Here is a 72089-nt window from a genome sequence, read left to right as displayed (position 1 = left end):
TTGATTTAATTTCTCTATATCAAAACTCCAAAGAAATTAGGGTAAATTAGGAGCATAAGGTGGTACGTGTAACATCCTAAAAATTTTAAGACTCAAATTTATTTAAAAAAATAAATAAAAATAAAATAAAATATCTATAATTAAATTAAAATTTAGAATAATTTAATAGAGGTTCAGAGTTTGAATTTTTCTAAGCAAAAGTTTAGTTTTATTTGATTTTTAACTATGGGAAAAATTACCAAAGTTGACCCGGGCTTTTATGCAATAATAAAAAAAATATTGGGCCATTTCTTGTAATTTTCCCCAAAATTTTTGACCAGCATTTTAAAGAGCAAACAGATGCAGAAAACTCAGAAAATGAACAAGGGAAGGAAACGCACAAACGGGAGAGTGAGAGAGAGAGAGAGGAAGAAGAAAGGAGAAAGAGAGGGAGTTAGGCTTGGATCTAGGAGTCTTTACGACCGTTGCGAGCTCGGCTACACAATAGGTAAACTCCCTACTTCAATCCTCTTCTCTTTCTCTTGATTTTCTTCAATTTTTAGAAGAGGAGATTTTTGAATTTTGATCCCAAAGGCTTTATTCTTGTAAGCTTTTGTTTCTTTGGATCCTAGGGAGCATGTTTTGAGTTTCTATATGGTGATCTAATGTTTTGAGTGAATAATTGGATGAAAAGAGGTGTTTTGGGCACAAAATAAACCTTGAGAAATTGGGTTTTTGCTCCTCAATGGTTTAAGCCTATTGATTTAGTTATAATTTTGCTATTTGAGCCCAATAAGATTTAAATTAAGGTTTGGTTTTCATTATAAGGGCTAATGGTGAAAGTTGGTGGCACTAAGTAAAGGTTTTTAATTGATTAAAAAATTATATAAATTGAAAATTTGCCTAGTGATAGCTAATAAATGGTTTTGGTGGTTAACTGATACTATGTGAATGGTTGGTTTAATATATAGACCATTAGGGTGGATTATGACTCATTGACCTAAGTTGTGTGGTATGAGTTATAGTCTTCATTAATGCTATTTGTCATGATAAGTGATATGGATCACTTATATGTTGTAGAAAATTGTTGGTGGAACTTATTGAGAAGTAAGGAACAAGCCGAGCCCTATTTTGTACAAGGGGAACCCTTTTGGTACCAAAGGGTTGAGGTAACAGGGGAATTTATATTTCTTATTACTTTGTTTTAGCTATTTTTGAATAAATATTACTAGTTATCATGCATTACATGTTTTAAAAGATTAAATGTGCTTTATAAGGGGTTATGGGGTACTACTTTGATTATAGTGCAAATATGTTTTCTAATTGTTTAATAACAATGTTTTTATGGAAATGAGATTTATAAATATTATACTACTTTAGAGTGTTGAATGGTCAATACTCAGGAAAGGTAGACAAGAGTAAAAGGCATGATCTCGGTGGGAGTTCACCAATGAGAAGATGTGGATTTTTGATATTCTATGGCACACTGTCAGTACTCAGTGTTGTCTTACGTATTGTGGGCTCAGTGCACTAAAGTGGTTAGTGTATTGAGTGTTCGACACCTCTCAGTGGGGGAGGGAATCCAACATATGAAGTGTGAGGTTGAGTGCCTAGGCCAAGGTAGCCCTCACATGGAAAGTAAGTTGGGTTGACTCTGGGAGGGAGTTAGCTTCAACTGCTTAGGATTCACGTCGAAGGGGCATAGGAGGTTCAGTGGATTAGATCATGCCTTAGATTATGTTTTGTGCCTGTGGAGGTACAAGTAGGTATAAGGTTTACCTGCGAGTTAAAGAGTACCAGGGGGCATTCTGTTGGTCATGAAAGGCCATACCAGCCTAAGTCATGCATTCATGCATTTTAAATGGCTAAATTATATACTATGTTGAATTTATTATTCGTTTATTTAATTATGGCTTACTTTGTAATAATCAATGTAGATTTCATTGTTACTGAGACTGTGGTTGTCTCACCCCTTTCTTTTCAATATTTTAGGTCCAGGCGAAGGATCCAATGGTGGATGGGGAAAGGAGCAAAGCTAGGGGTTTACTTGTGATTTGTAAAGAACTGCAACCCCTTTCTTTTGAGCAAATATATTGTAATGTATTTAAGATTAGGGTGCCAGTAGGATATGATTGTGTGTGTGTGTGTGAATATGTGTGGATTGTGTGCTTGTGTATGAATTTTTGTCTGTTTGCAGACTTGTGGCTAGAAAACTTGGTTATGGTGTGTGGTTTTGATGGATTTACTTAGTAGACCAAGTTTCTATTACAAGCAGATCTTTATTTTGATATATATGTGATTTTATAAGCAAATGCAAAGTGGTTGCATTGCAAATGGTGTGCTATGGGCAAACATACAGCTTGGATAGAGAGAGTGGGTGCGTGGGCCCCACAAGGAGCTCTGAGCCAAGTGAAAATGTTTAGCATATGTATTTATATAAATACATGGTATTTGGATTGATTTGTGACCACTCTTGTATGATTTGTGCATTTTGGGGGTTTAGGGTCCAATTTGGGAAATGGCACCCGGGTGGTCAAATTTTGATGTATGGGGGTTTTCCATCATTTGAATGTTCTATCAGGTGTTTTTAATCTTATTTGACGTGTCCAAAGTGTTTCCACAGGTTTGTGACCATTAGGATGGGATTTGGACAATTTTGAAAATGGATTTTTACCAAAAAGTTGCACTTTTGCATCCGGGTGTCCAAATCTTAATCCGACCGTTGGATTTCTCTAAAATTTGGGTCACAAGTAAAACCTTTTATAAGCTTCGTGTGGGCTTTGGAATCACGTCGATCGGATATCAGACGGAGAAACGACGCACTTCGGAATTTGGTCTGGAGGTGCTGTCATGACAGCATTAAATTGCTGTCATGACAGCTACAGTATTAATTTTATAACCTGCACAAACCTTTTATAACCTTTTATATGTTGGATTCCCTCCCCCACTGAGAGGTGTCGAACACTCAATACACTAACCACTTTAGTGCACTGAGCCCACAATACGTAAGACAACACTGAGTACTGACAGTGTGCCATAGAATATCAAAAATCCACATCTTCTCATTGGTGAACTCCCACCGAGATCATGCCTTTTACTCTTGTCTACCTTTCCTGAGTATTGACCATTCAACACTCTAAAGTAGTATAATATTTATAAATCTCATTTTCATAAAAACATTGTTATTAAACAATTAGAAAACATATTTGCACTATAATCAAAGTAGTACCCCATAACCCCTTATAAAGCACATTTAATCTTTTAAAACATGTAATGCATGATAACTAGTAATATTTATTCAAAAATAACTAAAACAAAGTAATAAGAAATATAAATTCCCCTGTTACCTCAACCCTTTGGTACCAAAAGGGTTCCCCTTGTACAAAATAGGGCTCGGCTTGTTCCTTACTTCTCAATAAGTTCCACCAACAATTTTCTACAACATATAAGTGATCCATATCACTTATCATGACAAATAGCATTAATGAAGACTATAACTCATACCACACAACTTAGGTCAATGAGTCATAATCCACCCTAATGGTCTATATATTAAACCAACCATTCACATAGTATCAGTTAACCACCAAAACCATTTATTAGCTATCACTAGGCAAATTTTCAATTTATATAATTTTTTAATCAATTAAAAACCTTTACTTAGTGCCACCAACTTTCACCATTAGCCCTTATAATGAAAACCAAACCTTAATTTAAATCTTATTGGGCTCAAATAGCAAAATTATAACTAAATCAATAGGCTTAAACCATTGAGGAGCAAAAACCCAATTTCTCAAGGTTTATTTTGTGCCCAAAACACCTCTTTTCATCCAATTATTCACTCAAAACATTAGATCACCATATAGAAACTCAAAACATGCTCCCTAGGATCCAAAGAAACAAAAGCTTACAAGAATAAAGCCTTTGGGATCAAAATCCAAAAATCTCCTCTTCCAAAAATTGAAGAAAATCAAGAGAAAGAGAAGAGGATTGAAGTAGGGAGTTTACCTATTGTGTAGCCGAGCTCGCAACGGTCGTAAAGACTCCTAGATCCAAACCTAACTCCCTCTCTTTCTCCTTTCTTCTTCCTCTCTCTCTCTCTCTCACTCTCCCGTTTGTGCGTTTCCTTCCCTTGTTCATTTTCTGAGTTTTCTGCATCTGTTTGCTCTTTAAAATACTGGTCAAAAATTTTGGAGAAAATTACAAGAAATGGCCCAATATTTTTTTTATTATTGCATAAAAGCCCGGGTCAACTTTGGTAATTTTTTCCATAGTTAAAAATCAAATAAAACTAAACTTTTGCTTAGAAAAATTCAAACTCTGGACCTCTATTAAATTATTCTAAATTTTAATTTAATTATAGATATTTTATTTTATTTTTATTTATTTTTTTAAATAAATTTGAGTCTTAAAATTTTTAGGATGTTACAGTACGAAACTTACCTGATAATCGACAAGTCAAAAATATCTCCCATTACCCAGAAATAGCATGCCCTAGCAGAGACACCCTTCCTTCTCTTCTTTCACACGTTTTCTTCTCTCTCTCTTTCTCTTTCTTTCTTCGATTTAATGAGTTCGTCCACACATCACTTATCTAATTTTCTGCCATGCACCATGACGCATGCAACACATGTTGCGATATGTGACATAGTGAGTAGAATCTCACTGCTACCTGCATGATTTACTCAAGACCATTGTTCACCACATGGTCCTAATCATTCGGTAATCCAACCAGTCAAAATACTAGTTCGCCATCCAAAATCACCATTAATCCACTAATTACTAATTTCTTCTTAATTAACAATTAGTTTTTTGGATTAAAAGTTTAGGATATTACAGCAACGCAACATACATTTTCTTAACATATTAATATTCATATCTTGTAACATCATGATCAATATCAAATATTAACATTATTAATGTTTAAAACTATTTTCGTAAATATATATATATATACCTTTTCAAATTATTTCTACTTTACATAAGTTTTCTAAAACCATAAATATGTCTTTATATGTGTAACATCCACCTTGACATTACCAAAATTCACCACACAATCACAACAAACAATTATAATTAGGAGCAAGGATTTGCTCCTAATCACACGTTATCCATATAAGGGTTTAAATTAATAATCTTTTAAAAATAATTGTGGAATAATTGGGATCCCATGAAAACCCTTTAAATTGATAGTTTGAGCTCAAACTTAATGAGTTATATAGGCATTGGAAGCATGAAAAAGTTTTGGGAAGCAAACCACTTCAAAACAGGGCCAAAAATGTCATTTTTGAGTGTTTTGGTCCGTGTGCCACGGCTCGTGGTCCGTGCGCCGTGGCTTGTGGCACAGAATGTCAAGTTTCCTCACTGTACCGTGCGCCGCGGCGCACCTGTCCATGATAGCAATGCTGTCATGACAACTTTTCTGGACAAACTTCGAACGCGCGCCATTTTCACATCCGATGTCCGATTGGAGTGATTCAAGCGCCCACGCGAAAGCTTGTTCAATAAGCTAACTAATGGTACAAGTTTTGTTACGATCTAACATGATATGAGAATTTTAGACACTCAGATGTAAACGTCAGTTTTTCAAAAATTTTCAACCATCTAAGTATCCAAAACTCATAACTTATACCATTAACCCATTGTAAGGCTTGAACCAAGTCCAATGGACCAAAATACACTTGAGTGACCAATCAAATAGACAAAAACATACCAAACACAAAATTTGGCTACTAAATGACCATTTTGCCCAATATGGCCAAAATGCACAATTAACACTACAAGCACTATTTGGCCTCTATTGCCACATAATACACTACAATTACATTGTCACCACATAGATAAAACATGCCTTTCACTTGTATTAGCATTTTAGCCCATCACCACAAAAATTACCACATATTCACCTCAAATACAATATTGGGCTAAAATACATAACAATATAGTATGAAACAAGTGCAACCAATCAAAATAATATGTATTCTTAGTTGGCAACATATAATATCATATAACAAATTTATGTACACCACTCAAACCAAAATCGAGCTTTACAAAGAGTGTAGCAGATATGCTAGCCCCTGCCTGATTCTCTCCCTGGCTCAGTCTCACTGGTAGCACCTGTAAAATGATAATCCACGGGGTGAGATAAAAATCTCAGTAACTAAGATAATCTACATTATTGATTAACAAGCCAAGTTATAAACAAGTATTAAAATGAGTAACTTAATCACATCATACAATATCACCACAAATTTGCATGCATAATCCCTAACCATCCGGTCCTCCAATACTCCCGACCAAACCAGTAGGCTATTTCACAGAACCAAACCGCATGTATGGTCCCTAAGCTCACCATCCATGGTAGGACTACCTGGCCAAGGTGTCCTAAACCACTTCTAGACTACTGTTTCCCCCTATTACAAGTAATTGGGGTGTCGTTACTCCAACACCACATCCTACGAATGCTAAAGAGCATAGTCTCCAACTCCGTACCCTTTTGGGTAGTAAAGAGAGTAAGTCTCCAACACCGCACCCATTTTCGGGCACTAAGGAGAGTAAATGCTACACCTGGCGTCCCGAGGTGCTAGCAATGTCATATAGAGTTAAATCTTCACTATCTCCACTAGGGTGACCTCCCACCCTCTAATATGCCACATTTCACTACATATCTCCACTTGACCATGAATAATCAACTTTCCAAGCAAGTATAACAAAATCTTTCCATTAATTTCAAAAATATAGAATTTTACAAAACCAATACTCCACTTTTTCTGAAATAGATAACCTTTAAAGAATTTATGCATATATACTCAACAAATCATAGAAAAGCACTTGAGAATAACTTATACAAGGTAATAAACAATACAAATTATCTAGTTACCTCAACTTTTTTGTTACTAAAAGGGTTACCTGTGGTACTAAATTTCTTCTTGTGTCAAGGTAAGTCTTTCCACACCACAATCTACAACAACAAGTACTATATGTTAATTTTCAATTAACACAAGCACTATTAACTACCAATAACCTCCCAATTTTCCACTTCACTCAAATTCTCAACAAATAGACTTGTCAAGATTAGAATTTATTCACTTCATCCCTTTAAGTCTCTTTCTAACTCTATCACCACATAAAACTCAATATCTCAACTTATTACACTTCAAAACCCCATGATCAAGATAAAGCTTGATCCAACTTCTACCAAACAACAAAGTAGCTTCATATTACCACATATCCAAGATCAATAAACCTAAATTAAACCTTTAGAGTCAATAGATACCTTCAAAACATTAAATCATAGCTTAATCCAATTAGACCAAATTCTCACTCTTCCAAATCCCATGGAAAATGAGATAAAAAGGTAGAGGAGAAGGGTAGGAAACTTACCCAAGAGTTTGGAGACTCAAATGATCTTCAAAATCCTTTCAAATTGATGCCCTAGCAGTGCCCAAAGCCGCCCCCTTCATGCTCTAGGTTTCCCAACATAAAATTTGATTTTTTCTACTGATTCCCGAAAATTTAAGTTGCCTGCTGTGCCGTGAGCCGTAGCGCACGCCACGCAAGCCGCAGCTCACGGTTGATAGGAAATTAGTCGCTTATCCTCAAAATTACACTAAAGCTAACCCTAATGCAATATAGGGCCGACCCTAGCTCATCTCCCAAGGAATGGTTTTAAGTTTAATTGAAAGTTATCTAGTGAAATAAATCAACCAAAGTTTGTAGGAATTTAGTTACCTAGCTAATTATCTAAACTAATTACCTAATGTGCAAGTAATTAAAATGCTAGTGAAAGTGAGTGAAATGAACTTCCCTTTTTACAATAATGAAACCCTTGAGATTAGTTGATTTTGGACTCATTATCTTCTCATGATTAGGCTAAGTTTAGCTTCCCTTTCCTCTTGACTAAAGCTGTCATGACTTAAGAAAATTATCCTAAGCCAATTAACCTAATTAGCTAACCTCCCTAGGTCTTAGATTAAAGTCCCTAGTTCAATTAACTAATTGGTGAAGACATTAGCCAAGTGATTCACTCAAAATCCTCTCTCAACAGCCATGGTCAAACACATAAATTGAGCAACCACAAGATTATGTCAAGCTACTCAACAACACAAGCATTAACACCACAAGATTATGTCAAGCTACTCAACAACACAAGCATTAACACCATAAGATTATGCAATATTAACACAAGAAATTCACTAATTGAAAAACACAAGATTATGTGCCAAACAAAGAGTGGCAAAATTCAGTCATGGCTGTCCAAGGAAGAAATTAAATGAAACAATCCTCTCTCTTTACATCAACATCAAATTCAAATTAGAATTTATAAGCTAAGATGATTAAACCCTAGATTAAGGAATCTAACCATCTAGTAAAAAGAGAAGAGGATAGGAAACAAAAGAACTTAGCCAATTTGAAGCTCAAGACTCATCCTCTATCTTCATCTCTCTAGGATTCCACAAAGAAACTTAGCCAATCTTCATCTTCAAGAACCCTAGTGATTGCTTGTGAAGGCCAAACTCCATAGCTCTTGAATGATGGAAATGAGCTTCAATCTTTGTGAAAATGGAAGGGATGGAACGAAAATGAAGAGAGGAGAAGAATGGTATGAGTTTTGTGGAGGTTTGGTGGCTGAAAATGGAGGTTAGGGTGCTGGAAAATGAAGAACAAAAGAGAGAAAATGAAGAACACTATGAACAAGAGAGAGAGAATGTGGAAGATGAATGAGATATGTGTTAGATCCCATTTGGGACTTAAAATGGCGTGCTCCTTGGTGTCTCCCATCAGCTAAAGCTTAATTAAAATAAGGAAAAAGAAATTAAAATGTAAATGGGAGCCTTGTCACACTTGCAAGGTGGCAACTTCCTATTGGTTTGTAGATGATTCCAATGTGTGCCTAATTTCCCATGTGTCATCCATATCATTTTAGCTGATCTAATCCCTCAAAATAATCATAATTCACGTGCAAACCATCAGCCATTGACCTCAAGGAGTGTTGACCTCAATTGCCCAATTGATGCACAAGTCACATGCCACCTATGCCACATAAATCACATAATTCAATTAAATAGCATATGATATAATAAAATATAATTCATGTCCAGAATTAAATTCATAATTAGAAGGGAGAATTTATTAAATTAACCAAGTTTCAGGCTGCACAAAATTATATAAAAATTTCCACACAAAGGCAAACCAAAAACTAGGACAAACTAAGACACTTAAGAAAGTGTTGACTTTTTTATTTAATTACTCCCAAACTAAAATGAATTTTAAAAATATAATTTCACCATTCATCAACTGGACATAAAATGCATTTTTTCAATTTTTCTTGTACATTTTCTCAAAAGTTCATTTTTTGGACCAAAATGCCCCTAGTGCACTGAACTTAGAAACTTAGGCAAAGTTCCAAATCTAATGCAATGTGTGCACTTGAAGGTGATAAATCATTAATAAAATGGTCCTAATTGACAAATAAAAGTGGGTAACAAATGTGTTCTATCAACGGTACAGCAAACAATAACTTGATTTTGCTCCCCCCGATGTCTCCTGACTTGATCCGACTTTCATCCTATCTCAATTTAGAGCCAAATATGACCCAAAAATCTAATTAGCCACCCAAAAACATAAATAAATTAATCATATTTTTAACTAATTTATCCCTTAATTAATTCATTTTTTCCAGATTTGAAGTTTTAGGATGTTACAGTTCTCCCCTCCTTTAAAGGAATTTTGCCCCCAAAATTCAAGAACAAATACAATACATACCTAGGGAAATAGATAAGGATATTGCTACTTCATTTTATCCTCTGTCTCCTAGGTAGCATCACCAAGAGCCATTCCTTTCCACACCACCTTAACCAGTCGAATAGTCTTGTTCCATAATTGCTTATCTTTAACATCCACTATTCGTTCTGGCTCTGCTCGCTATGTCATATTCTCTTGCAGCTCTACCTCTTCGAGTTCAATCACATGAGATGGATCATGTTGATATTTCTTCAGTTGAAAAACATGAAAAACATCATGAATCCCAGATAATTGTGGTGCCAAGGTGATTTGGTAGGTAACCGGCCCAACTTTTTTGAGAATCTTAAATAGACTCATGAATTGAGAAGATAATTTTTTTGCTCTGATTGACCTCCCAATTCCCGTTACAGGTGAAACTTTTAGAAAAACATGGTCACCAACTATAAACTCCAACAGCCTTCGCCATTTATCCGCATAACTCTTTTGCCTACTCTGAGCCATTAGAAGTTTCTACCTTATCATTTGAATCTTTTGCATCATTTGATCCACAATATCAAGACCCATAATGCTTTTCTTACTCAATTCAACCCAACAGAGAGGAGATTGACATTTTCTTCCATATAATGCCTCATAAGGAGCCATCCCTATACTGGAGTGAAAACTATTATTGTAGGCAAACTCAGCCAAAGAAAGATGGCTATCCCAGTTACCTCTTAGTTCTAAGGCACAAGCTCTCAACATGTCTTCTAGAGTCTGTATAGTCCTTTCTGTCTGTCTATCAATCTGTGGATGATACGCTGTGCTGAATCTTAATTCAGTACCCATTGTTCTTTGCAACACTTTCCAAAAGTTTGAGGTGAACCTCGAGTCACGATCAGAGACAATGTCCTTTTGTTTCAGTTCTTTGAGGGGAAGACAAGACAGGAAGGAGAATAGAATCAGAGAAAGAAGAGTTACGATTCCTTTATTTCACTATTTCTGTAAGAAGATAAAGAATAGTGTTGGAAGCTAGGGAAGAAAGATTTCATTCCCCCTACAGTAACTAGCAAGAATCCGCAAACCAAATCATACACATTCAAACCTGAGAAAGAGAAAGAAGGCAGCCTGGCTAGGAAGCAACTCACTTCACTCTCTTCCCGGTAAATAAAGAAGAAGGAAGATTGACCACCGTCGATTCTTAGATGCTTTTAATACTGAGGTCGAGGTTGTTGGCCCCCCTGTGTGTAAACTTCTGCCACATGGGGAAGGAAAGGAGCCCTTTTACTTTTAGGGACATGTAAGACAGCCTAGCAGATCCTTTTGAATATCCATCAAAGGTGATTTGGGAAGGCTGATGTGTATCAAACTCTCAAACTGCGAATCCACTTCCTAAGCACGAGGCTACCATCAACTACCTTGAGGATGATGATGAGATGGACTATACCTACCTAATCAATCCTGAAGAAAAGGAAGCTGAAAGGGTAAAGGATCTACTAGGACAGCCCTCGGGCAAATTTAACTATAAGGTGTTCTACACTGCACCACCTCATGCGAGCATACCATTAGAATCCATCATTCTAATGGGATGGGGTCCAGATTTTAAAGAATAAGACCATCAGAAGGAAGATATGGACATAGACATGGACTGGGATGAGTTTACTAATGCCATGACCATAGACTGGGATTTCTTCATAGACAAAATGGACTTAGATGACTTACCAGCACCTAGTGACAATGATTGTATGGTGCTTGACCTCAACGACTTTCTTGAGGAATACTGCATCAATGCCATCACTAGGAGTGGAAGGCAGTACCAAGGACCTATCCCTGACAGTCCTCTTCCTCCACCAATTGAGAAAATAAAGCTTGATCCAACGCCAGAAGAGGATCTTATCCTCAAACAACTAAAAAAGACTTTGCTAATATCTCGATCTAGAGTCTTATACAGTCCTCATACCACCATTGCCATCATCCTTGTTGCATGCAGCTAGCCCCTTTGTTTAATGAGAAGCATACCTTAGCGGGTTCTGGATCGGTGGCTCAGACAAGGATCTCATTCACTTCTTCTCCACAGCAATCTTCCACCCCTTCATCGTTGACTTCATCTGCTCTTCTGTCTTTGCTAAGCCAGTGTTACCACCACTGCTGCCGACACCTGCATCTAACCACAGCAGCCAATTAAGAAACTCACAGCCGCTAAGATGTAATTGAGACGTGAGAAGGGTCTTTGTTTTCCTTACGATGAAAAATTCACATGGAATGACAAGTGCCCCAACCGTCAACTCATGATCCTTCAAGTTAACGACGACGACATGTTGCCTGATTCTTCTCTAATCGATAATAATCTCTCGGACCCCACCTCAGCCGTCGATGATTCACCCACCTTCTATCGTATCTGATTTTGATCATTCTTAACCTCACACCTCCTCAAGGATAGACTTATTTCCCTCAGAAATGATAGATGGCAGAGGATAGGAAAAACGGATAACAGCTTTTATTTGGTGTGCTTTCTTCCCTTGGTTTTGCCATTTGCCTGTCTAATTGACATGGGCGATTGATTGTCTTTATGGATAATGCCTAAGCAAAGCAGTCTATCAGAGCTATCAGCTGAAGGGAACTAGTCCCTGACAATAGGCTACTACTTCCTTTAGTGCTTGATCGGTTGTTGAAGACAGATAAGACAATCCAAACTTGGGACAATCTCACAACTTCCTGAATGTAGATCTCTGCCAACTTCTCTAATGAATCATTTATTTGTACTGCCAAGAAATAGGCTGACTTTATCAACCTATCTACAATCACCTAGATAGAATCATGACTGGATTGAGTTCTTGGTAATCCCAAAGTGACATCCATAGATATATTATCCCACTTCCACTTCGGTATCTCTAGTGGTTGTAAAGTTCCTGCTAGTCTCTGATGCTCAATTTTAACCTTTTAACAAATTAAACACTGAGACACAAAATCTATGACATCTCTTTTCATTCCAGGCCACCACCAATACCGCTTTATATCCTGATACATCCTAGTTGCTCCAGGGTGAATTGTATATCTACTCTTATGTGCCTCATTCAAAATTTTCTTTCTCAAATCACCCTCATTTGGTACACAAACCCGATCTTGATATACAACATATCCATCATCATTGAACCTAAAGTCTCTAGTTTGCCTTTCCTCCACATCTTCGTGAATTTTTAATAGATACTCATCCTCAAGCTATGCTGTCCTTAACTCTCTCCAAAACTCATTGGTAATCTCTGTGGAATATAGGCTACACAAAGTAAATTTCGGTGAGTCATGCTAAATATCCAAGTAGGTTTCTAGCAATTTGTGCTCTTGGACCATTAAATAAGCGACATGCAATGACTTTTGACTTAAGGCATCTGCAACCACATTTGCTTTCCCCGAATGGTATTTAATTTCGAAGCTATAGTCCTTTAAGAACTCCATCCACCTTTTCTGCCTCATATTAAGTTCCTTCTGATCCACTAAATATTTCAGACTCTTATAGTCACTAAAAATACTGAACACTGTGCCATACAAATAATGCCGCTAAATCTTTAGTGCAAACACAACTGCAGCAAGCTCCAAGTCATGGGTTGGGTAATTTTCTTCATGTGGCCTGAGCTGTCTAGAGACATAAGCCACTACCCGCTCATCTTGCATCAACACACATCCCAAACCCTTTAAAGATGCATCTGTATACACTTCATATGGCAATCATGGATTAGGAATAATCAATACCGGTGCCGTAGTCAGTTTCTCCTTCAACTTTTGAAATGCAATCTCGCACTTGTCATCCCAAATGAATGGCTAATCTTTTCGAGTCAACCTAGTCAATGATAAAGCTATCTGAGAGAAACGTAAATAAATCTACGATAATATCCAGCCAATCCTAAAAAACTCTGTATTTCAGTCACAGAACTAGGTCTTTCCTATTTCAACACCGCATCCACTTTATGTGGATCCACCGCAATCCCTTCCGCCGACACAACATGTCCTAGAAATCGGACCTCTCGTAGCCAGAACTCACACTTGCTAAGCTTAGCATAGAGCTTGTTGTCCTTTAAAATTTGTAGCACAATCCTCAAATGCTTCGCATGCTGCTCCTTGTTTTCAGAATATATCAGAATATTATCAATAAATACCACTACAAACTAATCCAGGTAAGGCCTAAATATGCGGTTCATGTAGTCCATGAAAAACGCAGGCGCATTTGTTAACCCAAATGGCATGACTAGGAACTCATAATGCCCATATCTAGTACAAAAAGCTGTCTTGGGCACATCCTCCAAGCGCACTCTCAATTGATGGTATCCTGACCTCTGTCAATTTTTGAGAACACCGAAGCTCACACCAATTGATCTAACAAATCATCAATCCTTAGTAAAGGATATTTGTACTTTACCGTCACCTTATTCAACTGTCTATAATCAATACAGAGCCGTAAGCTACTATCCTTCTTCTTAACAAATAGCACAGGTGATCCCCAAGGTAACACACTGGGTCTAATAAATTCTTTTTCAAGTAGCTCCTCTATCTGCTTCTTCAACTCAGCTAACTCCATTGGTGACATCCGATATGGTGCCTTTGAGATTGGTTCAGCTCCTGGTACTAAGTCTATGGTGAATTCTACTTCCCTTTCTGGAGGCAAACCGGACATATCATCCGTAAATACCTCAGGGAATTCATTCACTACCCCAATCTTATTAATACTTCCATCGTAGACCCCATGCACTGAAAAGAAAACCATATAAGCCATACACCCTTGTTGCATCAATCTCTCTGCTTGTACCACTGATAAAAGCTTAGACTCACTAGAAATATTAGCCAGTATAGCATGTACCGGTAACAAAACTATCTTCCTAGCACAGTCCAAGGTGGCATTATTTGCCATCAACCAATCCATACTGATAATCATGTCCAAACCCTTCATAGGAATCTGGATCAAATCTAGAGTGGTCGAATGATTTTCAAACTTTACTTCTACATTCAAACATGCTTTACTGGTCATATCAGTTGACCCAGACGGCATAGACACTTTAATCACATAAGGCAATTCATGCAAAGGAAGTCCTAACCTCTCTACACATTCATATGAAATAAATGAATGTATAGCACTGGAATCAAACAATGCTTCAATTTTCTGCTCGCAAATAGAAATAATACCTTTTATCAAATTCGGTGACGCTCTTGCCTCCTCCTGAGATAGTGTGTAGACTCATCCTGGAATGGTAGATCTCTGCTCTGCCATGTCCACTCTTCCCTCAGAGCATTGTCTTGCTAAGTGGCCAGGTTTCCCACATTTAAAACATGCCCAATACCTCCCAGGATGTGACCGCCCACACTTAGCACATAGTGGTGGTCGAGCTGTACTCAAGGTCGATGCAGGCATATTAGAAGCTTGTTGGGATGGTTGTGGAACACCAGAACTCCTAAATCCACCCCTCTGAAATGTTCCCTGAGTCTGTGATCCTCTAACAAAGCTCTTCTTGCCTGATGCTGTAAAACTACTCCAGCCATATACTGTCTTCTTAGAGACTCCACCCGAAGGGCCTAGGGAGGACGAGAACCTCCCATGACTATCTTGTCTCTTTTCTACTTCTACTTCCCGACCCCTTCTGGTTGCAATTTGGAGTCAATTACACATGTCAGCGTATGTGGTTACTCCTAATAGAGCAATCTGCTGTCTATATTCAGGCCTCATCTTTTCCAAAAGTCTCTTAGCCTTCCACTCGCTATCATTTGTCTCATTCAGATAAGTAGAAAACTTTGCCAGCTGATTAAACTTCTGAATGAATGCCTCCTCATCAAGGTCTCCCTGCCGAAATGCATGAAACTCGGCCTCCTTCTCATCTCTAAATGCTAGAGGAAAATGATGATCAAAGAACATTTCCTTGAATTGTTCCTATGTAAGCTGGCGTCCATCTACTGGTCTTATGGAATTCTACCAGTGTTTAGCATCTTCAACTAGATACACTGCAGCTATAGTTACCTTCTGTTCCGTAGAGCACGTTACCACCTCAAAGATGATTTCAACTCTCTCTATCCATTTCTCTGCCTCTCCTTCTTTCATAGTTCCATTGAAGGTTGGAGGGTTAAATCAAAAAAAAGTCCTCCATGCTCGATCAATAGCCATCCCTTGAACATCTCCATCTGCTCTTGTCCTAGACGATCCAAGTTTACTACCAGAACCATGAGATAGTTCCAATCTGCTCTCATGAGCTTCCTCTTGCCTCCTTTGTTCCTCCTCATGACCTCTATTCCGGAGCAAAACATCGTGGTCTTGCACAGTTCTCTGGATATTCCTCATCATATCCCCCAATTCTTCAAGAATTGCATCATTACCCTGGGGCCTTTGTTGTTGTTCTATTTGTATCTCTAGTTGTAACTCCGATATAGGCTCATCATTCTCCGATAAATTACTGGCATTTCAAATACTTCTCCTAACTATTTTCTCCCCTCCTAAGGAAGAAACCAACTAGAAAAGGGAAATTAGTGGGAAATAAAGGAAATGAGACAAAGGGAAAGAGTTGTGTACATAAAGTTGCCAACTAATGAGAATGAATGTAATAGACACATCACCACAACCAAATCTCATAACCTGAGAAACTGATACCAAAATGTAACGTCCACCTTGACATTACCAAAATTCACCACACAATCACAACAAACAATCATAATTAGGAGCAAGGATTTGCTCCTAATCACACGTTATCCATATAAAGGTTTAAATTAAAAATATTTTAAAAATAACTGTGGAATAATTGGGATCCCATGAAAACCCTTTAAATTGATAATTTTAGCTCAAACTTAATGATTTATATAGGCATTGAAAGTATGGAAAAGTTTTGGGAAGCAAACCACTTCAAACAGGGCTAAAAATGTCATTTTTAAGTGTTTTGGTTCGTGCGCCGTGGCTCGTGGTCTGTGCACCGTGGCTTGTGGCACAGAATGCCAAGTTTCCTCACTGTACTATGAGCCACGGCTTGCGCAAAATGCACTGCGGCACACTTGTCCATGACAGCAATGCTGTCATGACAGCTTTTCTGAATGAACTTCGAACGCGCGCCATTTTCACATTCGATGTTCGATTGGAGTGATTCAAGTGCCCGCGCGAAGCTTATTCAATAAGCTAACTAATGGTACAAGTTTTGTTACGATCCAACATCATATGAGAATTTTAGACACTCAGATGTAAAAGTTAGTTTTTCAAAAATTTTCAACCATCCAAGTATCGAAAACTCATAACTTATACCATTAACCCATTGTAAGGCTTGAACCAAGTCCAATGGACCAAAATATACTTGAGTGACCAATCAAACAGATAAAAACATACCAAACACAAAATTTGGCTACTAAATGGCCATTTTGCCCAATATGGCCAAAATGCACAATTAACACTACAAGCATTATTTGGCCTCTATTGCCACATAATACACTACAATTACATTGTCACCACATAGATAAAACATGCCTTCCCTTTGTATTATCATTTTAGCTCATCACCATAAAAATTACCACATATTCACCTCAAATACAATATTGGGCTAAAATACACAACAATATAGTATGAAATACAACCAATCAAAATGATATGCATTCCTAGTTGGCAACATATAATATCATATAATAAATTTATGTACACCACTCAAACTAAAATTAGGCTTTACAAAGAGTGTAGCAGATATGCTAGCCCCTGCCTGATTCTTTCCCTAGCTCAGTCTCACTGGTAGCACCTGTAAAATGATAATCCACGAGGTGAGATAAAAATTTCAGTAACTAAGATAATCTACATTATTGATTAACAAGCCAAGTTATAAACAAGTATTAAAATGAGTAACTTAATCACATCATACAATATCACCACAAATTTGCATGCATAATCTCTAACCATCTAGTCCTTCAATACTCCTGACCAAACCAGTAGGCTATTTTACAGAACCAAACCACATGTGTGGTCCCTAAGCTCACCATCCATGGTAGGACTACCCAGCCAAGGTGTCCTAAACTACTTCTGGACTACTGTTTCCCCCTATTACAAGTAATTGGGGTGTCATTACTCCAACACCACATCCTACGGATGCTAAAGAGCATAGTCTCCAACTCCGCACCCTTTTGGGTACTAAGGAGAGTAAGTCTCCAACACCGCACCCATTTTCGGGCATTAAGGAGAGTAAATGCTACACCTGACGTCCCGAGGTGCTAGCAATATCATATGGAGTTAAATCTTCACTATCTCCACTAAGGTGACCTCCCACCCTCTAATATGCCACATTTCACTACATATCTCCACTTGACCATGAATAATCAACTTTCCAAGCAAGTATAACAAAATATTTCCATTAATTTCAAAAATATAGAATTTTACAAAACCAATACTCCACTTTTTCTAAAATAGATAACCTTTAAAGAATTTATGCATATATACTCAACAAATCATAGAAAAGCACTTGAGAATAATTTATATAAGGTAATAAACAATGCAAATTATCTAGTTACCTCAACCCTTTTGTTACTAAAAGGGTTACCTGTGGTACTAATTCTCTTCTTGTGTCGAGGTAAGTCTTCCCACACCACAATCTACAACATCAAGTACTATATGTTAATTTTCAATTAACCAAGCACCATTAGCTAATAATAACCTCCCAATTCTCCCACTTCTCGCTCAAATTCTGAACAAATAGACTTGTCAAGATTAGAATTTATTCACTTCATCCCTTTAAGTCTCCTTCTAACTCTATCACAATATGAAACTCAATATCTCAACTTATCACACTTCAACACCCTATGATCAAGATAAAGCTTGATCCAACTTCCACTAAACAACAAAGTAGCTTCATATTACTACATATCTAAGATAAATAAACCTAAATTAAACCTTTAGAGTCAATAGAAACCTTCAAAACATTGACCCATGGCTTAATCCCATTAGACCAAAATCTCACTCTTTCAAATCCCATGAAAAATGAGATGAAAAGGTAGAGGAGAAGGGTAGGAAACTTACCCAAGAGTTTGGAGACTCAAATAATCTTCAAAATCCTTTCAAATTGATGCCCTAGCAGTGCCCAAAGCCGCCCCCTTCATGCTCTAGGTTTCTCAACACAAAATCTGATTTTTTATGCTGATTCTCGAAAATTTAAGTTGCCTACTGTGCCGTGCACCGCAGCACACGCTACGCAAGCCGCTGCTCACGATACAGCGAGCAACAACTTAATTTTACTCCCCCTGATGCCTCCCGACTTGATCCGACTTTCATCCTATCTCAATTTAGAGCCAAATATGACTCAAAAATCCAATTAGCCACCCAAAAAACATACTTAAATAAATTAATCATATTTTTAACTAATTTATCCCTTAATTAATCCATTTTTTCCAGATTTGAAGTTTTAGGATGTTACAATATGCATCATTACCTACTAAAATAGCATATCAATATTTCACAAAACTCACAACAATCCAAACAAGCAAGTAAAAAGATGAGATGATTTAGTTACCTCAATACTTTTGTAAAAAAAAAAGGGTTACTTGTGGAAATTACACACTCCACTAGCCTCCAATTGCTCAAAAGGTATTCAAGGAACAATAATCTATGTGATTAAACACTACTAATTAATTTTCGACTCTAATGTACATACTTTTAAGCTAATATTAGCTGTCCACACTCTCCAACTTCAATCATTAACTTAACCAAAGCTCTAACAACCCTCTATTAAATCCATTTATCTTCCATAAACTTAAATAACACTAAATTGTGGTTCACATTCTCCCAAAATGCCACTTTGAGCCTAGGGTTTGTCCAAACTCTAGAGCCCAAATCCAAAATATCACAAAAACACTAAACCTAGGTATAAAACCCTTAGATAACACCCAATAATCCCATTTACATAAGTTGATTTGAACAAAACCCAAGGAAAGATGAAATCATCATCCTTCAACACCCAACTCAACAAAAAATTCTCATAGAGAGGAGGGGGAATGATTAGGAAGCTTACCTAAGTATTAATCTAGCCCAAAATGCCCTCTAAAGTGACCAAAGATTGAAGCCATAGCAAACCCAAGCTCTCTTGCCATTTCCTCTCTCGTTTTCTCTCTTCCTTTTCTCTATTTTTCAAATGTTGCCCGCTATAGATTTAACAAAAATTTCCTTTGTCCACCATGGTGCAAGGTGCATCCACAACGGAAGATGGCTTAGTAATCCTAATCTAAGAATTAGGCCCTAATCTTAAGCTCGGTTATCTAATACCCCTCCTAACCCAAAACAAAGACTGCCCAATGTTCCAACAAGTATATTAGTATTCTAAAAGCGTGATTAACTCATTTAATACTCTCATTGACTAATTTTTCCTCTCTTACCACATGAGTTCCAAAAGTTAAAATTTGAGATGTTACATATTGTAAGCACTCATCTTATTTACTCATTATTATTTTAATTTTTTAATTATCACAAAATATGATAGGTATTATGATGGGTGTTCAGAACACCCTTCATAATTCATATAATTTTTATTTTTTATAGTTTTCAAAAAAATGATTGAAAAATATGACTGGTACACTGTTTAAACACTCATCATATATATTAAAATTAAGTATGACTTTGGTGTTGTCATTCTGTACCTCTCCTTTATATTCCGGATTTTCTTAAAACCATGATATTGTGGAGTATATATCTAATATGCAGAATCATGTAGTCGTGCATAAGCCATAGATTATAAACCAAATGTAATTCAAAATGTGTAATAGATTATAAACCAATCATTTCATATAAGTTGTAATATTCTCCTTCTTATCTTTTTATAAGACATTTTTAAACAGCTTATTAGAACTAAGAAAATGTGGTTAAACTATTAATTTTGTCTAAAAAAATTAATGAATTTTTAATTTTATCCATGTTTAAGCCACACGTTATACAAATATTGAAAATTATTACATTCTCTCACATTTTTCAATACACTTTTGGTGGAGATAACATTAGAAAGATATAATAAATATTTAATCAAATCACTTATGAAAAAGAACAATATAATCATCTCTCCTAGATTTAATATGTGTCTTATAATAAGAATTAGATATACTCCTTTAGTCTAATTTATAGGACAAAGAGAGAAAAAAAAGTTTAGTTCTATTTACAGGGTAATTGTCAATTTTAATTTTTCTCTCTATATTTTTGCCCTTATTAGATATTTTAAACAAAAATATTAGTAATGATATTTAAGAATATTTATTAGGGTTAAAGGTGAAAACTTATTAAATTTTAAGACAAAATTAATGAGATTTAAGTTTTTTTTAATTTTAATAAAATATATTAAAAGTAATTTATAAATAAGATTAGAGAGAGTAAGACACTTTGAGAGACACCCTCAGATCATTTGTTCCATTTGTGCAAACAAGATTTACATCACCGTTTACCAAAACAGCCAATAGTTCATGAGGGCCGGGCGCCTTCAAAATTGTGCTTCTTATCCACTCAAAGTTACCCAAACCAGAGCATGACTCTATGCGAAAAGTCTGGTCAATCCATCTATTCTCACTCATCTAATTTAATTTTGCTTGCCAATTTCAACTTGCATCACCCCTATTTCACATCATTTTAATATATTATACTCGCCATTATATAAATCCCTCCATTTTCCACAGTTGCACTATTAAATTCGTGTTTAGATTTAGTAGTCATCCAATGAAAATGACTATTCTATTTATTATTTTTCTTCATATAATTAAACTTGAAAAGCCCTTTCCATTTTTGCAAGCAAATCAAAATTACTTCCTCCATCCCTATATAAAGAATGTTTTATAAAAGTTTGTTTTGTCCTTACATATAAAGGATGTCATCATGTTTTTGAGTAACTAGACAATTTTATCATTGTCTTAGAAAAAAAAAAGTATTAGTTGTGTGTTTTACTCAAAACCATCATGATATTAATTGACATTATTAAGGGCAAAATTAAAAAATTATTGTGATTTAATAGGGTTTCAACTAAATAACACATTTTTATTAATATGCATGATTCAGTTAAAAACACCTTATATATAGGAATGAAGGAAATGTATACTCTTTCTAAACTTATTTATAAGGTAGAGAGAAAATTTTTTTATCCTAATTATAAAGCAGGTCATTTACTTTTTTCTTCTAATCCCATATTAAATTTTGTATATGTTATTAAAGTATGCATATTTAATAAGGGTAAATTTAAAAATTTATTAAATTATTAAATAGAATTAATGAGTTTTAAAGTTTTTTTTTAATTTTAGTAAACTATGACACATAGTGACTTAAAATAATACCACAATAACAATCTATTTTGCTTCACTATAATATATTACTTTTTTTATTTTACCCCTAAAAATAATATATTAATATTTTATTTTATTTTTATTCTTTTTTAAATAAAAATATATTAAACTTTCAAAATAAGAAAATGTTAAGAGATTCAATCTTAACAAGTTCGGTTTGAAGGTAAGAGTAACTTAAATATATACACGAGGAAATTAAGTATTTTTTATATAAAAATGATACTCATAATTTATTTACTTTTTAAAAAAGTTACGTATAACTCCGTTGAGTTTCGATGAATATGCAAATGTCTTGTATTTTTAAAATGCTCTCAATTTTTATGTGACAGAGTTATTGTAATTTATCTTTTTTTAAAGAATTTCATGAAGGATATTAAGATCAATAAATATTTAAATAATTTAAGAAAATAAAACTAAAGAATGTTTGTGTCATTGATGAAACGGCCATTCAGAGATAGGATTTAGGCTCAGATTCAAATTCAAAATTAAATTTACCTTAATTATTGATTTAATTTTGAAATTTAATCATTTATCAATCAAGTATCTAAAATTTCATAGTTAACCATATTCAATTAGTCATCATGAATGTTATTTCTCTCTCAAATCGCAATGACTAATTGTATGATTATAAAATTGTAAATAATTATTGATAAAAATTAAAGGTGAAAAATCACGTCAATAATTAAAGCCAACTGATCAATTCAAAAATTTCATTATCCCACCTTTTTATTATTCAAAAAGTTTATACAAGTTCCGAAAACATATGAATAATTAATTATAACAATAAAATAATAGTAAAATTGAATGAATTCAGTTTGATTGAAATCTAACGTATGATTACTTTACTCTGTAATTAGTACTCCTCTAATACTCCCTCCACCCAAATTATAAGTTAATTTTGGAGAAATTTTCCTATTTCAAAATATAAAATAATTTAAAAAAATAATATTTTGCTAATGATATCTTTTCATTATTACTTTTTAAGTTGATAGAAAATTGAAATAATATCATAACATAATGATTAAGTTTGCAGAGACATTTTTAAAAATTTATAATTTTATTTTTTAAGAAAGTAAATGTCTAAAGTGTCATTGTTATATGTTATTAATATGTATAATCTTGTTTTAAGTTATCTTATAATTTAGGATAGAAAAAATACTATTTATAAAGCGCAAAGATAATACTTATTTTGATCATATTTATAAATATTTTAATAATTATTTTATCCACCTCTATCCTTTTGTCTTTATTAAATATTAATAAAATTATTAAATATTAAAATATTTTATTTTTATAAGGTACGTGTATTTAATAGAAATAAAATTTAAAACCCATTAAAATTTTTAAATAAAATTTTAAGTTTTCTTTTAACTTTGGTCAAAATATTAAAAGTGACATAAATGGGAACGGAGCCAGTTAATGACTAATAAACAGCAATAACAACTAAAATAATACTAATTTCCATGAATAATCTACATTGGACCGGCTCTTGTACCTAAAAATAAAAAAGATTTGACCCTGCCACCCAAGGCTGAATCGTCTCACATATCGACAAAAAATGAGCATCCCCGCGCTGCCTGGGTCACACTGACACACCCACTTATTTCCCGAATTTGTTTTTTCTTTTTTAATTATTTTTCTATTTTCTATTATCAGTTTATCACATGAACTTTTCTATCCTCTTTTAAAATTTTGACCTGTCAACAGTCACATTTTAAAATTTCTTCCTTTTATTAAATCATGTACTCCTATATTAAACTGGTATGCCTGCGTGGCCAATCATATTGTCAACGAACTGTTGGACGCGGTGAAACATTCAACTTGACAACTTCGATGGGAAGAGAGAGGGAAGCAACCACGTGCCTGATGTGGAATCATGACCGAACCGGGTTAACCATTTGATTTTATCGTTAAACCGATATTTTAACACATTTAATAAAATGACCAATCATTATCTTAATTGGTTTCATGATATTTTGGTTTTCAAGATCTTCGATTTGAAAGAGACAAAACAAAAATCAATAGGCTACATTGGACCAAAAAAACCCTTAGACAAGGATCCGAATCATCTGCAAAACTCGACAAGGCTCTCGTTAATGAGCGGTAAAAATAAAACAGAATCTCTTGTAAGAATCTTTTCCTTTACCAATATAAAACTAATTTTTTATATTTTTATTATCAGCTTTTTATTAATGCTATAGTAAGTTTTTTTTTTAAAAAAAAGATCTGATAATAAAAATATAAAAAAGAAAATAAAAACTGTGTATGTCAGTTGAATCTAACCTAACAAATTAAAAAAAGACAGAAAACTGAAACGATTGAGAGGAGCAGAGTTGTGAGAGCGAACACTGAACCGGGTTGGCTCAACCAGGACTAGACCGGCTGAGGGGGGAGAAGTGCTTTTGCAGATTAGGAGTCAAACCGGGTTCAGGATTCGGATATGACCCATCCGCCAGATTGCCACTTGTGCTATTTTCCCCTCCGCCACCAATTCCGATTCCTCCGTGGAGGTCGCCAGCACCTAGCAAGAACTTATCCATCATGGCCGCCATGTTTGGTATCAAAATTTCATCATGAGAGTCCAAGGGTAACTCATCTTCAGGAAAGGGGCTAGTGGCTTCATTGTTGCTTAACATGGGTTCGTCAGCGCACTCGTCGTTAGCCGCCACCGCCGTCAAAGGCGTTGTCGGAGAAAGCTGTGAAGATGACAATGCCCGGTTTGCTGTATTATTGCCAGGCGAAACAGATTCATCAAGAGAGTCGGGTTGACGCATCGTCGTCGTCGTCGATGGTTTGTTCCTGGTACTACCGGCGAGTGAGTTCCGGTGGGTGGGTAAGGGATGCGTGTGTTCTCCGGTGTAGGTGACGATGAACATATCTGGTTCAGTATTGCTCCGTTCTACTTGCTTCCGTGCCCCACAACCTTTTGAACTGCTGCATCTGTAATAGTTCCTGCGACATACATCGTCAGAGTTATTACAGGCGAAACCCAGAAAAATTCAGTTTTCCCGAGGAAACGACAGAAAGTGTGAGAAAAACTGAGAAATTAGAGATGTTCAGCTCAGTTCATACCTTGGATATGGAGAACCTTTAATGGGCTTTTGGCCATATTTTCTCCACGCCCACGAATCCGCCGTGAGGTTTTCAGCTGTGACATGGCAAACCATTCTTTTCTGTTGACTCTTTCTGCAGAATTACACAGTGAAAGATCTATCTGATATATATATATATATATATATATAACTTGCATATAAAACAAACAGAAATATTCCATTTCAATACCTTTTTCTCGATCTGGTTGCTTGAGCAGGTAAAGTCATACCAGAATTATTATTACTACCGCCGCCGCCACTGATCTGACCTGGTGGTATTTGAAATTGCTGTTTCTGAGGAACTAGTTGTAGTTGATTTTGGTCATGGAATTTTTGAAAGCCAGAAGAAGAAGTGGGGGATGAGGCTTGTGGAATAAAATGAGGCCTACTATTGGACGCGTAAGAAGAAGCAGATGCCACAAGTGGCGCAGTATTACAATTATCATTGTTGTTGTTGTTGTCATTTTCACTGCTACTGGACCCTGCAGCTACTGGAAAATTAGTAAAAGAGGAATTGGGATAGATGCCACAAGCACTAGTAGAGATAGTGGTGGTGGGGATAAAGGGTATAAACAATTGGTGTAGTTCTTGGAACCCATTGGTTCTGGATTGTGCCAAACTGGAAAAAGAGAGGACGTCATTTTCTTGCTTGATGAATGGTAAAGAAACGTTGACCTTGGAAGAAGAAGAAGAAGACGACGACGACGACGTAATAGAAGTAGAACTAGCAGTGGTGGTGGTGGTACTGGCGGCAAGAGAGGATGATCTGCAACCTCGCACGACGGCGGAGAGATCCCAGTCTTCGGCCATTTAGTGTGAGGAAAGAGAGAGATCTGTAAATTCCCGCAGTATCAGAGTGTGTCTGGCCAATTGAAGTGAGAACCAGAAAGAAAGAGAGAAGAAGAGAAACATAAGACAGAAGGAGATAAAAGAGATGCACAAAGGACGGCGCTGACTTTTTGGGTTAATGAAAAGCCTTAGAGAGAGAGAGAGAGAGAGAGAGAGAGAGAGAGAGAGAGGTAATGGAAGAAGCAAGAAGAATGGTGGTGGCGCACTGGCTGACTCGGGTGATTCTTAATTATTTATACCCAGAAAAATATGCAGTATTTGTTGAAAAAAAGAAAATGAAAGAAATGAAAGCGATATTATTTTTTGGCAACAAATCATATAATATTTAGTATTATTATTTTAATTGGATCCTACTTAATTACCAATTAGATATAAACTCTCGCAATATAAATATTTTGTTAATTTTTTATGGAAAAAACTTATATAATTAACTTTATATACTTTAAATTACTTATTTTTAATTAAATCAATACATGTTTATCATTTATATATTATTTATTTTATAATAAATTATTATTATTATTATTATTATTATTATATCAAAATTTAATTGTTTTAATTTGATTGAATAAAAATATATTAAATATATAAGACTAAATATATAAGTCATACGCTTTTCCCTGTTATTTATTTAGAGGAACATGTATTGACAACTTAAAATTACAAGTATGATTGAATCCAAAACCTTCCAGTTATAGAAAAACTTACATGACACCAAGCTGCAAAGTTAATAACAATATTTTGTCACGTTAAATTTAAGATTTTATTTTATCGATCCTTTAATTTTTACAAGACCCTTTTGGATGGTTTGTTTTGATCCACTGTATTAACTACTTTTTTCAAAAATTCTCTTAATTACGTCACATTTAATTAGGTGGAAAGAGGTCAGGAAAGTTTAATGATTCATAGGATTATTCTAAAATATATAAATTATTGATAAATCTAATACAAATAACTAAATTGATTAAATTTCTTCAATTCTAGTAAAATGGTTAAAAATGTCCTGTAAGTGAAAGTAGAGGAGCAGTTAAAAAAAAGAAGAAGAAGAAGAAAGAATTACATTTAAATTTCACAATATACAACTAAATCTTACAAAATTCATTAACAGTTGAGAAAAACAAAATATAAGTTATTTTAGTTTTCATTTTCATTTTATTACACTCAATTATTAATAAATTTTATAATATTTAATTATGTTTAAAGGAACTAACTTTTTTTAAAAAAAAATTGATAGTAGCGGATGGAGAAAGGTTCAATTGTTTAATTGGTGAAAAGGGGGAAATTGGGATGCCATTTAGATTGACTTTGGAAAATGTCAAAGGGAGGAACCCAGCCAAAGGTGGGAAGACGAGGACGATGATTCCGATGCCGTGAGATATGCGGTGCCTACGCTACAATATTGCCCACTTATAGTAGTACTCGATGTCCTATTGGTGTCCGCGTCCTCACGATATTGTCATTTCATGTTTGTTCCACGCGCCTCTCACGAGATTGTCACTGGTTTACTGAAAGCCAAAGATACTCTGCATCAGCGTCTTGCATTTCAAGTTACAGTTAAAGCCGAAAATAAAAATCGAGTCTGAAGGGCTAGGCTCATAGATTTTATTTAAATAAAAATTTGAATTTTAAAAATTATTTTTTAAAAAAAGTCAGGCTTGAGGATCTGATCCTGATAAGTTTTGTGAAAAAAGGCTCGGGCCCGAGCGGCCCTCCAAGCCCTGATAAACCTGATTATTTTATATATATATACACACACATATATATATTTGATTGATAATGACACAATTTAGTTAATATTTATTTTACGTGATGAAAAAGAAGTTATAAAGGTAATTGACATTGAATTTTCACCTTCATCTTCAACAAATACACTTACATTCGAGGGATCTAATGCTTTATTTGTAGATGATGAGGATGAGGAGGATTTGAGTTTTGATTAATAAATGTGTTTTGTTTAGATTTCTAAATATGTTATTTAATTTTTAAAATATTGTGTGGATTTTAATTTTAAAATATTTTAATTAATTTATAATGTTTAATTTTATTTTAATTTTTTTTTATTTTTTTGAACAGAGCTTCCGGGCCCGGCCCTGAGCCCTTTACTTAAGGGCCGAGCCTCAAAAAAGGGGTTGAAAATAGATAACTGGGCTCAAGGGCCTAGGCCCTTAAGGGCCGGGCCCGCCCGTATTCTCAGCTATAGTTTCAATGACCTTCGGCTAGGGTCAAGAATAAAGCCAAAAATATAAGATCAGGCTATATAAATTAGACTGAATATTTAGCTATAAAAGTCGGGTTGAATTAAAAAAAATTAAATCAAATAAAAATTATTTTTTTATGACTCGAACTATATAACCCATGAATCATATGAGTTAACCTTAATAGGCTATGGTTAGCCTCTTTAGCCCATATTAGTTTTTTAAAAAATTAAAAAAAAAAGAAAAAAAGGGAAAGTTTTGTGGATATAAACCATATTAAGCATGAATTATTTAGCTAGATCAATTTATATATTTTGTACAAATATTATAAATTAATATTTGATATATCTAGAATGAATTATAAAGAAATATCAAATTAGAACTTATTATTTAGGTGTATTTTTTTAAAAATTATTAAAATAAATAAATAAATGGGTTGGCAGGTTAGTCAATTTAACCTACTAACCCTCAAGGGTTGGGTTGGGTTGAGTTGGAATTTTTCCAACCCATATAAAACAGATTAAACCTAATCCAACCTACATTTCTCCCAACCCATATGAGCCAATCCATATGAGCCAAATTGGCCCATATTCCTAACTCTAGTCAAGAAGTCGGGGTATCAATTTAAATTTATTAAAGCGCGCGCGCACACACAAACAACTTGTTTAAATTTATTTTTATTTTATTTTAAAAAAATAAAATTTTTAAAATTTTAAATTAAATTTAGATTTTAAAATGTATGCTTATATTTTGATTTTAAAATTGGAGTCTATATTGCTTAATTTTAGTTTTTGCACATTATACATAGTTTGTTTTTTAAATAAAGAATATACAATATTATAATATAAATATAAAATTTCAAGAATTTAAAAATTTTTAAAAATAAAAAAATTAGTACAGGCTTGACCTTGAGCCTAATCAATAAAAGTCGGGCTTAAAGAAATGACCAATTTTATAATAATCTAGTTTTTTGGGCCTAAATCCATATAAGCTGAACTTGCCTAAACTCCAACTTGTTTGTTTTTTTTTTCATTTTTTATTCTTTTACATATTTCAGCTCAATAAATAAATATATAAATAAAACTTTGTTCTTTTACATTAATATGGATATATAAAATTTTTAACAAATTATCCATAAAAAATTGAAATCTATACTCTTAAAGAGTATATTTTGTCATCAGACTAACATTCACTAACTTGTTTTGCAAACTTTTATACTTTGTAGTTTGGTAGTTTAGTTACTATCACTAATTATAAAATTAACAACTAATAATAGCACTAATAATTAATAATTTTTGGTGAAGCATGAACATAAATTAATTGAAGTAAGTCAGCATGAGTAATCAAGTAACGTCTGTTACAATGTATACCTATTTTAGTCTGAGTGTATTTTAACCGTTGTTCTAAAGTCAAGGTTGTTAAACTCAGGGACAAAAAATAAAATGAGAAAATGGCAGTTAAGTCTTGAAAGAGAGAATTAATGACAATTCCTTGTTAAATTTTTCTAAATAATAACTTGTAAATATTGAATTCAAACCATTGTAAATACAAAATTTTCAATAACAAATAAGATATTTAAATTTTAAATATAACTCTTAGTTTGTAATTAAAACTCTTGTTTACAAATATTTAAATTAATATTTGTAACTTAGTTTTTAGAAAACTTTGCGAGACATAACTGACATAACTTCACTTTTATCGTTTTTATTAGCATGTTTGCTCTTACCATGCAATTCGCTCATATTTCACCATCTTTAGTTCTTCATTTTTTTTATTTTTAAACACTTTCATTTGTGGAAATTGTGGTAAAAGACTCTAGAAACTCACCATTTGATTTAGAAATAATGTACTTTTCACTATTTGAGGAAACATTTTTCTAGCATGCCTGCACATTGCGAACCATGTTTTTTGTCACACTTGGTAGGACACATGCATGTGTCTATGGCACCACCATGAGTTGAATAGTTTGAATACGAGGATGATTTCTCTGAACCTAATGAATTAGAGGATTTCCTATTTACTAGGCCCTAACAGCTAGTGTAATATCCTCAACTTTTATTTTAAAAACTAATCATTAATTAAGGATAAATTAGTAAATTAGTAAAATAATTAAATAATTATGACTTTGTAGGATGAAATGACTTTTTGGGTTGATGATTGATTATATAAATATAAATGAGTAGGAGAATGATGATCTAGAGCATAGTGTGTAGGCTACAGTTAGATTTTATTTGATGTGTCATGCACCATGGCGTATGCAGTATGCATTGCGGCTCATGGCATGGAATTTTAATTTATAATATATGGATCAGCTCATGGCTTTAAAGGAAAAAGGGAAAGAAAGCACAAAAGAGAAGGAGAGGGGAGTTGCATATACTAGGGCAAGGATTCAAGGGCACCTAGGGCTTAGTTCTGACCTGTTGCTTACCGGGTAAGTTTTATATCTTCCTACTCTCCTATTCTACCCTAATTTCTCTTAATTTAAGATATAGATAAATTAAATTGGGGAGTTTTAAGGGGTTTTTTTTTCTTACCCTTTAGTAGTGAAAAGATTCTTGAGAGTTAAATGAAAGTTATGCAACTAGTTTAGGAATTAATGATTAAGCTTTGAGACTATAGGATCAATTTAGCCTAAATTGAGGTTTAAAAGGATAAAAAAGCTTGTGTGGATTGTAGGAAGTTTAATGGAAGCTATAGAAGGCATGGGAAAGGTGAATTAGTGTTAAGGTTCTTAATTGGAAGTGGATCAGTGTTAAAAATGAATTTAACTTAGTTAATTGTGTTAATGTACTTGTGGTCAATTTAGTAATTGACTTATAGTATTAAATTGTATAGATTGACGTGTTTGTTTGGATAAATTATTGGAAAAGAAAGTGAAAGTACCATGGGTAACCCTTTCAAGAAACAAAAGGGCTAAAATAACTGAATAATTCCATTATATTTATTAACAAGTCTAACTGTTTATGAGTAAATTTATATAATATAATATATGATAGCATTCTTTGGCATGATGTGAAACTTGCATGATTTTGCACTGAAAAGAGATTTGATTTATAAAGTTTTTTAAAGAAAGTTGTTTTAAAAGCTAAATGATTAGTGATTTATTTTATGTAAATGTAGATATATGACTGACAATTTATGATTATATGTAAAAAGTCATGATCATGGTAAATGGTGGGAGTTCACCTTAGTTGTCGTAGTGTGAAAATTCATATGGTTTGAGTTGACACCATGAGACATCCGATGCAGAAACATGTAAGGGATTATTACCATGAGATATCCAAGCAGTCATTACATGATTTAAGCTCCTTAGTACCTAAGAGGGTGGGGTGTTGGAGTAAAGACACTCCGATCGTGTGTGTAATAGGGAAAATTCATAGTTCAGAAGTGCAATAGAACACCTTTGGTCAAGTGATTTTGCTACTAAAGGTGTGTTCATATCAATGTGCACAAAATTAGTCTAGTAGAGCCTATGGGTTTTGTAACAGCCCTCCTGGGTCACCACTGCCTCTCCAGGGTCTTTTCCCAGGCGCTGGACAACACACATGTCACCACATGATTGCCGGCTTTCCCACTGGTGGTACAGTGGTTATTCCTCACCCCACCCTCACGGGGGTCTTTTGGAACCTCCCCAGACCCGAACCTCCAACCTCTACCACCTTAACGAAGTTGAGGCTAAGTCTGGTACCATTGAGTCAAGCCTTTTATGTAACAGCCCTCCTGGGTCACCACTGCCTCTCCAGGGTCTTTTCCCAGGCGCTGGACAACACACATGTCACCACATGATTGCCGGCTTTCCCACTGGTGGTACAGTGGTTATTCCTCACCCCACCCTCACGGGGGTCTTTTGGAACCTCCCCAGACTCGAACCTCCAACCTCTACCACCTTAACGAAGTTGAGGCGAAGTCTGGTACCATTGAGTCACTTGACTCAATGGTACCAGACTTCGCCTCAACTTCGTTAAGGTGGTAGAGGTTGGAGGTTCGAGTCTGGGGAGGTTCCAAAAGACCCCCGTGAGGGTGGGGTGAGGAATATGCTCAGTACCACCTGGGCTAAAGCCGGCAATCATGTGGTGACATGTGTGTTGTCCAGCGCCTGGGAAAAGACCCTGGAGAGGCAGTGGTGACCCAGGAGGGCTGTTACAGGTTTAATCGGGGTGATATGGAGATTTAGTTAGATAGGAAGATCATATGCGTGACAATGGTTTTATGGAAATGGATATAATATATATAAATACTATGAAAATGAGAATAATAATAAAAATGTTTTATTTACTTGTTTATAGTTAATCCTATTAATTAAATAGTTTTGGATTATTTTGGTTATTAAGACATTGTCTCACCCCGTGGTTACCATTTTATAAGTTCTAACATTGAGAAAAGCAAAGGGAAAGATGTAACATCTTTGAAAACTTAACTTAAGGATAATTGGATAATTAAGGATAAATTAGACAATTAAGAGTTAACTTGGACTAAAATAATAATAATAATGATGATGATGATGATGATGATGATGTATGAATGGCTAATGGATATATCGGATTCTAATTAAGGCTTAGAATTAGACCTTAGGTGGTATTGGGCCATATTTAGGTTGAATTAGATGGACAGTGTTCAGAATCTAAAATTTTGATATTTTGCCACAGCCAAAAATTAATTTAAATAGTTTTCATTATAGAAACATGATCATAATAGGATTTTTAGGTTTAGGCTTTGATTAGAGTTAATTAAGGATAATTAGTCATTAATGACTATTACTGTATTTGATTGTGGATTGATCATTGTTAGTGCTATTGAGCTTATTTGAGGCTCCATTTAATATTCACGGGTACTCTTGGTTGGTAAACTAAGAGTTAAGGTAACTAGAAATTTTAATTATTGTATATCATAGTGTTTGCAAAGGTAAGTTATGCTCAGTTATCATTGGCTTGAGATGGGTAATATGGACATGTTGGTTAATATATTGACTTTGAGTTAATGTTATGTGATAAACAAGCCTAATAGTGATAAAAATCTTAATGGTTATGTGATAACATATAAGTTTTGTTTATGAATGTGTTGAGTTATTGAGATATGCATGAATATATATTTACATATGTTGACTGAACTTACATAATCATGATGGGTGGGAGTTCAACCTAGAAGTAGAAGACTGGAATGGTAAATCCACGTGGTGTGGCCTTTACTAAGTTTGCACATAGTGGTTGGCATATTTCATTATTATATGTGCTTAATATTGCTAACAACCTACAGGTATGGTATGGGTTGGGCATGTAATATCTCACTCCACAAAACATATTTAACCAATAAAACTCATGGTAATTAAAGGATTAACACAAAAAGGTGGTTCCCAAGTTTTAGCTTACAATCTAAGGGATCCCAAGTTTTCTAAATCAAAAAGAGTTTAAATCCATCAAAATCTCTTATATCAGAGTAAGTATAGGTTACAGAAGCATGGGATACCTCAGAGGAGTGAAAAAGAATGAAATCAATTCATATGCTATGAAACAGGGCAATGCACCTAGCTTGTGCATGCTGCGTCGTGGCTTAGGCACCATGCACTGCGGCGTGTTGCACGTAAAAATCAGCAGTTTTGATAACAAAATCAAGAAACTTTTGATGTGTCTCGATTCTCCATTCAATGTTCGAATGAAGTGATCTTAGTGTCTATAGAAAGCTTTTTACATAAACTAGCTAATGGCATGAGTTTCACTTCCAAAATAGGTCACACTAGAAAGTTGGACACCCAAACACATTTTAACCACTTTACACAACTTTTACATAAAAAGAGTGTCCAAAACCCTAACAAATGCCAAAAGCCTTTCATAACACTTAGACCATGTCTATTGGACCTAAGACTACCAGTACAACATGTCACACGCACTTAAACAATAGTAGAACAAAATTTCACTCCTCAACCCCTTTTTACCAAAAATAGAGGAGGAGGCAATTTTCCATTTCTTTGCACCTAAATCAATCAAAACATGTTCAAATTTTTATTTCTATACTCGCACTAGTATTTTGGCCCTATTAACATATATATCTCAATATACACAAATACTCAGGGCCCAAAAATACAAATCAGACATTTGCAACAACAAAATAGTGCAAGTGTAATGGCATGCAATTTAAAATTGGTAATCATATGCTATTACACCAAATAAATTTAAGCTAGAGGCATACAATAGAAATGTGCTAATTCTTAACCTCTTGAGCCTTCTTCCTCTCTGCACCAAAGTTAGAGCCTGAAAAATGTTAAATGAAAGGAGTGAGTTTAGCCACTCAGTAACCAAGGTAAAACCTACACTATACAATTATATATCAATTATAAACCAAACATATGTATATGAAACCAAGCACTTAAAACATGCTTACACACCATAACATCATCATTACTCATTTTATAACATCTTTATCTTACCTACACTAGGTGCATTGTCATAATACTTTTAGATATGTGACTATGACCCATTATTCATGCAACTTGCCATAACTCAACACGTGTGACACATCATATATTTATATAGGCAATGATCAACTAACCTTATACCCTCCTTATTTCCTCAGACTGAAACCATGTGCTATAATATTGATTATGGCTCCGTCCGTGTGACTGAACTATCCAAGCTCACCAATGGTAAGGTGTGATTCGACCAAATATCACATGACTCACTCTCGAACCATGATTTTTGTAACATCTTAAAACTTCAAATCTGGAAAAGTTGATCAATTAAGGGATAAATTAGTTAAAAATATGATTAATTTATTTAATTATGTTTTTAGGTTGCTAATTAGATTTTTGGGTCATATTTGGCTCTAAATTAAGATAGGATGAAAGTCGGATCAAGTCGGGTGGCATTAGGGGGAGAAAAATCAATATTTTGCTCGCTGTGTCGTGAGCCACGACTTGCGTGGCGTACGCTGTGTCGCACGGCACAGTAGGCAACTTAAAAGTTCAAAAATCATCAGAACACGAAGGGGGCAACTTTGGGCACTGCTAGGGCATCATTTTAGGAGGATTTTGAAGACAAGTTGAGCCTTCAAACTCTTGAGTAAGTTTCCTACCCTTCTCCTTTACCTTTTCATCTCATTTTCCATGGGATTTAGAGCAGTGAGAATTTGGTCTGATTGGATTAAGCCATAAGTCAATGTTTTGAAGGTTTCTATTGACTCTAAAGGTTTAATTTAGGCTTATTGATCTTGAATATATGGTAATAGGAAGCTACTTTCTTGTTTGATGAATTTTGGATCAAGCCCTAACTTGATCATAGGGTGTTGAAGTGTGATAAGTTGAAATATTAAGTTTTATGTTGTGATAGAATATAAGGAGGCTTTAAGGGATTGTGTGAACAAATTGTAATCTTGACAAGCCTATTTGTTGAGAATTTGAGTGAGAAGTGGGAGGTTATTGGTAGTTAATAGTGCTTGTGTTAATTGAAAATTAACATATAATACTTGTTGATGTAGATTGTGGTGTGGGAAGACTTACCTTGACACAAGAAGAGAATTAATACCACGGGTAACCCTTTTAGTAACAAAAGGTTGAGGTAACTAGATAATTTGCATTATTTATTACCTTGTATAAGTTATTCTCGAGTTACTTTTCTATGAATTGTTGAGTATATATGTATAAATTCTTTAAAGGTTAACTATTTTAGAAAATGAGTGGAGTATTGCTTTGTGAAATTTTATATTTTTGAAATAAATGGTAAGATTTTGTTATATTTGTTTGGAAAGTTGTTTTTCCATGGTCAAGTAGAGATATGTAGTGAAATATGGCATATTAGAGGGTGGGAGGTCACCTTAATGGAGATAGTGAAGATTAAGTCCATATGGCATTGTTGGCACCTCGAGATGCCAGGTGCAGCACTTACTCTCCTTAGGCCCAAAAATAGGTGCGGTGTTGGAGACTTACTCTCCTTAGTACCTAAAAGGATGCAGAGTTGGAGACTATGCTCCTTAGTATTCATAGGATACGATATTGAAGTAACGACACGCCAATTACTTGTGAAGTGGTTTAGGATATCTTGGCCGAGTAGTCCTGCCATGGATGGTGAGCTTGGGAGCTATACATGTGGTTTGATTCTATGAAATAGCCTACTAGTTCGGTTAGGAGTATTAGAGGACTGGATGGTTAGGGATCATACATGCAATTTATGGTGATCTTATATGATGTGATTATGTCATTTATTTTAATGTTTGTTTATAACTTGGCTTGTTAATCAATAATGTAAATTATCTTAGTTACTAAGATTTTTATCTCACCCCATGGTTATCATTTTACAGGTTTTACTAGTAAGACCGAGCCAGGGAGGGAATCGAGCAAGGGCTAGCATACTTGCTACATTCTCGTTGTAAAGCCCGATTTCATTTTGAGCCATGTACATAAACTTATATGAATGATATTATATGTTGCCAACTAGGAATGCATATCATTTTGATTGGTTGCACTTGTTTCATACTATGTTGTTTTGTATTTTAGCCCAATATTGTATATGATGTAAATATGTGGGAATTTTTGTGGTGATAGGCTAAAATATTAGTACAAGTAAAAGAATGTTTTATCTATGTGGTGACAATGTATTTGTAGGGTATTATATGGCAATAGAGGCCAAATAGTGCTTGTAGTGTTAATTGTGTATTTTGACCATATTGGGCAAAATGGCCATTGAGTGGCCAAATTTTGTATTTGGTATGTTTTTGTGTGTTTTATTGGTCACTGAAGTGTATTTTGATCCATTAGACTTGGTTCAAGCATTACAATGGGTTAATGGTATAAGTTATGAGTTTTGGGTACTTGGATGCTTAAAAATCTTTTTAAAAATTGACTTTTACATCTGAGTATCTAAAATTCTCATATGGTGTTAGATTGTAACAAAACTTATACCATTAGTTAGCTTATTGAATAAGCTTCGCGTGGGAGCTTGAATCACTCTAATCGAACATCGGATGCAAACATGGCATGCATTCAAAGTTTATCCAGAAAAGCTGTCATGACAGTATTGCTGTCATAGACACGTGTGCCGCGGTGCATTTTGCGCAAGCTACGGCGCACAGTACAACGAGCTAACCTGGCTTTCTGTGCCACATGCCATGGCGCATGGACCACGAGCCACGGCGCATGGACTAAAACACTCAAAAATGACATTTTTGGCCCTATTTTGAAGTGTTTTGCTTTTCAAAACTTTTCCATGCTTCCAATCCCTATATAAATCATTAAGTTTGAGCTCAAACTACTAATTTGAGGGGTTTTTATGGGATCCTAAATTTTTTAAAATTATTTCTAAAGGATTACTAGTTTTAACCCTTATATATATATAATGTGAGCTTAGGAGCAATCTTTGCTCCTAATTATGATTGTTTGTTGTGATTGTGTGATAAATTTTGGTAATGTCAAGGTGGATATTATAGTTTTCCCCATTCTTGAATCTCTAGGGTGTCTCAAACTCTAGGCTATTCTCCTCATTGAACTGGTGGAGAAAGCTAGGTTTTAGTTTCTCGACAAACTATGGGATAGTCCTTCGACAAATAATTGGACAAGGCTATACCCCCATGCACCAGAGGGTAGCCTAAATACTATATGAATGTTTATCTACTCTCAATCCCTAGGTGACCTCCTGCCCACTGATCATGTCATGAGCAATACTGACTCATTTCTACATTTTCATTTATTGTTCATCACTTTCACACATTGGGTTCATGATCATACGCTACCTAAGTGAGCACCCAATAACATTTCATCGCATTTTCCTCACTTATCACACTAATCCATATCTTCATTAACACACATTTACCTCAATACAATATCATATTCATCTTTCCAAGGACATATGCATGTTCATAGCTCAAAACCATCTTGATCTCACATTTTACATTTCAAGCAAAAAAAAAAAATCATTATGCACATTCAAATTTTCATACACTCATTAAAGATAAAACATGCTTTCACATTAAAAATTAACCCATGCATGCAACTTCACCATTCAAAATTAGTAATCAATTAACAATTAATTAACATATAACTACCCAAAGTAGGGTTTTCCCGATTACCTCAAACTTTTGAGAGATCAAAGGTTTATCCCTTAATCTAATAGCTTTCAAGATTTAATTTCCAAACCAAATAGGTGTCTAAGAGCTCAAATTACAATCAACCAAGTTGGATTTCATTACTAAAGTCAATCACACATAATTCTTAGCTCACTTTTCATCTCTAGCTCACCCAATGCCTATATTGCTTGCATTTAGGCCTATCCATTAGTTTTGTTAACTATCTTTAACATTATATAGCTTTATTGAATATTCACAGTACCATTAACACCTCAATAACTATAATAATGATAGATTTAATGTCCATTTTCGGACATTAATGGGACTCATCAACCAACAACCACTAAAAAAATTAATACTAGATTTAAATACTCTAAACAACTCCCATTAACTCCATTTGAGTCAATGGGTCCAAACCTATAACTTATATGGATCAAAATCATCATCCTTATTCAAATCCTAGCTTAAATCCTTGAGAAAATGGAAGAGGAAGGGAGAAAAAGGGTTTAGGAATCTTACTTTAGATGATTTAGAGCTTCAAACCTTCTCAAATCCTCCCTTAAGTCATGCCCTAGCAGAGCAAATTTGAGCTCCTCCGTTTCCCTTTCCTTTCCTCTCTGTAAATATTATGACTAAATTCTACAAAATTCACACCATGCACTGTAGAGCATGTCCCCACGTGCCATGGCATATGGTACGGAGAAGACAACTCTTGCTTGATGGCCTTGTGTGCCACAGCGTATCGTGCACACGCCACAGCATATGGCACAGAGGATTTTTAGCTTATTTTTCTCTACTTTTTGTTTCCTAAGTGACCTAATTTGACTTTGGACCTAAATTATACATGAAATTCCAACTAAAAACACTTATTATTCTCCTCTGACCACATACCATATCAACTTACTTAATTATCTTAATTAAGCTTAGTAAATCATGAAATTAAAAACCAGGATGTTACAAGGTATGGTGCTCAGTATCACTGATCTTGGATTGAATGATAAGGGTCGGGCACTTATGACACCCTGAATTCAAGTAAGGAGAACCTATGCTTCAAGAGTAAGTATAGAAGCCTTTGGCCGAATGACCCTCACAACTGAAGATCAGGCCAATCCAGTCACACGGATTAGACCTATACAGGTTGTTAGCCTATGGGTTTAGTTAGAAGATATAAGGAGGATATAAGGTGGTTGCATTAATCATGCGGCATACTATAATGTCATTACTAACATTGCCAAACACACAGAACACCAAACACTAAATGTCATTATGATGATTAAGATTACCTTAATCCTATGGATAGTTATAATAACCCAAAGGTTGAATATTTGAGAAAAACAAGATCCTAAGAAAATCATTTTTCAAAAGATCATTTGAGCTCAAACTATGGTTTAAAACCATGTAAATAAGCCAACAGAAGCATAAGAAAAACATCAAGCTATAATATAAAAAAATAAAATATACTAGCCATAAAAGTATAGTTGTAGTGCATCATCTGCCGTAGTTGATTGTACAGAGGGGAACACCCCTTCTTTGTGCCTTACCTCATGGCACAATGGACAATACACCGTAGCGCATGACTACTATCAAGATAGCAAGCTGCTATCATGACAGCTCTTCAGGCTAACTTTCGGAGCACGCCATTTCACTGTCCGATATTTGATTTGAGCAATTCAAGCACCCACATGTAGATCCTAGAGCTACCTAGCTATTGGGATTGGTCCCATACCCAAACACTAAGCCTAATGAGATTTGGACACCTGAACTCAAAATGGCTTATTTTCTTTCAAAAACACTACTAAGGGGCCCAAACTCTCAAACCAAATACCAATAGCTATGGAACCACTTGACCCAATTCAAATGGACCACAAAAAACCTATTTAAACATTCAAATCACAACCACAATAGTCTAGACAAGATTTGGCCATCAAAACCTTATTTTCAACATAAATTTTACAAGGGGTAATAATTTCTTATAAATAATTTAATGGCCAATCAAGCACATAAACCAATACAAAACTAACACTTGTACTAGTATCTTAACCTCTAATAGCCATTACAATAAAAATACACTAGTCTCAGGTCGAGATACCCATAGTCACAATAAAATCATTCAAATGTGTCACAAAATTATATATATGTCATAAGTTAGTATATGCATATAATATTCATTACAAACCTAAAAATAAATGAAAGGACTATACAATTGAGAGCTAGTCCCCTCAATGCTGGATTGCACCTTCCTTTTCCTTGCCCCTATTGGAGCCTTTACATGTAAAATGTAACTAAGGGGTGAGTCAAAGACTCAGTAACTAAATAGTCTAATTAACTACTCATGTGTAAGAATAGTTAGTGTGTATATGAAATGGCATAGTGTATATGAAACAGCATAGTAAATCATATAACATGTCTCATAGATCCACACATATGGTTATAGTATGATATGCATGATTAACACATCACCTTATACCCTCCTTATGTCTTCCGACCAAATCTGTGGGTTGACAATTCAATAGGACTAAGTCTATATGACTGGACTAGCCCAAGCTTACCATTAGTAGGAGGCAGCCCTGCTAAGAGCACCTTCGCCCATTATGGACCATAGATTTCCCCTATCCACAATTTCTAGGAGTGTTGATGACCAATCTACTACTTATAGTATTGGGACTTCTAAATAATATAATACTAAGTATTGGGGCCTCTATGGTGCCGGTGAACCATATGGATTTTTAAAAAAATGTCTAGGAAACATACTAGGGTGAACTCCCACCCTTTGACAATGATCATGCCAAACATGCTTAATATATCAGTCACATTTCCATAACATATCATTTACCACAATTTCTCATTTCTACTTAAACCATAGAATTTCGCAAGTAATTATACATAAAAATAGCATTTAGCTTTCCAAATACAAAACCATTAGAACAAATTTTCATTTCATTTCACATAACTTCACAATCATAAGTTCATATTATTAATAGGCTAGTATTAAACCAAAACATAACTTCTAAATCAAACACATTACTATCCAAACACACAAAAAGGGAGATTAGACAATCCAGTTAGCTCAACCCTCTTGTCACTAAAAGGGTTACTGTGGTCAACCAATAACTCCACATGCCACTAGCACCATAATGCTTGATTAAATGTTAACTACACAATTAAACCCTTAATTGTCAAATTCTCTCATTAATTATCCCATTTATAATACAACTAGGGATACCCATTATGCTTAAAACCTTAATTTAACCCCAATAATCCTCCCAACATACTACATTAACCCTATTTAACATCCCAACACATAAACAACACCATTATATTACCTACATTGCTCTTAATAATCTAATTTCTACTTAGGGTTTATCCAAACCCTAACCAAAAACTCTAAATCTTTATGTAATTCATAAATATAGGTTTAAAAGCTTGATTTAACTTTCTAAGACCTTAACTAAGATAATGGGTTCGTCCATTACTTAAACACAATCGAAAACAAGCCCCTAAATGCCTTAAAGTCAAAATTTTTGCATAAAATAGAGAGGAGAAGGAAAGGAAAGCTTACCCAATGATGATTCAAGCTCCAATTGCTTCTCAAGTAGTTCAAAGATTATGCCTTAGCAGTCACGAGCTCCTCTCTGTCGCTCTCTCATTTTTCTCTCTACCTTTTTTTTGATTTTAGTTTTGTTTCATGACTAATAAAATGCAAATTTTGTACATTGTCACAGTGCATTGGCTCACTTGCTACAGTACATGGCACAGAAATCCCCAAGCTCAATTTGAATCTCTCTCTGTGATATGGCCTATGTGTACTTCGATCTAGCCTTCTTTTAAGGCTATCCAAGGATCCATTAACTACATTAGTCTCTTTAAAACATTATTAACCAAAATCCACTTAATTTAACTAAAATATCCTTATAAATAACATAAATTCCTAAATTTAAAATCTAGGATGTTACACATACTATCTTGTGTTACAATGTGATTAATATGTGATTGACTTATATGATATAAATTGCCTGTTCATTTATATGTGCCACATTTTAATATGCTTTAATTAAGTTTCTTGGTTACTAAGATTGTTCTCCCATTTGTTAATATCATTACAAGAGACAATATGGCTATGGAAAAGGGAAAGGCATGACGCCAAAGAACTAGAACTTATCTTCTAAAGTCTCTAATTAATGTATGTGAAATTGACATTATTTTGCCAATGCTAGGAGTTTTTCATATTGACTTCTATTTATTTGACGTTCACTTGTAATGATAGCCTTAAACTTTGATTTTAGGAATTTTTAGATTGTCTTAGCCATAGTAGGGTCCTAACCCCTAAATTGACTATGGTAGCTAGCCAAGATAGTTTGAACAAGTATATTTTAACAAGTTAAATGGTTTTTATATGTTTTGGGTGATTATTTAGTTTGAATATAAAAAATTATATTTTTACCCCCTCATTGTGTGTCTTATAGAGGTTGAGTGGTCAATTCTTGTATTAAAAGTTGTTTGATACTTGTGACTATTTGGACAAGTGTACTAGGACTTATTAAGTATGGTTTAAGAACTTGTGTGGGCTAATGGCTTATGGTTTGAGATTTGGATACTTGGTTGATGGTTTAGAGAAAAAAATGTAAAGTTTTGGCCTCAGGTGTCCAAATTCTTTGTCTGATGTCAAATTGATATGAAACAAAACCATGAGCTAGATTATGAAATTTTTGATGTGCGGGCACTTGAATCACCTCAATTAGAGGTTCGAATCAAAAGTTATGTGTGTCAGAATTTCATGGTTGGGAGCTATCATCACAAATGCTATTATGAAGTCTTAGCCACAACTTAAAGATTGTTGCCTATGGCTAAAAGGTGGCTGAGAGAATTTGGTTGTAGCCAAAAGGGAATTGGCTGCAGCTAAGTCTTCACTAAAAGTGTTGGTTGCGGCTTATTATGCCCTTGCAACAGCCAAGTATCCCTGTTAAGTGAAAATGACCCTTTTTACTTCATTTTGACTTGTTTTCAACTATAATTAATATTCATGCTTCCTAAATGCCTTTTACTTTGATTTATAATGTTTAAATAACCTTTTAAACTTGGTTTTGGGATTAAATAATTAATAGGACCCTATCTCTACAGGATTTTTCTTACTTAACCTTTTAAGTTTTTATATTTTCAAGGTTAATCTTTTTCTTTCCATGATATCTTTTATTATTAATTAAATTAGTTGAAATTATCATGGAAGCTTTACCTTAAGATTAATTTTTATGCTAGTTATATGTTTAAATGTTAGAGGTAATACAAGTTGGTATCATGTTCTTAAGTTTTGAGAGTTGGAGCTTGTGGGTGCATTTCTTATTACTTATTTATGCATTGAACATATAGAAATTGGCAAAGTATATTCTTTACACATTTTTCCCTTTCTTGTCCTTATAACTAATCTAACTAATTGCTGACCTTTTAAATGGTATCTTTCATCCTTAAGAGGGGAGAGATGCCACAAGAAGGGTTAAGATCATCCACAATTATAGGAAATGAGGATGTTCAATAAGAGATTCAATCAGAAATCCAAGTACTAGGATAGGTAGGGGTGCAGCCTCAACCTACCCTGGTACCCCACACTGAGACCCCTTTGGGGAATGATGCTTTATTAAAGGAATTGAGAACCATTCTATTAGATGTGAGAGCCATAGTTGTGAGACATAAAGAAGTGTGAGGACAAAGGGAATGGGGGGAAATAGTGTATCTCCTATTATGGCTAACCATGTCAACTCCAAAATAATTCAGAATGCTAATGATGGTAATGGGGATAAAAGCCTTGATGAAGACGATTGAGCAAAGAAGGACATGGGGGATTAAGAGAAAGGAAAGAATATGGATATATGACATGGGAGTGGAGGCCACAATGATGGTGGCAATGGTGATAAGAGTAGAAAAAGTGATGATCAAGGGAATGGTAGGAAAGGTAACTATAGAGATCATTATAAAGATTTTTATGATGAAGGGAGTTAGAGTAAAGATGGAAACCCCTTGCCTTTAGGTGTACCAAGAAGAGAGCTTAGATCATCGCTTCACCATGCTAGAGGTAACTTTGGATAAGGCGGGGAAGACTTTCTCAAGATTCCACCCTCCATCATTCACGGGTGATATGGCTGAAGGTGCATTAGAGAAATGGATTGATAAACTCAAAACTATATTTAAGGTTGTTATATGTTCTTCAAAACAAAAAGTAGTTTTAGCTATGGTGTTGTTAGAGGATGATGCCAAACATTGGTGGGAGACTACTAGGCCCACCAATGGAAGGTGACTGAGCTGGGATGAGTTTAAGAGGTTATTATTTGGGTTTTACTTCCCTATTTCATTAAGATAAGAGAAAGAAGTAGAGTTCTATTAGTTTGTCCAAGGTAACCTTAATAAGGAGGAGTTTATAAGAAAATTCAATAAGCTATCCAAGTATTCCTCTTATCTGTAAGACCATGATAATAGCCAATGGAAGGTAGAGAGGCTTTTAGAGAAGGCTAGACCTGAGTATAAGTGCTACTTAGCCGCTCTATGCATCGATACATATGGTGAGATGTGTGATAGGATGTGCATTATTGCCAGGAGGATGAGGGAGGCCAAGCAAGCTAAGACGAGAGACTAACAGGGAAGATTCTCTAGTTATATAGGCCTTATAGGAGGGGTGAGTAAGAAGTCAGATTACATTGCAGGGTACTTGGGGAGCTTCCAAAAGAATAAAAAATGGTTTCAAAAATGGTCTTAGTCTAAGGGACCAAGTTAGATGAGTGATGCCCTCAGGCTAGTTAGGAGCTGCCAGATGGCACCACCATCTATTGACCTAGTATCAGATATGAGTATAGCTAGAGCCCCAACTTGCAATAAGTGTGGGAGGAATCATGTGGGGAGATGCTAAATGTGCTATGGTTGTGGCAAGATGGGTCACATAGCAAAGAGTTACCTAAAGAAGGTGGGCATAAGAGCAAGTAAGCACCAAGCATCGATCCTAAGGAGAGTCTTTGCTGTAATCTAAGAGGAGGCAAGTAAGTCTCCTAGGTTGATCTAAGGTATGGTTACACTGCACAACTTTGATATTTATGCTTTATTTAATTCGGGTGTAACCCATTCTTTTATATTTGATAATTGTGCAAAGAGATTGTCTTTATCTACAAGCATACTGCCCTATGATTTGAATGTGTCTACACCCATGGGAAACAATATTAAGATCGCTTATGCTTGTATGGGTATTAAGTTAAGGTTTGGGAATCAGAAATTAGGTCACTATCATTAATTTGATCTAATTACCCATGAAGCATTGATATTATTATCGGTATGGATTGGTTATTAGTGCACAATGCTATTCTAAATTACACTAGGAAGACAGTCTCTTTACCAAAGCTCATGGCTAGTGCTTTGACTTCTGCTGTTAAGTCCAAGTTTCTTTCAATAGTGCAAGCTAAGAAGTATATGAGACAATGTTACAAGCTCCTTATAGTTCTATGTACAATAGAGGTAACACGAGAGGAGAAATTAGAAGAGATTGAGATTGTTAAAGAATACTCAGATGTATTTCTAGAAGAAGTAACTAGACTACCACTAGAGAGAGAAATGGAATTCTCTGTTGATCTTATACTGGGAACTGAACCTATCTCTAGGGCTTTATGCAGAATGTCACCATCAAAACTTGTAGAACTTAAGAAGCAGATAGAAGATATTCCTGAGAAAGGGTTCATATGGCCAAGTGTGTCCTGGTTCTCTTTGTGAAAAAAAAGGATGGAAGTATGCATTTGTGTATAGATTACCGACAACTGAATGAGGTTACTATTAAAAATAAGTATCCCCTTCCTAGAATTGATGACTTGCTTGATTAGTTAATGCATTTATTTTCTTTAAAATTGATTTGAGGTTAGGTTATCACTAGCTAAGGGTTAAGGTTGAAGACATGTCTAAGAAGGTGTTCAGGACAAGGTAGGGTTATTATAAGTTCCTTGTGATGCTGTTTAGGTTGACTAATGGCCCAGTGGTGTTTATGGACTTTATGAATCAGATCTTCTGACCACATATGGATAAGTTTGTGGTAGTTTTTATTGATGATATAATGATTTACTTGAAGAATGAGGAAGAGCAGACAAAGCATTTAAGGACCATTTTGCAGACCTTGCAAGAACATAAGTTGTATGTTGATAGAACACATTTGTTACCCACTTTTATTTGTCAATTAGGACCCTTTTATTAATGATTTATTACCTTTAAGTGCACACATTGCATTAGATTTGGAATTTTCCCTAAGTTTCTAGGTTCAGTGCACTAGGGACATTTTGGTCCAAAAAATGAAATTTTGAGAAAATGTACAAGGAAAATTGACAAAGTGCATTTTATATCCAGTTGATGAGTGTTGAAATTAGATTTTTAAAATTCATTTTAGTTTGGGAGCAATTAAATAAAAAAGTCAACACTTTCTTAAGTCTCTTAGTTTGACCTAGTTTTCGGTTTGCCTTTGTGTGAAAATTTTTATATAATTTTGTACAGCCTAAAACTTGGTTAATTTAATAAATTCTCCCTTATAATTATGAATTTAATATTAAATCAGCTTAAATGATATGGATGACACATGAGAAATTACACACACATTGGAATCATCTACGAACCAATAGGAGGTTGCCACCTTACAAGTGTGACAAGGCTCCCATTTTCATTTTAATTTCTTTTCTTTTTTTTAATTAAGCCTTTAGCTGATGGGAAACAAGGGGGAGCATGTCCATTCAATCCCAAATCAGATCCAACACTCATCTCATTCATCTTCTACATTTTCTCTCTCTTATTCTTGGTGTTCTTCATTTTCTCCTCCTTCTCTCTACAATACAGCACGTCCAGCCACCATTTCTCCCTCTTTTCACCATGAAATCCACTCAATTCTTCCACCATTCTTCTCCTCTCTCAAGGCCAAACCAACCACAAGCAACTAGAAGGAGATTTAAAACTCAATCCATCAAGAAACATGAAGCATATGTCATGGCCTAGTTGTGTTCATGGAGGAAGCAAAGTGCTCTTGATGTTTTCTAGCTAGAGTCTCTATGAAATCCTAGGGGAGAGTTAATGGTAGAGGATTTTTGAAGTCTTCACTTTGCTAAGCTCAACTATTTCTTTATCTTGTTTCAATTCCATTTAAATACTATGATTATTATTGATTGTGGTTCAATTTGACTTTAGTTACATGGTTGTTTGTAATTTGTAATGTTGAAACAAAATTTTTGAGTTGAATTACATGACCTATGTGCTGCTAGAATTTCATCCACTCTATGAATTTGCATGGTAATATGTGATTTCAATAGGTGAATATCTTGTATTAGCCTAGCATGTAATTGTGTGGTGAATACTTGATGAGTTGCTTGAGTTTTCATAGTTTTGATCTTAGGTACAGCTTTGGCTAGTGGCAATTGGGAATGAATTTTAACTAAAAACTTGGTTAATTCTTGAGCTAAGCTAGTGAGGTTACCTAAGGGGCTTGTAATAGCACTTAAGGAATTGAATTAGTGTGGCTAGGTTGCTTGAGATAGTTGTCTTAAGTAAATACATTTTTCAGTCAAGGAAGAGAAGTTGAGTGAGCTGCCATAATTAATTAAAGGCTAGGAATCTTCCATTAGTAACACCCTAGGGTTCCTATATTAAAAGGGAAGTCCATTCCATTCATATTTAGTTTACTAGTTTAATTCACTAGATAATTAGTTAGGTAACTAAACTCCTTCAAATTTGGATGATTTATTCTACTAGAGAGCTTTCAATTAGACTAAGACTATTCCTTAGGAGATGACCTAGGGTTGGCCCTATATTGCATTAGGGTTAGCTTTAGTTTAATTTTAAAGGCAAACGTAATTCCCTATCATATGCCAAGTTCTCAAAATGTGACTTTTGGCTCGTAGAGGTGCAATTCCTTAGACACGTGGTGTCAGAAGTAGGGATATCAGTGGATCCTTACAAGATTGATGTAGTCTTGAAATGGGAACCACCCAAATTAGCGCATGAGGTGAAAAGTTTTGTAGGGTTGGCAGGCTATTATCAAAGATTTATATAGGGTTTTTTACAGATCATGTCCTCTTTGACTAAATTAACTAAGAAGGACCAACAATTTATTTGGGATGATAAGTGTGAAGTGACATTTTAATATTTAAAGAGGAGGTTGACTAGTGCCCCAATACTTGTGGTTCCTGATCCTAAAACACGATTTACACTGATGCATCCTTAAAGGGTTTAAGGTGTGTGCTTATGCAGAATGATAGAGTGGTGGCTTATGCTTCAAGGAAATTATGACCTCATAAGGAGAACTACCTTAACCATGACCTCAAGTTAGTAGCAATGGTTTTTTAGCTTAAGATTTAGCGCCATTATCTTTATGGAGCTACCTTTAAAGTATTTAGTGATCATAAGAAATTAAAGTATTTAGTGGACCAGAAAGAACTCAATATGAGAGAAAGGCATTAGATGGAATTCTTGAAAGATTACCATTTGAGTTGAAGTATTATCCAGGGAAGGCAAATGTAGTTGTTGATGCTTTGACTTGCAAGACAGTGCATATAGCTAGTTTGATAATGGTGCATGGGCATTGCTTGCTCAAGGACATGATTAGTGAGATTCGAAGTGATCTTAGTATCTTCATAGCACCAGTGCAAATGATAGAGATTAATAATGAATTTTGGAAGGATTTGAGAGAAGCTCAGATGAGAAAGTTTTCTACTTAAGAGAAGAAATTGAAGTAGGTAAGACCTCAAATTTTGGGTTTAATGATGATAGGTTTATGACATATCGGGATCGAATGTGTATGTACCCAATGACCTAAAGTGAGAAATTTAATTCTTGAGGAAGCACACCAGAGTAAGTACACCATTCATCCTAGTGTCACCAAAATGTATTATGACATGAAGAAGAGGCAATGGTAGCTGGGTATGAAGAAGGAAGTGACTAAGTTCATTATGCGATGCTTGCCATGTCAGACGGTGAAGATTGAACATCATAAGCCAACAAGGCTATTATAGAGTTTAGAAATCCCTAAGTGGAAATGGGATAGTATCTCTATGGACTTCATTTATGGCTTGCTAAGGACATCATCGAGAAATGACTTAATTTGGGTGATTATGGATTAACTTGCAAAGTCAGTTTACTTTTTAGATGTTAAGATTTCGCATCTATTGGAGAAGTTGATGGAGATCTATATTAAGGAGATAGTTTAACTTCATGGGGTACTCGAGAGCATTATTTCATATAGGGATCCAAAGTTCACTTCAAACTTTTGCAAGGCCCTACACCAAGCAGTGGGTACTTGATTGAAGTTTAACACAGCCTATCATCCACAGATGGATGGTCAGACAGAGAGGACGATTCAAACTTTGGAGGATATGTTAAGAACATGTACATATAAGTTGGGAAGTAACTGGGAGAGTCATGTGTCACTAATTGAGTTTGCCTACAATAAAAATTACCATTTTAGCATTCAAATGGCACTATATGAAGCTTTGTATGGAAGGAGATGCCATTCTCTATTTTGTTAGATGAAATTAAGCAAGAGAAGTCTTTTAGGGCCAGATTTAGTAGATGAGACCCCCAAGAAGATCGAGATGATTATGTAAAAGTTGTTGACTGTGTAAAGCTACCAAAAGAGTTATGCAGATAAGGGGTGGAGATTGCTGGAGTTTATGGTTAAAGATCATGTTTTCCTAAAAGTAACACTGATAACTGGTATTGGGAGGTCTATTAAGGAAAATAAATTGACACAAAGATTTATTGATATATTTGAGATCTCAGAGAAGATTGGTCTAATTGCCTGTCAAATTGCCTTACCACCACATTTATCAAGTGTACATGAGGTGTTCCATGTCTCCCAACTAAAGAAATACAACCTAGATCCATCTCACATCATCGAGTTAGAAGATATTGAACTACGTGAGAACCTTACTTATCAAACAGAACTAGAGTAAATTATAGATTCGAAGGTTAAGCAACCGAGGAACAAGTCTATTCAGTTGGTGAAAGTGGTATTAAAGGGTATGACACTCAGGGATGCCACTTGGGAAATAGAGGATAAGATGCATCAACAATATCCGCACTTGTTTGAGTAGGTATGATTGAGTGACTACCTTACTTGGTGATTGGTTGGTAATGATTAATTTTGGCTTGAATCCTAGATTACTATTTATTTATATGCTTTATCTGACTATTTATGATTGTTTGCTTTCTTACTTTGTCCAATTTTAGGGATAAAATTCCTATAGGAGGGGAGAGTTGTAACATCTTAGAAAATTTAACTTAAGAATAATTAGATAATTAATTATAAATTAGACAATTGAGAGTTAACTTGGACTACTATTGCTGTTTCTACTACTCTATTACTACTATTACTAATGCTACTATTACTACTACTAATAATAATGTATGAATGGCTAATGGGTATATCAGATCCTAATTAGGGCTTAGGATTAGACTCTAGATGGTATTGGCCTATATTTGGGCTCAATTAGATAGACAGTGTTTAGAATCTAAACTTTCAATCTTTGGTCGTAGCTAAAGATTTATTGGCCGAAGCCAAAAATTTATTTTTAAGTTTTAGATTCACTTTCCAACTCAAAAAATTAGAGTTTTGAGTAGGAGTTCGAAGGTGAACGAAGAGGGCTTTGCTAGAGTTTGTTGTGGATATCAAATTAAGTCTATTTAGAGCTTTCTAATCACTTGGGTAAGTACTTATAACCTCTCTTCTTCCTCTCTTGTGCATTTTTACTATAATTTTTGGGTAGTTCTTTAGGAATCTGAAAATGATTTGTGAGTTTTTCTAAACTTTTAACTTCAATGGGATTAATGAGAGTTTATTTAAGTGTCTAACCTTTGGGTTATGATGCTATTAATGTTTTAAGATTTCAAAGTGGGGTTTAGAGTAAACCCTATAGCTAATTAGTTGAGCTAGGGAGGTTATGAGTTATTAGTGGTGTTGATTAGACTAATGAGATTCTAAGTAAACTAATGGAACTTAAAAATGGTTTTGGTTATGGGTAGATGACCATAATAGGATTTTTAGGTTTAGGCTTTGATTAAAGTTAATTAAGGATAATTAGTTATTGATGACTATTGGTGTATTTGATTGTAGACTGACCATTGTTGGTGCTATTGAACTTATTGGAGGCACCATTTAATATTCATTGGTATTCTTGGTTAGTAAACTAAGAGTTGAGGTAACTAAAAATTTTAATTATTGTATATCATAGTGTCTCCAACTATAAGTTATGCTAAGTTATCATTAGCTTGAGATGGGTAATATGGACATGTTGGTTAATATATTGACTTTGAGTTAATGTTATGTGATAAACAAGCCTAATAGCGATAAATGCTTTATGGCTATGTGATAACCTACAAGTTTTGATTATGAATGTGTTAAATTATTGAGAAATGCATGAAAAAATATTTTCATATGTTGACTGAACTTGCATGATCATGATAGGTCAGAGTTCACCTTAGAAGTAAAAGATTAAAATGGTAAATCCATGTGGTGTGGCCTCCACTAAGTTTACACATAGTGGTTGGCATATTTCATTATTATATGTGCTTAGTATTGTCAACAACTTACGAATATGGCATGGGTCGGGCACGATGCTCAGTATCACTGATCCTAAATTGGACGGTGTGGGTTAGGCACTTATGACACCCTGAAATTCAAGTAAGGGGAACCCATAGTCCAAGAGTGAGTACGGGAGCCTTTGGCCAGGTAACTCCTCACAATTAGAGATTGAACTAATCCAGTCATGCTGGCTAGACCTATACAGGTTGTTAACTTATGGGTTCAGTTATAAGATATAAGGAGGGATATAAGGTGGTTGCATTGATCACACGACATACTATCTAGTGTTATAATATGATTAATGTGTGATTGACCTATGTGATATAAATTCCATGTTCATTTATATATGCCACACTTTAATATGATTTAATTAAGTTTCTTGGTTATTGAGATTGTTTAATCTCACTCCCGTTTGTTAATATCATTATAGAAGACAATATGGCTAAGGAAAAGGGGAAGCCATCAACGCTAAAGAACTAGAGTGTAACAGTCACACCCCCCCGAGCCCACTGCTGCGAGTGGTGGACTGGGTCGTGCCACCTCACGGCAACCAAGCCGGCTTTCCCCCTGGTAGTTCAGGAGTTATTCCCCGCACCCACTGCGCTAAGGGAGCCTTCCCAGGTTCGATCCTCCAACCTCTCCTACATAGCGAAGTTGAGGCTGAACCTGGTACCATTGAGTCAAGTTGACTCAATGGTACCAGGTTCAGCCTCAACTTCGCTATGTAGGAGAGGTTGGAGGATCGAACCTGGGAAGGCTCCCTTAGTGCAGTGGGTGCGGGGAATAACTCCTGAACTACCAGGGGGAAAGCCGGCTTGGTTGCCGTGAGGTGGCACGGCCCAGTCCACCACTCGCAGCAGTGGGCTCGGGGGGTGTGACTGTTACATAGAGCTTATCTTGTAAAGTCTCTGGTTGATTTATATGTAATTGACATTATTTTGCCAACATTAAGGGTTTTTCATATTGACTGATGTTTATTTAAAGTTCACTTGTAATGGTAGCCTTAAACTTTGATTTTAAGAATTTTTAGATTTTCTTGGGTCTCAATCCCTAAAATGACTATGATAGTGGGCCAAGATAGTTTGAAATCAGTATACTTTAACAAGTTAAATGAGTTTTACATGTTTTGGTTGATTATTTAGCTTGAATGTAAAAAATTATATTTTAACCCCTTCATTGTGTGTCTTATAGAGGTTGAGTAGTCAATTCTTGTACTAAGTTTTTTTATTCTTGTGACTATTTGGACAAGTGTATCAGGACATATTGAGTGTGGTTCAAGTTTTTGTGTGGGCTAATGGCTTATGGTTTGACATTTGGACACTTGGTTAATGGTTTAGAGGAAAAATGTGAAGTTTTGGTCTTAGGTGTCCAAATTCTTTGTCTGATGTTAGATTGATGTGAAGCTAAAATCATTAGCTAGATTATGAAAATTTAGATGTGTGGGCACTTGAATCACTTCAATCAGAGGTCCGAGTTAAAAGTTATGTGCATCAAAAGTTCATGATTGGTAGTTGTCATGACAGATGTTGTCATGAAGTCTTGGCCACGGCTTAAAGATTGTTGGCCATAGCCAAAGGGTGGTCGAGAGCATTTGGCCATAGTCAAAGGGTGGCCGAGTGCATTTGGCCTCAACTAAAAGGGAATTAGATGCAGGCAAGTCTTTACTCAAAGTGTTGGTTATGACTTATTATGCTCTGGTCACAGCCAAGTACCTCTGGCCACAGCCAAGTACCCCTATTAAGCAAAAATGATCCTTTTTACTTTATTTTGACTTGTTTTCAACTATAATTAATATTCATGCTTCCCAATACTTTTACGTAACCTTTTGATTTTTTATTTTGCCAAGGTTAATCTTTTTCTTTTCATGATATCTTTTATTATTAATTAAATTAGTTGGAATTATTATGAAAGTTTTACCTTAAGATCAATTTCTGTGCCAGTTATGCATTTAAATGTTAAAGGTATTACAAAAGACATTGGCTTGGAGTTTGTATAATGAGTTTGAATATTGTTATGAATATAAAAGTTTATAAATTGCCATAGGAATGCATACATATAATGTGTTTGTTATAGTTGTGTGATTATGTGCGTATTTTAGCATGTGGTGTAAAATGATGTGAAAATGTGAAAGTTTTGTGAAATGTGACATGGAGGGTTTCAATACAAGTACAAGTGCAAAATTATGTGTTTTGAATTGATGATTGTAAAAATTTGGCCAAGTATGTGTATTATGTGTAAATAAATAAAAAGGGTTTTGTGTGGTAAAAAGGGCAATTTAGTGGCCAAATTTGAGTATGATTATTTTTTCAATGTCAATCTATGATTTAGGTGAAAAATGTCCTACTATATATGGTCAAGCCCTTGAAAGTGGCTAAAACACAAGGTTTGGATTTAGGACACTTGGGTGAGTAAAAATAACATAAAAGAGTTATTTTACATCTAGGTGTCCATTTTTCTAAGAAAATATTAAATTGAGATTAAACCTATGTCATTAGTTAGATTATAAAATAAGTTTTGTGTGGGAGCTTAAATCACTCAAATGGGATATCGTTTGTGGAAATAGTACATGCCGAAAGTTCGTCTCAGATAAATTGTCATGACAACAAATTTTGTCATGTGCGTCGCAACGCATGACATAGAGTGTGAATTTGTAAGTTGGTACCATATGCCTCGACGCAAGGGCACATGCCATGGCATATGGTCCTTTTTAGGTAAAAATGACTATTTTACCCTTATTTTCTTTTATATTGTATTTATGCATTCCTAAATGCTTCCATTGTGCATACATACCTATGTTTGGGTGATTTAATATGGCTCCCCACATTTCATGTCACATACATAAGGAATGTGTAGAGGATGGAATAATTCAAATATTTAGACAAACTAGGTCATTGATGAGCTTTGCCAAATTTATATGTGAGGGGTAATTATTTGGCCTAAAATATAATTTTTGCCCAAGCCTAACTATTTAGGATAAAATGGTAATTTTGGCCTAAGTCTTCTTTGGCTTCTAGAAGAGGGGTACTTAATGAGGAATACTTGGTCAAGCACACACCTCTTTTGGGAAAAGAGAACGTAAAGGAACCTGGGCAAAACTGTAGTTAATGGCCCTATAAAAGTGAAAGGTGGAACTAAGGGAAAATTTCCACTTTATGCCTAAGAGAAGGAAGCCATCACACACATATGAGGTCTCTAATCACTGTCCAATTTGTAAGACAAAAAAACTACACCAAGATAAGGGTGAATTGGTTGTTTAGCAAATTATTGACTACACCGAAACTTTTACAAAGTTTAGCTTATTTGAATGTACAATAAGAAGTTTAAAAAAATAAGTTTTTTGTAAATCCTAAATACTTCTATTACAAAGAGCTTGAAAATCACTTAATAGAAAACTTAAAACTAGGTGAATATTGTCCCATTAGATGTGATTGAGGCCTTAGTGGTGGCTAATGACATAAGGTTGTGGTTTGGGATAGTTAGATGTGATAAAATGACATAAAGTGGTAATTTTTCATTTAGGTGTTCAATTTTTAAAATAAATATTGAATGGAAGTGAAACTTGTATCATTAATTAGAAATCTACATGTGGGCACTTAAATCACTTTAATCGGATATCATATATGAAAATGGTGTATGTCTACAGTTGGACTAGAAAAGCTATCATGATAGTTTTTTGCTACCATGAGGGCATGTGTTGTGATGCATGATGTACAAAGATGTGAAATTTCTCCCTTTGTACCACATGCCATAACACATAGGTTACATGCGATATATGTACCTATTTGGGAAAAATGACTTTTTTGCATGTAATTTGATTTTACATTTCTTGTTGCTTTTCTTGCACATAATTACTAATAAATGCTAGTTTAAACATATTTTCTCAAGGTTTTGGGATCCCAACTATTTTTTATATTTTCTATATTTTTAAATTTATGGTGATTATGGTAATTGTGGGAGTTCAGTGGCTCCTAAATACCTTTGTTAAGTATGGTGAATGATTAGTAATGTCAAGGTGGGCATTACATCTAAATCAAGAAGAGCTAATTAGAGCCAATTATAAAAGAAGAGCTTGAGGGAAGCTTCCTAAGAGCTCTCAGAGCAACTATATTAGGCAGATGAACCAGAGCTGAACTTTATGCCTTTAGAATCACATGAAGAGCAAGATCCACACATGAAACCTATAATACTCAAAATTTTAAATCTGGAATAAATTAACTAATTAAGGGATAAATTAGTTAAAAAATAATTAATTAATTTAATTATGTTTTTGGATTGCTAATTGACTTTTTGGGTCATATTTGGCTCTAAATTGAGTTGAGATGAAAGTTAGATCAAATCTGGTGACATCAGGGGGGAGCAAAATTGACATTTTGCTTGCTGCATCATGAACCACAGCTTGTGCATCATGCGCTGCGGCGCACGGCACATCATAGACAACATAAAAAATGAAAATCATTAGAAAAAGTCAGTTTTGTGGGGGAAAGACCTAGGACACAAAGGAGAAGGCTTTGGGTACTATTAGGGCATTATTTTGGAAAGAATTTTAAAGATAAATTGCCACTTCAAACTCTTGAGTAAGTTTCCTACCCTTCTTTTCTACATTTTCATCTCATTTTCCATGGAATTTGGAAGTAGGAGATTTTGTTTTGAATGGATGAAGCTATGGACCTATGTTTTAAAGATTTAAATTGATTCTAAAGGTTCGATTTAAGTTTCTTAACCTTGGATAAGTGGTAATATGAATCTACTTTATTTTTTGGTGAAAGTTGGATCAAGCCTTAACTTGATCATGGGATTTTGAAGTGTAATAAGTTGAGATATTAAGTATCATATTGTGATAGAGTAAGAGGGAGGCTTGAGGGGATTGTGTGAGCAAATTGTAATCTTGACAAGCCTCTTTGTTAAGAATATGAGTGAGAAGTGGGAGAATTGAGATGTTATTGATAGCTAATAGTGCTTGTGTTAATTGAAAATAAACATATAGTACTTGTTGTTGTAGATTATGGTGTGAGAAAACTTGCCTTGACACAAGCAAAGATTTAGTACCACGGGTAACCCTTTTAGTAACAAAAGCGTTGAGGTAACTAGATAATTTGCATTAGTTATTACCTTATATAAGTTATTCTCAAGTTGTTTTTCTATGATTTGTTATGTATATATGTTTAAATTTTGTAAAAATTAACTATTTTAGAAAATGAGTGGAGTATTGATTTGTGAAATTCCATGTTTTTAAAGTAAGTGGTAAGATTTTTTATATTTGTTTAGAAAGCGGTTTATACATGGTCAAGTAGAGATATGTAGTGAAATGCGACATATTAGAGGTTAGGAGGTCACCCTAGTGGAGTTAGTGGAGATTAAATCCATATGGCACTGCTGGCACCTCGGGACGCCAGGTGCAGCTTATATTTCTCCTTAGTGCTCGAAAAAGGGTGCGGTGTTGGAGACTTACTCTCCTTAATACCCAAAAAGGTGCGGAGTTGGAGACTATACTCCTTAGCATCTGTAGGATGCGGTGTTGGAGTAATGACACCCCAATTACTTGTAATAGGGGGAACCTGTAGTCTAGAAGTGGCTTAGGAAAACTTGACTGGGTAATCCTACCATGGATGGTGAGCTTAGGGACCATACATGTGGTTTGATTCTATGAAATAGCTTATTAGTTTGGTCGGGAGTATTGGAGGATCGAATGATTAGTGATCATGCATGTAACTTGTGGTGATTTTATATGGTGTGTTTATTATGCTTACTTTAAAGCTTGTTTATAACTTGGCATATTAATTGATAATGTAGATTAACTTAGTTACTGAGATTTTTATCTTACCCCGTGGTTATCATTTTACAGGTTCTGCCGATGAGTCTGAGCAAGGGAAGGAATCGAGTAAGGGCTAGCATACTTGCTATAATTACTATTGTAAAGCCTAATTTTATTTTGAGTTGTGTACGTAAATTTATATGGATGATAACATAAGTTGCCAACTAGGAATGCATGTCATTATGATTGTTTGCACTTTTATTATACTATGATATTTTGTAGTTTAGCCCAACATTGTATATGATGTGGATATGTGGTGATTTTTATGGTGATGAGCTAAAATACTAATATAAGTAGAAGGGATGTTGTATATATATGGTGGTAATGTATATATGCTGTACTATGTGGCAATAGAGGTCAAATGGTGTATGTAGTTTTGATTTTATGTTTTGGCCATATTGGATGAACTGGGCATTAAGTGGCTAAATTTTATGTTTGGTATGTTTTTGTGTGTTTAAATGCTTAATCAGGTGTATTTTGGTCCACTGAACTTGGTTCAAGCCTCAAAATAGGTTAATGGTATAAGTTTTGAGTTTTGGATACTTGGATTCTTGAAAATCGCTTTAAAAACTGAATTTTGCATCCGAGTAAAATTCTCATAAGGTGTTGGATTAATGAAACTTGTATCATTAGTTAGCTTATTGAATAAGCTTCACGTGGGCACTTGAATCACTCCAATTGGATATCAAATGTGAAAATGGCAAGCGTTTGAAGTTTGTCCCAAAAAGCTATCATGATAGCATTTTGTTGTCATGGACACATGCATTGCGGTATATTGTGTGCAAGCCACGACACACAGTATAGTAGCCAAATTTGCTTCTCTGTGCTACATGCTGTGGCGGATGGACCATGAGCCACGGCGCATGCACCAAAATATTCAAAAATGACATTTTTGGCCTTGTTTTCAAGTGTTTTGCTTCCTAAAACTTTTCTGTACTTCCAATACTTTTATAAATCCTTAAGTTTGAGCTCAAACTATAAATTTGAAGGGTTTTTATGGGATCCCAAATATTTCAAAATTATTTCTAAGAGATTATTAGTTTTAACCCTTATATATATAATATGAGCTTAGGAGCAATCCTTGCTCCTAATTATGATTATTTGTTGTGATTTTGTAGTGAATTTTGGTAATGTCAAGGTAGACATTACAAAACCCTTCACTAAGAATGAGCCAGTTCCTTATGTGGAACCACAACTTAAAACTTTGATTAAAAAAAGTTGGCTTCCCATGTTTTATGTCGCATACATAAGGAATGTATAGAGGATAGAACAATTTAAATATTCATACAAACTAGGTCTTCGATGAGCTTGACCAAATTTATATGTGAGGGGTAATTGTTTGGCCTAAAATAAAATTTTTGCCCCAAGCCCAACTATTTAGGATAAAAAGGTAATTTTAACCTAGCTTCTAAAGGGGGTACTTTAAGAGGAAGACTTGGTTAGGCACACACCTCTTTTAGGAAAAGAGAAAGTAGAGGAACCTTGGGAAAATTGTAGCTAATGGCCCTATAAAAATGGAAGGTGGAATTAAGGAAAAACTGTCACTTTGTGCCTAACACAAGGAAGCTACCACACAGATATGAGGTCTCTAATCACTCTCCAATCTGTAAGATCAAAAAACTAGACCTAAGACAGGGGTAAATTGGTTGTTTAGCAAATTACCGACTAAATTGAAACTTTTACAAAGTTTAGCTTAATTGAAGGTGCAACGAAAAGTTTAACAAAACTAAGTTTTTGTAAATCCTAAATACTTTTGTTTCAAAGAGCCTAAAAAGCAGTTAATAGAAAACTTAAATTAGCTGAATATTGTTCCATTGGATGTGATTGAGGCCCTAATGCTAATGACATAAGGTTGTGGTTTGGGACACTTAGATACGATGAAATGACATAAAGTGGTCATTTTACATCCGGGTGTTCAATTTTTAAAATAAATATTAAATGGAAGTAAAACCTGTATCATTAGTTAGGTTATGAAATAATTTACATGTAAACACTTGAATTACTTTAATCAAATATCATATGTGAAAATGGTGCATGTTTACAGTTGGAACACAAAAGCTATCAAGTTGTCATGACAGCTTTTTGTTGTCATGAGGGCATGTGCCATAGTGCATGATTTGTCATGGTGCATGGTATAGAGATGTGAAATTACCCTCTTTGTACCACATGCCGTGATATATGTACTTGTTTGGGGAAAAGTGACTTTTTTGCATGTAATGTGATTTTACATTCCTTTTTGCTTTTCTTGTGCATAATTACTCATAAATGCTAGTTTAAAAATATTTTCTCAAGGTTTTAGGATTCTAACTATTTTTGAGAATTATTTTTAAATTTATGGTGATTATGGTAATTGTTGGAGTTCAGTGGCTCTTAATTACATTTGCTAAGTGTGGTGAATGATTGGTAATGTTAAGGTGGATGTTACATCTAAATCAAGTGAGAATTAGATCACAGAAGCATATCCTTGAGTAATGGCTAATCAAGTGTGTGCTTAATCTTGAGACAAGTGAGTTCTAGCCAAACTCAGAACACTTGCCTTCACTAAAAGCTCAACCACACGTGTGGCTAGTCTAGGACAAGTGTGAATTGGCTTACAATGTTGAGCAAGGCTTTTGGATGCAAATTTAAGTGAGTATCAATTCTAACTTAAGCTTCAATTGGATCTATTAAGTCCTATAATTCATAAAGGACTTATAAGCTTATAACATGTTTTAATATGATACATTCTTACCATTCAAAAAATGATCTTGCTCTCAATATTTTTCACATTGATATCTAAGAGAAGAATAAAATAAATAAACTTATTAAGTCTAAGTCTTCTCTTGTTCTTCATGCTCTTAGAGGTTTTGTCACTTAGTAATTATAATATTGATTTGCACAAGTAACAAACCCTTTTCTCCTGATTTTGTAATAATCAAAATGCATGGTTCAACACAATCTTTTCAACATAGCCAATTCAATCAACCTAAAAGCATCTTAATTGCTTTGACACTTGGTCTGACCAAACCAGACACCTTTTCCTTTGACAAATTTGACATAGCTCTCTTGGAATAGCATGCATCAAGCAGAGAGAAGCGAGTTCTCCAGCAACTACTAGTAGAGTGCTAGTGCCTAGTAAAATAGTAGTAATAGTATGCTAATTCTTTTTCTTTTTCTTTTCCATCTTTTATTTCTTGTAATTTCACTTTTATCATTTTCAATATCATGTTTGATCTCACCTTGCAATTCTCTCATGTCTCACCATCTTTAGTTCTTCAGTTTTTATTTTTAGGGTCAATATGCAATTTGAATCTTGAACTATAGGTTCAGAGGTGATTTGAACCTTGAATTTTTAAAAGATACATTTTGAGCCCTAAATAATTAAAGTTGGGGCAATTTCATCCTACTGTTAAGTTTAAACAAATGTCCATCAAAATGGGACCTAATGTATGATTTTCACCAAATGAGGGTAGGAGGGAGAAGGAGAGTGAAATTTAGTGAAAATTGTACATTAGGCCCTAATTTTTAAAAAACTAATAGATGCTTGTTGAAATTTAATAATGGGAGCTAAATTGCCCCAACTTTAATTATTTAGAGCTTGGAATATATCTTTTAAAAGTTTAGGATTTAAACATTCCTAGACCTATAGTTCAGAGTTGGAATTGCATATTAACCCTTTATTTTTAAACACTAACATATGGGAAAATTGTGGCAAAAGACCTTAGGAACTCACCATTTAATTTAAAAGTAAAGTATTTTGCATTGTTTGGGGACATGTTCCTTTGGCATGTCTACGCACTGCGAACAAGTATATGTAGATTGATGTTGTTAAATATCCTAAAATCTTAAAAAAGATGTTAAAAAATTACAGTTATTTTAAAACATTGGGATGCCATATTTAAACACTGACTAGGTAATTTGAGATCATTATTTTTATGTTAAAAGCAAATTGAGACATTAAAATATGCATGAAGATGAAAAAAAAGCTACTAAATGAAGGTTTCTAATATTCAATGTAAAGCTTAATTTTTTCTTTTCATTAATCCCTTGTTTGATTTGAGTAGAATGGAAAAGAAGAGTGTTGAGAAGACATTTTAACAACCTCGATTTAAAAAAAAAACAGAAAATAATATTTACATTTTTTAAAATTTTTGATAGAAAAGTTTTAATTTATTTTCATTGTCTTTTTATCATAAATTTTCTTCCCATTAAGAATTTATAATATAATTTCTCTATTTTTTAAATCAAAAAAATAAAAAATATTCTCTTCCCTTTCTCCTCCCCTTCATTTTTTTTAAATTTTTGGCAAAAAAGTTTTAATTTATTTTCACTATCTTTTTATCATAAATTTTGTTCCCATTAAGAATTTATAATATAATTTCTCCATTTTTTAAATCAAAAAAATAAAAAATATTCTCTTCCCTTTCTCCTCCCCTTCATTTTTTTTTAAATTTTTGGCAAAAAATTTTTAATTTATTTTCACTATCTTTTTATCATAAATTTTCTTCCCATTAAGAATTTATAATATAATTTCTCCATTTTTTAAATCAAAAAAATAAAAAATATTCTCTTCCCTTTCTCCTCCCCTTCATTTTTTTAAATTTTTGGCAAAAAAGTTTTAATTTATTTTCACTATCTTTTTATCATAAATTTTCTTCCCATTAAGAATTTATAATATAATTTCTCCATTTTTTTAATCAAAACAATTAAAATATTCTCTTCCCTCTCTCCTCTTCATTTTAAAAAAATTTTTTTTTTACCCCTAATCTAACCCTTTTTCTATAGGAAAGGGAGACACGTGCATTGTGTGCGCACACAAATATGTTGATGTTGCGTTTGAACCCATGATCTCTTCCAAGCAAGGAACGTGGCATTATTGCTATGACATCTAATCATTGATTCCTCTCCTCCATTTTTCTTAAATAAAAAATAAAAAAATAAAAAAAGGAGTTAAAGGGCAAAATTGCCTTGGAAGTTTTACACAAGATGCAACCGACATCTTTAACTTTTGATTGGTGCAATATTAATCTAAAACTTTCAAAAATGATGCAATGTTGCCTTATAGTAACATTTGACCAATGTAGATTGTTATTTTAATTGTGAAAGGGAAATTTTGCCCTATAAGTTTGTCTACAAGGACAATTGATATCATGAACTTTTGATTCATACAATGCTTTTAGATTATCAACTTTCAAATCAAAAGGAGAATCTAAAACAACTTTTCATAATCTAAAATTAGCAAAAGATTTTAGGTTGAATTATATTGAATGCCTTTAAGTTGAAATCTAGGCTAGTCTATTTTTGTCCATGGACAGGTTTGAACAAGTTTGTATTTATGGATGTGCAAGATGAGAACTGCTCATTAGCAAAATAAGATCAAGTATGAACTTCAAAAGAAATTATATGGATTGTGTAGTGTTGGTATAGAGTTAATTTTTTGTCAAAGCAACTTCAGGTAAAACCTTTTGTTAAAATATAGAAATATGAACTATTTTTAATAATAATAATAATGGTTGTTAGATTTTTCTTCTCAATTGAATATAGTTAACCACAAAATATTATGTTAATAGAAAGTTTGTGATATCAACTTCTTATTTAGGAAAACTTCTAGGGTGAAGTTACTTTTTAACCCTAGTTAGAATTCTCAGTTAATGATCAATGTTGGTCAAATATTACTGTGGGAAAAAATTACACTATTTTTCAAACTTTCAAGGTCATATTGTGCCAATCAAAAGTTAAGGATACTAGTTACATTAAGCAAAAAACTTCCAAGGCAAATTTTTCACTACTACAAAATAAGTTTACAGGAGCGCTTTTTTTTTACTTTAAGGAGTGCTTTTGAAGTGCTCTCGTATCGAGCGCTCCGAAATATATAGGAGCGCTTAAAAAAAGCGCTCCTGTATATACACTATACGGGAGCGCTTTTCGAAAAGCGCTCTTATAAGGGAGCTCCCACACATCACATACGGGAGCGCTCTTGTAGCGCTCTTTACAAGAGCGCTCCCATATGCAACCATATCGAAGCGCTTTTATAAAAAGCGCTCCCGTATGAACCATATAGGAGCGCTCTTTGGAAGAGTGCTCTCGTATGTTACTTTATAGGAGCGCTCTTCAAATGAGCGCTCCTGTATATTACTTTAATTTTTTTTTAAATCAGATTTTTTAAAATTTCTCCTTTTACGTCTCTTTCACAATGGCAAATCATAATATCAAAAACTAATTTAAAAATAATATCAACATAAAAATTTATATACAAGAAAAGAATTTGAAACTGATACAACAATTTCAATTTCCTAACTAATCTAGTTTAATTTCTAACAAGCCTAACAAATGAAACTATTGTTATTTTTCTAACATTGAAATCTAACTTCCTATCACAAATAGCTAATAATATATTCTGACAACTATTCAACTAAATCTTCTATTTGCTCCATGGTAAAATGCGAACATCTTACTCCAACAAAATACTACACAAGATATGAAAGCAATATATAAGTAATTAACATTATATCAACTTAATTTCAAAGCTTTTGACTTACATTTTCAGGAATGATCAACTCTTGTTGTGTGATTACTTCTCTCATAAACTTCATAACATAGTATCCACACTCCCAATCTTGTAATTATGTAGGTACCTATAAAACAATAAAAGATGTCATTATCAAAATATGGTAGAAATAAATTCTAACTTAATTTAAAATACTTCAGCAATGAAGTTATATATATGAATCATTTCATCAAGACGGTCAACATCATATGTCCCACTATCACGATCAAATGTTGAGTAGCTTGCACTATCCCTCCAATCATTTGCATTATTCCTTGTCTCCCCATGCATGGTCCAACAAGTATAAGTTGGATCAATTCCATTACAGATTAAATGATCTTTCAATTCTATTGGCTTTACTCTTTTTCCATAGCAACATTTCAAATAAGGACATATGACTCCAGGGGGTCTTGATCACAACAAAATGCAAATTCAATGAATTAATCCACACCATCCCAATATTCTCTAGATAGTTGATTAGCCGACATCCACTTATGATCCATATCACTAATATGATTATCAAAATTCAATAAACAAAAGACTTAGATTTCTATAAAAAAAATTCAACAACATCTTCCTTAAAAGAAGAACCTCCCAAATGATCAAACAATCAAATTTCACAATACAATACATTTAAACTAAAAAAATCAATTCATCCAAATAAAAATTTAGTAGCATAATGCATCTAAATTCTGTCAATCAATTGTAATTTAATTAATAACAATAATCTCCTTCAAAAGTATATTTCATAAATAAAATAAAAATGTTCAAGTAGTTTTCTCAACTTTAATCTAATTATCAACTACAAATACTCCATAATTCTAATATAAATAACTCCAATTCATATATTATCTATAATATTGATTATTAAAAAATATATATGAAATTTATTCTCAAATATATATAAATATATCAATATATTACATTATAAATTAATTATTAAAAAAATACCTTCACAGTGTAGTCTTCACGGCAGTAGCAAAGGTCTTTGCGGCGTTGCTTCCTCGGCTATACAGTAATGACACACGGCTGCAACGGAGGTCTTCACGGCGTCGCTTCCTCTGGTGTACAGCAGCGTCATAGATCTGGAACAGCAATGCAGATCTAGAATAGTGATGCGGGAGATGGCGGTGACGGCGATGGCAGCGCAAAAACAGAGACAGATGGCGCGACATGACACAGAAATGAACGAACAGTGATGAACACTGATTTGGAACAACGAACAGCAGCAGACAACAATTTGGAACAGCGAACAGTGGCGAACGACGATCTGGAACAGTGAACAGCGACGGAAGATAGACTGATACAGTGACAATCTGGAACTCGTTGGGAATGCACAACCTCAGTAAATGAGAGAGAGGTTTGAAAGAAGCTCATAAATAGGGAAAAGAAAACTGACGGGAGGCAGAGATATAAAAGACACCTCTTCCAGGGTGCTCGTCAAAGAGCGCTCCAGAAGATCTCTCTTTTGGAGCGCTCTTTGACGAGCGCTCCGGAAGATGAGCTCTTTCAAAGCGCTCATTAAAAGAGCATTTCGGAAGATAGTCTTTCGGAGCACTTAACTACGAGCGCTCTCGAAGGTCTTTTGAAATTTTTTACAATATTTTATTTATATTAATTAGGAGCATTATCTTATTGAGAAGCCCTGACATACAGGAGCGCTTATTTAAAAAAGCGCTCTGGTAAATTCCGCATTCACATTTTAGAGCGCTTTTTAAAGAAGCGCTCCTAAATACCCGCTTCTAAAGATATATTCTGTAGTAGTGTTTCCTTTACCAAAATATATATATATATATATATATAAATATATATATATATATATATAAATATATATATATATATATATGCACGTTTAAAATCTAATACTCAAATCCCTATTACAAGAGATATTTATATTTAGTGCTTGATTATGTTTTGAATATAATTGTCTCAAATAGAAGAATACCTATGATCAATAAAAGGGTTGAGGGGCAAAAATGACCTATAAGTTTTCTCAAATGAATTATAGGTATCCTTACCTTTTAGAGTGAGTAATATTTCCTTGGAATTTTTTTTTTAAAAAGGTACAAATTTACCCTATTGTTAACCTACACTAAAGTTGACTGTTAAGTTTCTTGTTTTAACCCATAACTTAACATGTGTCTTTCTCTCCCTTTTTCTGAACTGTTTTTCTTCTCTCCCTCTCTTTGACTTATTGTGTTCGAGCTAAACCAAAATCGCCCAGCTGAGTATTGAAGCTAGATTGAAACCATGATATGGCTTATAGTTCAAAGACCAGCATGGCAAGTAACTTAATCAGGATAAGCTTTACTAATGTCTTCACGCCATTACTACCCCTGAATGCTGTGCGGGGCTACTCATCCATGACATCTCTGGGTCTAAACACTGCTTTCCTCATAAGCTCCAACAAGAATTTGCAGGCCCTACTTTTGAACACAAGAATATCCTAGCTTGACAGCCACAACGCGCACAATTAGAGGCCCCATCCAAACACAGAGTGACAGCAAAATTTGTAGCATAGAACAACTAAGAATGAAAACTATGACCAACTTTAAAGCAATCCAAGAACTGAAAACAAATTTTGCAGACATTAATATTATTTTCAAACTAGGAACTCACAAATTTAACCAAATTGATCTAAAAACCCATATTAGCAAAAAAGTAACGTGCAGACAAAAGAGAGCATCAATGTGAAACTTATCAATTCAATCAGTGAAGAATGTAATTGATTAAGTAGAAGTACGCCACAATAAATGAAATCAACCAAATATATAGGGAATTTATTAAATCTGCTATTTCATCAAAGTTTGGGGTTTATGGCTAGGTATGCTCACTCATTGATTCCTCCAAGGACCTAGCACTCGCTGATTTCATTGAGTCTGGGTTTGCTCATTGGCTGGGTATGCTCTAGGAATTTCTTTGCAGCTCCCATGAAGAAGAGAACCTTATAATACAGCCTTTGAGGTAGTCAATCTTCTTGATAGTTATAGGGGCATTGGTTCCTTCGAGGATCTCGATCCTATGAAGAAATAGGCATTAATACTCACCGGAGAGCGTGCCAGGTTTTTGGGCAAGTTCTTCCTTCTGCACATTGACAAGGCCTTCAGCCGAGAGGACAAGAGTGACTCAAGGGAGGAGAGGATGACACGTGTAAGAATTGTTGGTCAAAGTATAAAGTCACACGTTAGTCTTGGTTATGGAATAAATTTGCACCTTTTTTAAAACTTAAAAAAATAAACATTGCTTCCTTTACAAGGAATGACACTAATAACTTATTTGAGAAAACTTTTGAAAATTTTTTTTTCCTTTAATCCTAATAAAAAAATTAAATTCTACTTTTTCTCTAGGACAACAATTTCAATAATCGGACTCCTTCAATGCTCCTATGAGATTCACCCAGTCACCCCCATCACAGCATCAACTTGGATTGCTCCTCATCGTCAAATTGATCACTTGTGTATAATTTAAATATTTGCCCAATCACATGGACCCCACACTGGCACATAAAAGGAAAAAGAAAATCACAAAAAGAGGTGAGTTTTCATAATTATCCTTTTATTCACCAAATTTTGTGTTTGTTTATATAACTCCCTCTCGTCCTTTTTGCAAGTTATTTTGAACATTTTTATTAAATTAAGAAAAATTTTAAATCACATAACTCTATTTAAAAATTCAACAAATTTTCAACAATATTTTTATTAAATATATATACTTTAAAAATAAAATATTCTAGCATTTAATATCTTTTCAAATATTTAATAGGAGCAAAAAGATAAAGATAGACACAATAATTATTGAAGTGTCGTGTAAATAAAATTAAAATAAATATTCTTTCTTTTCTATAAATAAGGCTAGGGGAGAAAATGTTTAGCTCTTATGACTTTGGATTAGAGGTGACAAAATCAAAATTTGGGGCCCTTAACATTTGGGTCTTTCAATGATTTTATTCTTTTTCCTTATAAAGTTTTCATTATTGCAAATAATTAAAAGAAAAGATGCTTTTCAAAGTTTCCCAGATAAATTTGCATCCTTCACCTATGGGTGAAATCATGGCACTTGCCTCTTGATAGTGAAACATATTCGAATTGATTATAATTATCATTAATTTCCTAATTACATTAAAATGAGAAGAATATTTAGTAATAAATAGTGACAAATGAATGATTTGTCCAAACTCCATACTACAGTTAATCGGCCGTAACACATTTTCATTCCTTCTCTGCTTATGTTAATTAATAAATTGACTTAATTAAAATAAATAAATTATGGGGATAGATATGATAGACTGATAGTTGATATAGTATACATAGAAGTTGGCTCTTAAATATATTGACTTTTTTTTTGGGGTAGACAATCTAATCATATTTTTAGGCATGGCATTTATTCAATAATAAAATGAATAAGTAGTTTATATGTGTGTGTGTGTGTGTGTATAAGTAGAATCGCAAGTAACATCCCGGTGATGATACATTTCTCTGATACAATTTTGATCGATTTATTCTTTTTTAAAATTTTAAATATAAATAAAAATATCTCCCCAAAATATCTCTACATTATCTCAATTTCTCATTAACTTATTCATTTACAATCTCAAATTGAAATTACAAATAAATTTAAATTTAAATTTTAAAAATATTTGCAGAACTACAAGCAGCATCCTTGCAATGACAAGTGTCCATCACATAATTTTGCTTTATTTATTTTTTATTTTAAAATTTTAAAATATAAAAAAACCATCTCACCCACAAATATCTCTATATCATCTCAACTTCATATTAATTAATTAATTTATTTACAATTTTAAATATCTAATTTAAAATAATAATGAAATTATGTATATCCTCCTCATCTCCAAAAGTCTCTCCCCAATCCAAATTGACCAACTTCTTACCCATAATTTTAAATTTCAATTTTACAAATTTTGTGAAATTTTAATTTTAATTTTTAAAATTTTGAAAAATTGCTCATAATTTAAAATTTAAATTTTCAAAATATTAGTATAATTTTAATTTTAATTACTCAAAATTTAAAATAAATATAAAACTACCTCACTCCTAATCAAATTGTCATGCCACAAATGTGGGTAGTGTTATTACATGATGGGGTGGTTGCATAATGAGGTGTTAAAAGATGTTCACTTTTTCCTAACACATTGTGCAAATTATAAATTCATAACTACCATCTTCTGTTTATAACTCTTGTAGTTTAAGGGGCAGCAAACCTTCCTTGTTAGGACCAAGGATAAAGACTAGCCATCTTTTACATGTAAGAAGGTAAAATTTTCTATTCGAGTTCTCAAAACTCTCTCATTTTATTGAACAATATTTGTTTTTGAATCTTAGTGACTTTGTTTTTGTTTGAAAGTAAAGTTTGTTTTAAGATCTCCTCCTATCACAAAGCCTAGACTAATTAATGCTAAAGTCATAATTTTGCAGAATTTATTATGAATTTCCACCATTTCCCTTAGAAATATATATGAAAATTTCCTAACTATAGTTATTGTTGATGCAGTGAAGCTAGAGTTGAAGATGATGGAGAGAGTGTGCAGGCTCTATGTCACATGAGAGTGAGTCTTGCTTATTCTCTAATTTTGTTTTTGTCCTTTAAATTATGAGTTTGAAGATCTGGACTTGAATCATATCATTCTTACAAACTTTGTTTATGTGCTTTCTTTGTTGATTTACAGGTTATTCACGTGATTGTTATCTCCAACTCCAATGACCTATGGCATGCATATTTTGCTAAAAAGGAAAAAAATAAAGGAATTGATTTTTTATATTAGAAATATGTGTTCTACTTTACTCTTCCTTTTTAGATTTATCTTTAAATTTTGTCTATCATATCCATTCCTTCTTCTTCTTCTTTTTAGCAAACATATCCATTCCTCAAGTTCATCAAACCATGTGTGATTACATTTTTCATAATCACATTTCAATGTTTGTTGTTTGCTTTCCTTTAGGTTCAATGTTCAATGCCACTTCATTGATGCGTATAGGATATATTGTAATTTGGTTGCTTTTTATCGTAAAATCTCTAGTTTGATGAAATGTAATACTACTTGAGTTAAAAGGGATTTGGCACCATTGTATTAGGTAATTGCATGGTTTTTAATTTTTATTGAAACATTGTATTAGGCCATATTGAATATGAGAATAAATTATTTTTTTACAGCAATTGAAATGTCAATGTGCCTCCAGATGTAACATCCTAAAAATTTAACCCTAATTAACTATGTCTAATTAGGGTAAACAAGTAAATTGATGTGGTGTTGGTTAGAGGTCTAATGGGTGTTTTTAGTTGTGATTTCAGCCTTAAATTTGGGTTTGACGTGAAGTTGAGTCACTCAAACATCAAAAAGAGAGAAAATATGAGGAAAGAAGTTCTGTGCCACATGCTGCAACGCACATGTGACCATCAGTAAAGGAGGGACCTCTCTTGTCAAAAATTTATAGTTATAAAGCTGCATCAGAGTTTGAAAATAAAACAAAAATAAAGAGTAGAATGAGGAGTTTGGGTTTTCTTTGCTCGAGCTTACATAGTTGAAGGTTTGGGAGCAATTCTAAGTTGTTATACACCAAAGTTAAGGCTCATAAACTCCTTTCCTCCTTTTCTCTCCCATTTTCTTGAAGAGTTAAGTTAGGGTTTATGTGGGGAGGTTGATTTTTGGTCCATAATAGCTATAGGTTCGAACCCATTGACTTAAATAAAATTAATAAGACTTGTTTAGGTTATTTAAACTTAATATTGATGATTTTGTAAGTATTTGGTAGGTGAAGGCTATTAATGGCTGAAAATAGGCATTTATAAGGGTGTTGGAGGTGTTAAATGCCATTAATGGTGGTTTAATGATGTATTAAGGCTAATGTAAGTTAAAGGGAGCTAATATACTCAATGGGTATCTTTGAAATTGAGAATTTGTGGTTTCGTGAGTTGGGAATATCAGAGTATAATGTTAGAAATTATCCTAATGAGGATATTGATGGTTATTGATGGGGTTAATTGTAGATCAATCACAAAATTGGCACCACTCAAGCTAATTGGAGCTTTGAAATTATTTATGCTTGAGGGGTAAACCTTTAACTTCTCAAAGGTTTGAAGTAATTGAGAAAAATTTAGTTTATGCATTTGTTTTGTTGATTAATTTTATATTAAAGTAAATGATTTAAAAATCAAATGGTCTTTGTAAACTAATTTGATGCAAAATATGGCAATGTTATTAAGTGTGTGATGTGTTAAAATCAATGAGAAATGTTGTATGGATGTATGTATGCATATGAGATTGTTGTAATTGTGTAAGAACTTGTACAATGAGCAATATGAGTAAATTTGCATATTGAAATATGTGGAGCATGATGGAGATGAATTGTGATGAGTATGATATGATGTGGTTAATGTTTATGGATTTGTATACTATGTGTTGATATCTGTATGGCATGATCATTTATGGTGGGAGTTCGCCAAGGAGGGGAGTAGTGATAAAATCCACGTGGTATTGGCAGTTTCATTAAAATCAAAAGTTAGCCAAATTGCCAACTGATGGAATTAAGAGGTAGTTTGTCCCATTATTATTGAGGAACTGTCCTACTTGTTCTTTGAGAGTCAAACCTAACTAGTCTCCATTAGTTTAGAAAGATGTGTAAATGTAAGGGTATTATGAATTATGTGATGATTTATGAGAAAATATCTCCTCCTTCTATTTTTGTAATCAAGGGGTTTGAGCAGTAAAAATGTAGAATATGTGATGTTTAGTTGTTGTGGTGTGTTGCACAAGTCCTATATAGTCAATTCAGGGTGATATAAGGTTTGGTATAAGCTCTTGGCACATAGATGGCCAAGTAGTGTAATAATGTTAAAAATATGTGAGATTTGAAATGGGTGTCCAACTTTTAATTGAAAAGTAATTTGGTTGTGAAATTAGTATTGTTAGCTAGAGTTTGAAGAAAGCTTTTTGTGAACACTTAAATAATCTCAATTGGACATTGGACGGAGAAATGGGTTA

General features: G+C 34.1%; 1 protein-coding gene and 1 long non-coding RNA gene across 2 annotated transcripts; both read right to left on the bottom strand.

Annotated features, from left to right (window-relative positions):
- Nucleotides 1–24027: 24027 nt before the first annotated feature.
- LOC129285324 (probable WRKY transcription factor 27) lies at nucleotides 24028–26123 on the bottom strand. The gene is made up of 3 exons (XM_054920962.1): nucleotides 25279–26123; nucleotides 25069–25182; nucleotides 24028–24948 (listed from the first exon to the last, which is right to left on the bottom strand). Exons 1-3 carry the CDS (start codon nucleotides 25896–25898, stop codon nucleotides 24360–24362), a joined length of 1323 nt encoding a protein of 440 aa, XP_054776937.1. The 5' UTR covers nucleotides 25899–26123; the 3' UTR covers nucleotides 24028–24359.
- Nucleotides 26124–63987: 37864 nt separating this feature from the next.
- LOC129307436 (uncharacterized) lies at nucleotides 63988–67100 on the bottom strand. Its single transcript, XR_008592363.1, has 3 exons — nucleotides 66925–67100; nucleotides 65042–65406; nucleotides 63988–64178 (listed from the first exon to the last, which is right to left on the bottom strand). It is a non-coding gene; the product is annotated as an uncharacterized LOC129307436 (long non-coding RNA).
- Between the last annotated feature and the right edge of the window lie 4989 nt (nucleotides 67101–72089).

This window comes from Prosopis cineraria, unplaced genomic scaffold (assembly GCF_029017545.1).
Source record: "Prosopis cineraria cultivar Desert tree isolate PC_DT_omini unplaced genomic scaffold, ASM2901754v1 PC1, whole genome shotgun sequence".
In the NCBI taxonomy this organism is placed as follows: Eukaryota; Viridiplantae; Streptophyta; class Magnoliopsida; order Fabales; family Fabaceae; genus Prosopis; species Prosopis cineraria.
This window is presented reverse-complemented; position numbering and strand designations above follow the sequence as displayed.

What these genes read in the sequence shown, in the direction of transcription:
- LOC129285324 (XM_054920962.1), bottom strand. Translation starts at nt 25,898, where the DNA reads ATGGCCGAAGACTGGGATCTCTCCGCCGTCGTGCGAGGTTGCAGATCA. An exon ending in GCAACCAGATCGAGAAAAAG is followed by an intron (nt 25,183 to 25,278) that starts GTATTGAAATGG and finishes GTAATTCTGCAG; the next exon opens with AAAGAGTCAACAGAAAAGAA. An exon ending in AAAGGTTCTCCATATCCAAG is followed by an intron (nt 24,949 to 25,068) that starts GTATGAACTGAG and finishes TGTATGTCGCAG; the next exon opens with GAACTATTACAGATGCAGCA.